The 72089-nt window shown below is 44.1% G+C and overlaps 2 protein-coding genes across 6 annotated transcripts in view; both read right to left on the bottom strand.

Annotated features, from left to right (window-relative positions):
• Window positions 1–32104: 32104 nt before the first annotated feature.
• LOC127571832 (maestro heat-like repeat-containing protein family member 1) lies at window positions 32105–37012 on the bottom strand. Its single transcript, XM_052018579.1, has one exon. It carries the CDS (start codon window positions 37010–37012, stop codon window positions 32105–32107), a length of 4908 nt encoding a protein of 1635 aa, XP_051874539.1.
• Window positions 37013–67794: 30782 nt separating this feature from the next.
• Window positions 67795–72089, bottom strand: part of LOC127571475 (cilium assembly protein DZIP1L-like) — a 183021-nt gene continuing 178726 nt past the window's right edge. For all 5 annotated transcript variants that reach the window (XM_052017870.1, XM_052017872.1, XM_052017871.1 and 2 more), the window contains exon 17: window positions 67795–68195. In XM_052017870.1, the coding sequence (XP_051873830.1) occupies window positions 68104–68195 (92 nt within the window). In that variant the 3' untranslated portion in view covers window positions 67795–68103. The remainder of the gene's footprint in view (window positions 68196–72089) is intronic.

Raw genomic sequence — 72089 nt, 5'->3', positions numbered from 1 at the left:
TCCCTCCTGCTCTCAAAAAATCAGGCCTGGGTGTTGCATTTGGTTAAAAAAAATGAGTATCAAGGTGAATGGGAAGGGGACGTTAGGGTCAGAGACAGTGGGGGAAAGAGGGCAAGTCACTGTCGGAGATGTATTAGAGACCCATAAATAGTTCCTCCTCTGATCTGAGAACAGCCAAGTGACTTCAGCACACTTTCCTGCAATTATTTCAACAACATGTCTTAAAATGGGTAGGGGGTGGTGTGGAAGGGCACGGAGAACGAACATCAACATAGGGAAAAGGAAACGCTGCACCGTAGCAAAGTTCAAATGAAAGCAGAGCTTGTTTTCTGTTTGAAGACACCCAGAGGCAGTTTAGATAATCCATCCAACAGACGCAACCAAAAATGATAGATTTGACCTCATTGTGAGTGTATTTTGAGAATTTTTTTTTATAATGACTGCCATGGTAATATTTCATGGTACCTCATGTATAATAAGTGGAAACTCACAGGTCTTTATGATAAATTGCCAGGGTAACACAGGGACACCTAGTTTGCATTTCAATATGAGCAAGTGCCAGATCCTTATTTCATTACTGGCCGACACATCACTGGATGGATTTTAATTTGCTCGTGGAAGCGTGTATCCGTGGAGACCTGGTATGGCCACTGCACATTGCAAAATTCAGTGTCAGACTGCTGAGAGTTCTGGGCTGTGTGCGCACGTCAAATACCTTGCTGAATAAACAAAAAATAGCAAGCTGTTATAATTGTGAGAGACTCCATTCTATACAACAGGAATCCAATTACCAAAGAGCACTTTATTGAGCATTTAAGTTGAGCTCAGTAACTTTGGAACTAGTAAGCCACAGACTGATTTTTACTTTTGAACCAACTTATTTTCCTGCTCCTCAGAAATTTCTGAGCTCTGCAGGGAAGAGCACTCCTGATACCAACAGAGCTGCTGGAGCCCTGACCAAATCTACTCGTGTGTACATTCAAACAGCTATTCGATTGAGACAGTCAAAGCTTTAGCAGGTGTGCACTGTGTATCATACGTAGGATTTGCCTCAAGTCAAGCGTGGTTTTGTTATCGACAGCAAACAACTTCTTGCATCTCCCCAGCTGTTCACTCAAAGTCCTCTCCTGAAAATCCCTGCCAATTTCTGTCTAGATGAATACACAAGGCCAATTTCCAGATGTGAAAGATTGAGGAAATTCTGACAAAACGGACATGTACTGCACTCAAACTTACAATGCACCTTCTACATCAGTCCAATTCTCAGTCCGCAAGAAAGCTTTCACTTCCTGTACTATTGCCAGTTGAAAACAGCTGTAAATATACACAATGTTATATCCAGAGAGGGACCCAATCTCAGCCTAAATCCAATGTGTATGGTAATTAGTTATGCAGATTATGGCCAAATAAACTCAATGGTCAGCCAATCTCTTCTTTTGATAAAACTAATCCAACAAGCCTCTTCACAAAGTATATCCATGTGCAACCTCTAATTTCATATGATTAGTGTACATGAATAAGTAGTGTATATGAATAAAACTATTGAACGGTTCCCTTATACAATGAGATGAACTCTTGACCTCACAATCTACCTTGTTTGACCTTGCACCTTATTGTCTACCTGCAATGCACTTCCTTGTAGCTGTGACACTTTACTCTGTATTCTGTTATTGTTTTTACCCTGTATTACCTCAATGCAGTGTGTAATCAATTGATTTGTACGAACGGTATGCAAAACAAGTTTTTCACTGTACCTCGGTACAAGTGACAAAAATAAACCAATACCAATACCAATTACAAAATTAATTTTACAAAAGAACTAACCAACAATTGAACACAAGTGGTTAATCTGAAATAAAAACAGAAAATGCTGGAGGCACTCAACAGGCCAGGCAGCATCTGTGGAAAGAGAAATAGTTAATGTTTCAGGTCTAGGACCATTCCTCAGAAGTGGAAAAGAGAAAGAACAAGTTATAAGATTATGAGCGCATAGACAGAGTAGACAGTTGTTTTGTTTTTCTCCCTGGATTGAAGTGTCTAATATCAGAAGGCATACACTTCAAGTGAGGGGTAAGTTCAAAGGAGACATGTAGGTTAAGTTTTTCTTAACAGAGTGATGGGTGCCTGGAATGCGCTGCCAGGGGTGACAGTGGAGGCAGATATGATAGAGGCATTTAAGAGGCTCTTAGACAGGCTATTGAATGTGCATAGAATGGAAGGGTATGAACATTGTCTCGGCAGAAGGGATTAGTTTAATTAGGCATCTAATTATTAGTTCATTTAATTCATGGGTCAAAGGGCCCATTCCTGTCCCATGTCCTATGTCCGTTTTAGTTGCAAAGAAGGTGGAGGTGAATAGATAGGACAAAGGGAATATCTCTGATGGGGGAGACCAGATGACCCAATGTGGCAGTTAAGGTTGAATCAAGATTCTGTGTCTACACAGCGTGCTGCTGATGGTAACACGATATTGCTAATGGCTCCCTTGTCTACCACATTAGGTGATCCAGTCTCAGCCGACAAGAGGTATTTCCTTACCCATCGCCCTCCCCCACCTTCTCTCCTACCTAACCTAGACTATTTCTCTTTATCAGATCTGATCAAGGGTCCCAGACCTGAAGTATTAACGTTTATTCTTTGCAGACACTGCTGAGTGTTTCCAGCTTTTTCTGTTTTTATTTCAGAATTCCAGCATGGGAATTTTTTTTTTCATTTTCATAGGTTAACCTATTCCCTGATAAATCCAAATAACAGCTGCTTAAATAACTTTATCTAAAGTATTTGCTGAATGCTGAAAGATAGACTCGACAACTTTCAGCAATTAAGAGTAGAAGCAGTTGCAGATTGTTCAGCTTCTTTCCCCTGCCCTGTCATTCAATAAGATCATGCTGACACCTTCCCTGCATTAATCCCGTGTTTCCCTTAACATCACCATAGACTGGAGGTACCAAAGGAGCAGTAGAAATTTAGGAACTCTCCCCAACTGAAAGAGGTGTAAGATTGGGGTCATTTAAAGCTTTCAAACCCCTGTACACGTGGCTAATTTCTAGATGTCGAAGCTTGAATGGAAGTGACTTGTGCCGCACCCAATTTGAACTAATTGAATGGCAAGAATATGAAATGAATGGTCTCATCCTCTCAATCTTCCCAGGTTCCCAACAGGCAAGACACTCCATCCATTTACTGTTAGCAGCACATCATTGCTACGTAGCAACAGATTAAAAGATAGCATGCAGCATAACATGGTACACAATGTGACATGCTGGCTTTAGTCACTCTACTGCGTTCAGTTTTTCATTCACACATTAGGATGACAATGTAAAATCTTTGTATCAGTGATCCTTTTCAAAAATAATGAGTTGCCAACAAAGTTGACCATCAGTTGCCAATAGGTCTTGGGCCCATTACCATGCCCCTAACCTAGACATTAAAACTCACTGCAACCAATTGCCACCCTTTCTATACCCAGAGTAATGGGATTGGAGCTTCTGTGGAAAACTCTTTCTTCAATCACCAAAATGTTGTTTCCAATCTTTGCAAAGACAATGATACATCTTGGGTTGAAAATTTTTTAGGTTAAATTGGTTAACGTGTTAAGGTTCTTTGGAGAAGATTATGAGACACCAGCAAGAATGTCTAGTACGCTCGATGTCCACTTTTCTGGAGCAAAGTTGTAAGACATTGTGAAAGATATTAAAAGCACAAATTCAATAGGCTAGCCATGGGATTTTCCACAAATTAAATGGGGAAATTTGTTTTTCTCCAATGTATAAACTAAAGCAACTAAAGTTAAAATTCTGCTTTTCAAAACTGCATTTTTAAATGCTACCTAGCATTGGTAAACAATGAAAAGACCATCAAGTGATCAATCCTAAACAGCCCAATCAATTAACAGGCTTTTGCACCACTTCATTGGAGGGATCACTCCCCTGACATCAATTAAAATTCAAAGCTGAAGAACCAGTCTCCAGGTGTTGCATCTGTCAGGAGAGAGAGGGTAGAAATCAGCAGCCTCCCACTGGAAAGCAGGAAAGCTGGAAAGCTACAATGAAGCAACAGACATTAAATCTGTGCAGCATTTAATCAATGCAGCATTTAATCACTGACGTATCCCATGTTGCAGATCTGACATGGGTAGTTATAGGGAGATGCTGGATTTGCAAACAGGGATAGGTTGTTGTGGCAAACATCTGCAAAGGTGTGCTCTGGGGAGCTTTGGGCTGAGCTGATTATCTGGGAAGGTTTACTCTTCTCCATCTTGTGCACTGAGTCCTTCCCCTTTCTAATCCTAGCCTCTACCCAGCCAATGTTGCACTGCAGCTTAATTGTAGCTTTCCCCTAACCCAGCATTTAGCTTTCCAAATAATCTCTCTCCAAACCCAAGGCTTTCTCTCCCATTCTCCTCCCCACTCAACACCTGTATTGCTGTCTCTCAAACTAATATTATCAACCATTTATTACAAATTCATTTTCTAATAACCTGTCCTGATTTAGTACCACACTATGTACAACTTTAATTTCCACGGATGTATTATCATTTCCTATCCACCTCACGCAATGTCCATGTAATTAGACTTCTGTTTCAGTCACAGCTTGTACTCCTCCCCTTCCTGTGTTCCAGAGAAGCAAAAAGGAAAAAATCTTCAGTCTGCACTTTCTGCCATCGTGGCTGGATCATTAGGAGTATTCAAGAAGGAGGTAGATAAATTCTGGAAAGATCGTGGAATTGAGAGCTCTGGGGAACAAGCACAGGTGAGGAGATGAGGCTTGGAGCAACTCATCCATATTGAATGATGGGGCAGGCTTGAGGGGCTGAGTGGCCTCCTCCTGCTCCTGTTTGCTAATGTTCTCATGTCACTGGCATGATGGCATCTTTACATTCCTCGCCCTCCTGGACCCAGTTGTGACAATGACAGTGTGGTTGATAGCGCCTTCCTCTAAAGCCTTCCTTCCACTGCCTTCATCCATGGAACAGCTCAATCCTGAGCTCCTGCACCTCTCCAGTCTCACCGCCATGTCATCCATGCTCACTTCCAGACATGGCTGCTGTGGCTTAATTACCAACACTCGTGCCTCTGGCTCAGAAGGCTGTGTTACAACTCCCTCTGCAGAGACTTGAGCAGAAAACAGACCAGTATGACACTGGGGTAGAGATCCACAGTGTTGGAGATGAGTATTTCACACAAGATGTTAAACTGAAACCAAAGGTGCCCTGAAATAATCAATCTTTTGGGACTATTCCTGTGCAGAGAAAGACACTTCTACCATAAAGGCCTGGCCAGTGTATATCCCTCAAGGGACGTCAGAAGGACATGCAGGTATTTGAAGAATCTTGCTCTGAGTTAACTGGTGACATTCTGTTTTATAAGCCATGTATATCACAATTTGAAGGTAATTAATTAGTTGTAAAGCACTTGACAACATCTTGTGATTATAATTACATTATAAAAGAGGCATTTTTTCTTTTTGGAATAACACAAGGGTACATCCTTGGTCCCTTCCTTGTGTGTTCCCAGTATCCACAGCCTGGGATTAGTTCCCAGCATCCACAGGCTGGAGTTAGTTTCCCAGTATCCACAGACTAAGTTTAGATATTGGGGAACTAAGCCCAACCTATGAACAATGAAGGAGCACAACCTATGGATACTGGGGAAGAAATTTCACCCTATGGATACTGCAGAACTAACCCCTACTCGTGGATACTGGGGAAATAACTCTGGGCTTAGTGTCCAATATCCACTGGCTGGTATACAGTATATCCACAATTTCCACATACTGGGGTTTTAGTTCCCCATTATTCAGAAGCTGGTGTTCTTCCCTTTATCTACAGGCTTGGGCTTGCCCCCCAAGTATCCACAGGCTGGGGTTAGTTCCCAAATATCCACAGGCTGGTGTTAGTTCTCCAGTATCCACATCAAGGGTTAGTTTCCCAGTATCCACAGGCAGGGGACTTCTCCACCAGTATCTAGAGAATAGATTCATGGAGTAATGCAGCACGGAAACAGGCCCTTTGGCCCAACTCATCCATGCCAACCAAGATGCCTACCTAAACTAGTCCCATTTGCCCACGTTTGACCCATATCCTTCTAAACCTTTCCTATCCATGTACCCATCTAAATGTCTTTTAAGTGTTGTTATTTTACCTGCCTCAACCACTTTCTCCAACATGTTGCATATACACACCACCCTCTACGTGAATAAGTTACCCCTCAGGACTCTTAAATCTTTCCCCTCTCACCTTAAACCTATGCTCTCTAGTTTTTGATTCCCTTTCCCTGGGAAAAAGACAGCGTGCATTCATCTTATCTATGCCCTTCTTGACTTTATACACCTCTATAAGTTACCCCTCAGTCTCCTACACTCCAAGGAATAAAGTCCTAGGCTATCCAACCTCTCCCTATAATTCAGGCCCTTGAGTCCTGGCAACATCCTCGTAAATGTCCTTTGCGTTCTTTCCAGCTTAATGACGTCTTTCCTGTAAAAGGGTAACCAAAACAGTGCACAGTACTCCAAGTGCGGCCTCACCAATGACTAATACAACTGCGTTATCATGTCCCTACTCCTATACTCATTGCCCTGATTGATGAAGGCCAGCATGCCAAACACCTTCTTCAACACCCTGTCTACCTGTGACGCCAATTTTAGGGAACTCTGTACTTGTACTCCTAGGTCCCACTATTCTACAGCACTCCTCATGACCGTACCATTCATTGTAAAAGTCCAACCCTAGCTTGACTTCAAAATTCTACACCTCACACTTATCTGAATTGAATGTCATTTGCCATTCTTTGGTCCACTTACCTAGCAAATCAAGATCCTCCTGTAATTTTTGATAGTCTTCTTCACTGTCTATGATACCACCTATTTTAGTGTCATCAGCAAACTTACTAACTATGCTTTCTACATTCTCATACAAATCATTTATGTAAATGATGAACAGCAATGGGCCCAGCACGGCACTAGTCACAGGCCTCCAGTCTGAGAAACAACTTATCACCATCACAACTCTGCTTTCTACCATCAAGCCAATTGCTTATCCACTTAGCTAGGTATCCCCAGGTCCCATGTGATCTAACCTTCCAGAGTGGCTTACCATGTAGGACCTTGTCAAAGGCCTTACTAAAGTCCACAGAGACACCATCCACCACCCTGCCTTCATCAATCCTCTTGGTTACCTCTTCAAAAAAATATAACAGATTTGTCAGACACGATTTCCCACATACAAAACCATGCTGACTATTCCTAATCAATCCTTGTCTACCTCAATGCTGGTAGATCCTGTCCCTCAGAATCCCCTCCAGTAACTTACCCACCATTGATATCAGGCTCACCAGCATGTAGGTCCCATGTTTGTTTTTGCTGCCTCCTTAAATAATGGTACAACTTTAGCCACCCTCCAGTTTTCTAGAATTTAACCCGTGGCTAAAGATGATGCAAATATCTCTGCAAGGACCCCTGAAATTTCTTCCCTAGCTTTCCACAAGGTCAGAGGATGCACTTGATCAGGGCCTGGGGATTTATCCACCTTAATGTGCTTTAAGACTGCAAAACTCCCTCTTTGGTATTTTGTATATGGTTCAAGACATTGCGACTCATTTGCCTCATTTCCTTAGCTTCCCTGATCTTCTCCACAGTAAAAACTGATGTGAGATATTCATTAAAAAATCTCACCAATCTCTTGTGACTCCACAATTAGATGACCATGTTGATATTTAATGGGACCTAATCTCTCCCTAGCCACCCTTTTACTCTTAATATACCTGTATAATCTCTTGGGAGTTCCCTTAACCTTGCCTGTGATATCCATCTCATGCCCTCTTTTTGCCCTCCTTATTTCCCTCTTAAGTGTACTCCTACACTTCTTACACTCGTCAAGGGATTCACTTGATCCTGACTCCCCAAACCTGATATATGCCTCTTTTTTCCCGACTAGAACCTCAATATCTTATGTCAACCAGTGTTCCCTGAACTTGCCAACTTTGCCCTTCCCCATAACAGGAACATGCTGTTCCTGATCTCTTGATATCATATGACTTAAAAGACTCCCACTTGCCAGACATCCCTTTACTTGCAAACAGTCTCATCCAATTAACCTCTGCAAGTTCCTGCCTAATGCCTCCAAAATTGGCCCTGCCCCAACTCAGGACCTTAACTTGTGAACCCTATTGTTTTCTGGAACAATTTTTAAACTAATAGAATTAGGATCACTAGTCCCCAAGTGCTCCCCCACTGACACATCAGTCACATGTCCAGCCTCGTTCCCTAAGAGGAGATCTAGTGTTGCGCCCTCTCTAGTAGTGCCCTCTATATATTGATTAAGGAAGCTTTCTTGGGCACAGTTAACAAATTCCACCCATCCAAGCCCTTTGCACCATGGGTGACCCAGTCAATATTAGGGAAATCTCCCACTAATTCTACCCTATTATTCTTACAGCTATCTGTGATCTCCCTACACATCTGCTCCTCTGATTCCCACTGACAATGGAGGGGAGGGGGTTGCTATAATAAAGTCCCATCAAAGTGACCATCTCTTCTTGTTTCTAAGTTCTACCCATATAGCCTCACTGGACAATCCCCCAATATGCCCTCTAAGCACTGTTGTTATGTCCTCCCTCATCAAAAAGGCAAATCCCCCCTCTCTATCACACCTGTAGCAACTGTACCCCGGAACATTGAGCTGCCAGTCCTGCCCTTCTCTCAGCCATGTAGTTATGGCTATAATCCCCCAGTTCCCTGAGCCAATCCACACCCTAAGTTTGTCCACCTTACCCGTTAAGCCTCTTGTATTGAAATAAATGCAGTTTGAACCATTGGTCATTCCTTTCTCTTCGCCGTGCTCCCGGCTGTCCTGTCTACTAAACTGGCTCTCCCCCTCCAGTTCAGGTGCAACCTGACCCTCTTGTACAAGGCTCCTCTGCTCCAGAAGAGATTCCAATGATCCAAGAATCCCTGCCCCCTGCACCAGCTCCTCAGCCACACATTCATCTGGCCTGTCTTTCTATTTCTGCCCTCACTAGTACGAGGCTCTGGGAGTAATCCAGAGATCACTACACTTGAGAACCTGCTTTTTAACTTCTTTGCTGACTCCCTGTGTTCAGGACCTCATCCCTTTGCACAGGCTGGGGTTAGTTCCCCAGTATCCACAGACTGGGGTTAGTTCACTGATATCTAGGAGTGGGGTTATCATTCCAGTGTTCATGAATTTGCTGACACACCCTAATTCTTTGGAGGTTCAGATCATTTGCCTGTCATCAGATCCACGACAAAGTACAATTTTCTGCAGTGTGATTCTGGGAAGCTTTAATCTATTCTGTTTGCTTCCCTGTGTTTGGTTACTTGTCGCCATATATACCACTCCCATTTGTACACCTTCCAGGCCAAGTGTGCCTTCGAAATAGTCAGATCGTACTTGATTCTAAGCAAGAATTAAACCACACACACAAAAGCAAAATAGTCTGCTCAAAGTGAAAATATCATCGGCATTAGAAATCTAAACAAATATCCAAAATATCAAAACATTAACTCTGTGTCACTTTCGACAAGTACTGCCTAACCTGCTGTGTACTTCCAGTCTTTTCTGTTTCCCTTTATAATGTTGAGGATGCTAGAAATCTGGAATTGAAACAGAAGCTATAATACCTACCAGGCCAGGCAGCCTCCATGGGGAGAGAAATTGAGTTAGCATTTCAGTTCAGAGCATTGAAAGTTAGGGGTGTGATAGATCTTAAGCAAGGGTACAGAAGAAAAGGAGATGCAGGTGTTCAGGGGGACTAGGGGGAACATGCACATTAGGAAGTTAATTGACAAAGGAGTAGGAGATGCGAAGCTAAAGCAGATGGTATCACAACTGTGTTCAGCGTTTGACTGAAAGACGAAAGAAAAGGGATAACGTAGGATGAGTGTAAATGGGTGGTTGATGGTCAGCATAGACTCAGTGGGCCAAAGGGCCTATTTCTGTGCTGTATCTCTCTATGAGTCTATGACTGTGATGAGACTCTCCTTGTCAAATCTTTATTGTGATCCATTGGAAGAGTGTAGGAAAGAAAGGAGAGGGGAGTCAGAAGGCGAGTGCGGTGGGGAATTAGAGTGATTATTCACCTGATCGGTGTGGCATCCACATTGTGCACAGCACCACTACATCCAAGATGAGATGTACAGGTAAATCCCTGCTTTTCTGGAGAGGGGGCTTGGGGATCAGGAGGTGGGAGTGGACACACTTTGCATCATCTGCATTTTCATGGAAAGGTGCATTTGGAAGGGACTGAAGGTATTGGGGAAAATTAATGGACAGGACCAGGGTATTATGGAGAGTGAGATGAAATGGGAAGGGAAGGGAAGATGTAGATCATCATGGAGATGCTAAAATTGGTGCAGGATGATTTATTAAACTGGACACTGGTGGTGTGGAAGGTATTCCAATGTCCGTGGAGTCCAATGAAACCCAAAGGAAGCTCAAGAAACATTCCCTCATCCCCTGACTGATCAACATTCTGTTCAACAACCTCCAATCATCATAATCACATCCATTTTCTGTGTATCGGCTCTGGTAAAGCTCCACTCAAATCATCTCCCCCTCCTCTGGACCCTTCGATTGTTTCTGTACTTGTTCAATCAACATGACCTTTTGCCTTCTTCGCTGTCATTTTGTTTAGTCCCTCCGCCTCCACTGTGTCACAAGCCTTCCCCCCCTTCTCTGTACCTGCTTACAAGCTGCATCTCTAGTACTGGTCAGAAATGACGAAAGTTCATTGACCTGAAGCGTGCTGAATTTAAATGTGAAATACCAAAGAGCTTGGGTGGTTTGGGAGCTGGTGTGGATATTAAAACCATCAAAATTAGCGGTTGTCAGGAAACCATTTAATTGCAGTGCATTAGGCTGGGGCAAGGGTCAACCCCATTAGGAGAAGCAGATCATCAATTTCAAAATGTTGAAATGCCAACATGGGTTTGAGCCTTAACTTTGGATCTAATGGTTTCCCAAATTTCTTCAAGCTTATCAGTGAAGCAAGACAAGAAGGAAGCTAACCCCATTGCAAGGATCCAGGCCAATAAGTACTGCATACTCTTTGCTGCTTTCTCATCTGCTTCTGAGTTTTATTCCCAGTGTTTGGTGTGTCCTCACAGCTCCAGCAACCTGGGTTCAATTCTGACCTCTGGTGCTGTCTACGTGGAGATCGCACGTCCTCTCTGCGACTGCGTGGGTTTCCTCCGGGTGTTCAGGTTTTCCTCCACATCCAAAGACATTCAGGTCTGATGTTAACTGATTACTATAAATTACTCCTGATGTAGGTGGGTAAAAGGAAAATTCAGGGGAGAGCTGATGGGAATGAGAAAGCGAATAGGTTACAGGGAAAGAAGTGGGAGAAAGGGATTGATGGGATATTTCTGAGAGCCAGCATAGATTTGGTGGGCTGAATGGCCACCTCTGTCATGCGAGAAGTGAAATGTATAACATTTAATTTACACTCTGGAAGTCTGAGCAGCTTGTAGATGACTGATCTAGAGGGACAAAGGTGCTGCTTACGCTGTGCTACTTCGGAACTCATGTGAAGACAAGTCTGCCCATCACCATCATTAGCCTGGGGCTCATACACACCACCCCACACTGGGGCATGTAACCAGCAGAGAGCTACAATTCACACACAAGGAGCACAGACCTAGGGATAGCTTCCCAGCACATCAGCTATCCAGTGTCTCAAGAGGCCAGTGAATAATAGATTTCCAAAAAGCCTATCTGAGTTTATACTTCCTTCTGAAATGTTAAATCAGTTCTCTCTCCACAGACATGCCTAATCTGCTGGGCATTTCCAACATTCTCTTTTAGGTTTAGATCTCAGCAACAACTCCACTCTGCCTTTAACAGCTTTGTCTTCATTCTGTAGTTGCCCTCACACATCTCCATAAATAGTGGGATCAGCATGGTAATCCTATCAAAGACATTCCCTTTGTCCTATCCACCCCTCCCCCGACCCTCTCTGCAACTTAAAACTGACTTGTTTTCTCTCTTTCCTCATTCTAAGGAAGGGGTCATAGACCAGAAACATTAACCCTGTTCCTCTCTCCATAGATGCTGCCTGGTCTGCTGTTTCCAGCATTCTCCGTTCTTATTATCTGAACCATAGAACCATAGAACCATAGAACCATACAGCACAAAACAGGCCCTTCAGCCCACCATGTTGTGCCGTCCATCAGACCACCCTCACACTACCTAACCCCTTCCTCCCGCATATCTCTCTATCTCACATTCCTCCATATGCCTATCCAACAAGCTCTATTCAGCCTTTTAAGCTGAATAAGACATTGGCATAAAAAATAGAATACTAAAAGAAGTCTTCTTAAAGAATGTGATATAGCAGCAATCACAGCTTTCTGGGTAAAATTGAGAACTAAGGGCATCAAAGTCAGGAGACCTTCAGTGTAGATGACATGTTAGGAAAGACCTGATGAAGATGATAACTACAGCTGGGGAAAGAAAGTACTTCAGTTCAGTTCAGGGGGCACTGTAAACTGCCCTGAGTGAACCACAGATAGTAAAGGATGTCTGTACAGAGTTTGCACAGTTTCTGTGTGTTTCTCCTGGATGCTCCGGTTTCCTCCCACATCCCAAAGACAAGCATGTTGGCAGGTTAATGGCCACTGTAAGTGATCCCTATGTGTGCGTGAGTGGTAGAATTTGAGGGGAGATCATGGGAATGTGGGGAGAACAAAAACAAGGATAAATATGGGATTTGTGAAAGTTGGTGGTTGATGGTCAGCAGAGATTTCTCTCTGGGTCTTGGGGGAAACTCAACATTCCAAATTTCTAAACCAAAAGCTTGGAAGTCTGCAGGCATTTGCACTGCCCTACTGGAGTGCAGTAATGAGGAGACACCTGGTGCACTGCAGGACAGCCATAGCTCTTTTTTATTTTTTTGGTTTTGTCATCTTCACCATTTCCAACAGGTGCTCTTAGCTGCTGAAGTCAGGGCTGGCAGTCAAAGAGTAGCAGGCCTGGTGGACTCTCTAACAGAAGAAACACTAGAGAATGGAAGCAAAAGGCACTGTTGTACCAAAGATTGTGTGTGTGGCCTTCTCCACACAGAACTACAAGGAAAACTGTCAGAACTCTTACGCAGCCTCCTTCAAGTCCGAATTATCCAACCAAGAAGTCAATGACATCACACTACCAAGTGATCAACAGCTAGAGAAAGCCGAGACACATGTGCAGTAAAGAAGCATCAAAGCATTCACAGAGTTCTTCACTGAACCTGGGCTAGACATTGTCTATTCCATGGTCACAGTACAGGGCAACCACAGGGCAGACTCCTGACAGATCTTCCACCACCCCAGCTCACAGCTGGCTCCCCTTGGGTCAACATGATTTCCCCCCAACGTGTCTCTGAGTGCACAACCTCTGCTGGGAACCCCATTTCCCAGACCACTGGTAGGGCTCAGCACAGTGTATGTGTCCACATGTTCAGCTGGCTGCACTGCTTCACGAACTAGTGAAGCCCTGCCACAAGCTCACAGGCTGTCACTCATGTTAAATGTTTGTTAATGCCTTTGATATTGCTTGGGACCTGGTGAAAACCAAAAGCAATGTTAAAAAAAAATTATGTTAAAATAGGCACTTAAAAATAATTAAAACATTTAAACACCCAAGCCCATGTGGGAAAATAGGGAGAATATGAAGACCTTCTTAGGAGGTTAAAGAGGTTCAACAAGTCACCAAACACTCTAGCAAACTGCTACAGATGTATTGTTGAAGTATCCTGACTAGTTGCATCATGACCTGGTACAGCAATTTGAATGCTCAGGAACATAAGGAGCTGCAGAGAGTAGAGAACTCAGCCCAATACATCATGGTCACATTCCTCCCCACCAATGGAAGTACCAAAATGAGGCGCTGCCTCAAGGAAGCCGTCCATCATCAAAAGTCCCCAGCACCAGGCCATGCCATCTTCTCACAGCTACCATCGGGCAGGAGGTACAGAAGCCTGAAGTCCCACACCACCAGGTTCAAGAACAGCTACTTCCCTTCAACCATTCGGTTCTTGAACCAACCAGCACAACCCTAATCACTACCTCAGTAGACCAACCACTATGACCACTATGCACGACAATAGACTTTGGTTTTTTTTGTTCTAATTGTGTTCTTTCTTGTATAATTATGCATAATTTATGTTTAATTTATGTTTTTCTTATGAATGTTGTGTCTCTAATGCTGTATGTCTGTGATGCTGTTGCAAGTAAGATTTTCATTACACCTGTGCATACATGTAATTGTGCATATGACAATGAACTCAGCTTTGACTTTGACCACATGGACAGTAACAGAGATCAGGATCAAACCAGAGATGCTGGAGCTGTGAGACAGCAGCTCTATTAATTCACTACTATCTTGCTCTGGTTTATACTACCCTGGACTTCACGGCTGATGAGCACTTCAGAAGAGCAGAAGATGTCACCAATAGACAAAACCTACACCAGCAGTGGACATCCAGACATTTGTTGAAAAATGTTGGTAAGTCCCAAGATAAATTCTGGCCTCCAGGGTGGTGGAGAATTAAACCATAAGTACTAGAAACATAAATTTGATATTTAATGTGCAGATTTAATGGGGTGAATGCAAATTTATTTAGTGTGTAAGTGCTGATTAATGGGACAGAAACTTTGAGAAGGTGCTAAGCCATTTAGGAAAAAAATCTGAAAACGATTTTACACTTTAAGCATGTTAGAAAAATGGACTCAAAAGGCTCTAAATCCTGCAACGTTGAAATTTTCAAGACTAAGATGATATAAATCACAGTGGAATGTGAGTAGACCAGGTAGTTCATACCGAGATAAGAATTGCCACGGAATTAATCAGTAAAAATGAATAGTTTCTGTGCTGTCATTCAATAGCAGGTATGTGTGTTTTTTTCAAGATCAAATCAGAAATCATCACTTCCTTCAACATCTGAAGTCATGGGATTGTTGGGAACAGAAGACAAGTCAAGTCGAGTTTATTGTCAAATGCACAAGTATGGCGAGGTACAGGTACAATGAAAAAATGCAGCATCACAGGCATGGAGATTCAGACAATACACAGAACATAAATTATACATAGATTATACAAAACAGTGAAGAGGGAGAAAAAAAGACTGTAAAAAAAAAGACATTAGTGCAAAAGTAAGACACAATCAGATACAAGTCCAAGGAAATGTGAAAGGTGTCCATAGTGTTCCGTTGCTGAAGTAGGATTAGGGTTGTGCAGGTCAGGTCAAGAACCTGATGATTGCAGAAAAGTAGCTGTTCCTGAACTGGTGGTTCAGAAGAAGCACAATTAATACTGCTCTCCCACTCTTTCCTCAAAGCTCTTCAAATGTTCCTTCTCAGATATTGATCCAATTCCCCTTTGAAAGTTACTAGTGCATCTAGTTTCCACTTGCACTATTGCACACTTGCAAGCAGTGAATTTTAGGTAATAATAAATGGTCATCTCTTCCCAGAGTTGTCCAATTCATGGAATAAATGCTGTATTCTGAGCTCAGCGGAAAGGATTCAAAGATGTGCTCAAAGCCTCCTTGAAGGAATGCAACATCCCCACCTTCTCTTTGTAATCTGTCTGGACCATGACAGCTCAAAGTTGAGGAGGAGCATTGGGGATGGTACTGAGAACTTCTAAGCGATGCATGGGGAGCACCCAGAAATCTAGCTTGAGCAGTGGAAGGAGCACTTCTCCTCACAAATTGCCCACTTGCCCGTCCCATCGGGCACATCCTGCCCCATCTATGAGAGCGCGAGGTTCCCACCAGGGTCGCATCAGTCACCTCACAGACAAAAGCGGGAGTGAGTCATTCTTGATCGCAAGGGAAAACAAAAAAATCAGCTCATCGCACAACATCACCCCCAACTCCGCAACGATTTTGCCAATCAGCTTAAACATGTGGCATCATGAAAATAGTTTCTCCTCATTCACTCTACCAAAACTCTTTATTATGAATACCTTAATCAAATCATAATCTTTAACTCCCTTTGCTCAGTGCTAGCCCTCTCTAGTTTCTCCATATAATGGTCCATAATCTTTGATGCCATTCTGATAAATCCCTAAACCCTCTGGTGTTCTGATGCAGTCAAGACTCATAAAATTATTGACATGATATCCAATATCATAAGGCTGGGGCCTCACTGCACAGAGTTGTACAGCAGCAAGGCCTCAGTCACAGCAATTCTGTCATCAGCTATTCCTTGCCTGATTCTGCAAAGTCCTCAAATCTCAAAGAGCAGATGATGCAAGTGTGTACAATATATCAAGCAGAAGGCTTCTATTATCACGGCTTGTACTTACCACTCCGTTATTCCTGTAAGTCCTTGTACCTCCTTTACCATGGGCTGAATGGGAAACCATTATTCCATTGGCATTGAAGAATGCTTCAAGTTAACCATGGCTTCACGTCAGAACAATTCAGCACTGCAAAATACCTAGAATTGTACACAGAACAGAGAAAATCGACACTATTGGAAATCACATAAAGAAAAGACTTTTTTTCCTCCAGATCCAATTTGAAGCAAAGGGTCTAAATACTGAGCTGAATTGTCAATACGATTTGTACATGGAAATGAAGAATCTCAAGGACACAAGGATTCTTGCAGCTATTGTGAAAACACAGTAGCTTGCTTTTTCTATTGGTCAAACATTAAAATCAAGGATTAACGATAATACGGTCAGAAAATTAACCTTTATATCTCAAACCAGCATGACAGGGTAGGGATGTTGTAGAAATAACTCTACTAGAATTTACTCTATAATTTGAAAAGAGCATTGATAAACACTGACAGAATGCCCTGCCATTGTATGTCACAGTGCCAGCATTTTTTTCCACAGAGGCTGTAAGTGAATAACTATTGTGTTCAGTAGATGAGTGGGACTAAGACCAAACAGGGAGACTAACTGCATCAGTGACAGAATTGCTATTAACCCTTTACAAACAGCTACAAAGCAGCGGTGTTACTGGCATCCATCCCGTCCACAAAAAGACAGTAGCTGCAATATTTGGCTGAGTTTTTATGGTTATTTCCAGCTTTACAGATACCAACTTACTGTTTCATTTGCAAATAGAGCCACAATCCTTTCACCTGCCTCTTCTGGAGTGCTTCAAGGAACTTAGCATTGTCCAATACAAAACAGACCATTTGATTGACACCACATCCACCAGAAACCATGTGGTCATCAATGCTGCAGCCTGTACCATTTACTAAAAGCACAGCAGTAATTTTCTAATGCTCCATTCAGCAGAAACCTCAGGACCTCTACGTAGATGGATGATGCAGCAACTTGCATGGGTTCACAAGGTCACTCATAATGCACACAGCATCTATGTCTGTGCTCCTCCAATGTCTCTGGGTGCAAATCAGGAAACTCCATACCCGAATGCCTTTGCCTCCAAGGCAGGGACTCACGCCTTCCCAAGACAGTTAGAGATGATCATTAAACACCAGCCTTGCGGCAAACATCCACACATGTGTCAACTCATCACACTTGTGTGTTTCTTAGTGCCTGCCTTCCATCCTACTGCTCTAAATCAGTGCTCAACCTGCAGCCAGGGTGTAGCTGAGGGACCACAGCTGAGTTTCAGTGGAGGAGGGTCCTCGAACAGCTCGGGTGACCTAGCTTCAAGTAGTGACCCTCCCAATCATGAGCAGTGAACGTCTTGTTGATGGGAGCAGCAGGGGTGCAGGGAGAGGGGCAGCAATGGGGTCATGAACACCATTAATCCTGAGAGAGGGCAACAAATTAGCACCAGGTGAAAGCATCATCCACCCCCAAGAGGAGCAGCATGGCTATCTGAGGGTTCTTCTGGATTGCTGGGCTGTCTTTTGGACAGGTGCATCTGGAGACACAATGGTAGCCATCTAAACTTGTCATAGAGAACACAGCATGGAAGTAGGCCCTTCAGCCCATTGTCCAGTGAATGGTAGGGCCCTGGGGAGGGTTACAGAACAGAGGGACCTAGGAGTGCAAGTGCATAGTTCGCTTAAAGTGGCATCACAGGTAGACAGGGTGGTGAAGAAGCCGTTTGGTATGTTGGCCTTCATCAGTCACAGAGCATTGAGTATAGGAGTTGGGAAATTATGTTACAGTTATATAAGACACTGGTGAGGCCTCACTTGGAGTATTGGGTACAGTTTTGGTCATCCTGTTATAGGAAAGATGTTATTAAACTAGAACGAGTGCAGAAAAGATTTACCAGCATGTTGCCTGGACTTCGCGGGTCTGAGTTACAAGGAGAGGTTGCATAGACTAGGACTTTAATCCCTGGAACGAATGATATTGAGGGAGTGACCTGATAGCAGTACATAAGATCATGAAGTGCATAGACAGGGTGAAAGCACAAGGTCCTTTTCCCGGGGAGGGGGTGCTAAAACAAGAGGGCATGAGTTTAAGATCAGAGGCGAGAGATTTAAAAGGGACATCAGGGGCAGCTTCTTCACACAAAGGGTGGTGCATGTTTGGAATGAGCTGCCAGAAATAGTGGTTGAGGTGGGCATATTAGCAACATTTAAAATCCACCTACATAAGTACATGCATAGGAGAGGTTTAGAAGGCTATGGGCCAAATGCTGGCAGGTGGGACTAGCTCGCTGGGCAACACAGTTGGCACGGACGGGTTGGGCCTAAGGGCCTGTTTCTGTGCTGTATGGCTCTATATGACTCTAAGTCCATGCTACCATCATCCAGCTATTTTCTCCACTTCTAATCTCATTTTTTTATTCTCCTTCAAGATTCTACCACTCACCCAATTTACAGTGGTCCATTAACCCACCACCCCGCACATCTTTGGGATATGGGAGGAAACCAGAGTAGCCAGAACAAGCCCATGAGAACATGCTAACTCCACATAGCACCAGAAGTCAGGTTCGAACTCTGGTCTCTGGTGCAGTGAGGCAGTGATCTACCAGCTGTGCCACTGTGTTGCCCAGGTTATCTGCATAAGTACTAAATTCCATGGAAATATATAGGCATAGAGGATTTCTGCCCCCTCTGTAATGGAACATGAGGTACTGCATTATGACTAGGAGTTAAACTGGGGATCTCTATCACTGCCACGGGGGAATGGATAGGCTCCAGGCTCAGCCAACGCAGTGTGCAAAGTGGAAGTTGGACTTTGTCATGGACCCTTCATGTGGATTACCTGGTGGTGTTATAATGCACCAGGCCTTTGACTGCCTACCAACCCTCGACCGTAGATTGAGTAGCAGAGTGTAAATCTCTGGAGGAGAACTCGAGGAACTCATTCCCCTCCAAAGGGCTGGAACCCAAGCTTTCCTCACCCACTGGCCTGGCTGTGAAGGCCCCTCACATCTGGTAATGCAGCATTGGTGATCCTCCACAGATCCCTTTAAATATCTACATCTATCTATCAGGAGTGCCTCACTGCATCAGAGACCTGGGTTTGATCCTGACTTCCAGTCCAACAGTTTTATGACCCATCACACCCTGACACACCTATCAAAACTCCAAGACTCACACCCACATCCCACAGCCTCTACGGACTCCCAATTATTCAACCGTCACCCAGACACAATTATTTTCATTGATCCAATGTAATCACTGTAGTACATGAAGTGACAACAGCTGAGCAGCTCATTGAGGGCTGAGTGTCATCCATCTTATTGTCCATCCATCTTAACAGCTGCACCCTGGTTGGCTGGGAGTTCTTTGGTATCTGAAAGCAGAAAGGTGTGAAATGAGATAAGGGGCAAGGGGGGGACAGAATGTTTTGCCCATCTTTAGCTTGTAAATCAGAGACTGTGGTAAGAGGGGCAAACTGAGAAGGGCGATGAGGCCTGAAGATGCCATCACCTTCAATATCTCTGAGCTTCTGCTGACAATGGACTCATGGGTGTCCTTGCCCTCCAGAGAGCTGGTACTTTTATTTACCCACTGCCCTGGCTGCAGGTCCCCCTGTGTCTGGCGGATGGTCATCCACACTCTGTTCTCCTGGCGGCCGAGCCTGTGGATCCAAGGGTAACCCATGGGTCTAGCACAAGAACTAATTATCCACCATCTCTTCCTGCTGGAGGGAGGAAGGTCTGACCGTGAGTGTGTTTGGTCGATGTACCTCTCGCGGCTGAATAATTGGGATGCTGTGAGATGTGGATGTGGGTCTTGGAGGAGTCTATCAGCGTTAGATGGGTGTCCTGATCACACTGCACTGGGTTATTTAAAAGGGATCTGCAGTTGCCAAAAGTTACTTCTCCAGCACATACTTCTCTGCTGAAAAGTTAAACCTAACTCTCTTTGCTTTTTCCCAATATCCCTGTCTGCCTTCGCCAAGCCCATCATATCTGATCTGCCACCTTGATCCCCTTCTGACTCAACTTCTCTTCCTCTTCCCAAGTCTATCTGGCATTTGCATCTCCCTTCCATCTCCCTCCAAAGGTGACATTAACACTACCATTTTAAATGACACAAAAATAGGTGGTATCGTAGATAGTGAAGAAGGTTATCAAAAATTACAAGGGGATCTTGATCATCTAGGTAAGTGGTCCAAGGAGGGGCAAATGGTGTTCAGTTCAGATAAATGTGAGGTGTTATATTTTGGGAAGTCAAACCAGGGTAGGACTTTCACAGTGAAAGGTAGGCCCCTAGGGAGTGTTGTAGAACAAAGGGACCTAGGAGTACAAGTATATAGTTCCCTGAAAGTGGCGACACAGGTAGAGAGGGTGGCGAGAAAGGTGTTTGGCACGCTGGCCTTCATCAGTCAGGGCACTGGGTATAGGAATGGGGACATGATGTTGTGGTTGTACAAGATATTAGTGAGGCCACACATGGAGTATTGTGTACAGTTTTTGCTACCCTGTTATAGGAAAGATGTCATTAAGTTGGAGAGATTGCAAAGAAGATTTACGAGAACATTGACAGGACTCAGGGGCCTGAGTTATAGGAAGAGTTTGGGCAAGCTAGGTCTCTGTTCCTTGGACTGTAGGAGGCTGAGGGGTGACCTTATAGATGTGTATAAAGTCAGGAGAGGCATAGATAAGGTGAATGTACACAGTCTTTTTTCCCAGGGAAAGTGAATCAAAAACTAGAGGGCATAGGTTTAAGGTGAGAGGGGAAAGATTTAAAAGGGACCTGAAGGGCAATTTCTTCATACAGAGTGTCGTGCATTAATGGAACAAGCTGCCAGAGGAAGTGGTTGAGGCGGGCACAATAACAACATTTAAAGGACATTTGGACAGGTACATGGATAGGAAAGGTTTAAAGGGATATGGGCCAAACACAGGAAAATGGGACTAGCTTGGATATGGGCATCTTGGTCAGCATGGACAAGTTGGGCCGAAGGGCCTGTTTCCATGCTGTATTACTCTATGACTCAATCACACTCCCTTCTCAGCCCTTCCATGCTTGCCCACTACCTTCCCAAATTTAGTTCCCTTTTGCTCCTAATAACATCTCACATCTGTCTCTCAACTCCCCTTCCAAATCGGTCCACTTGTCCAACTATCCTCCAGCCCTGGAACGACCCCAACCAAGAAGATGAATGAAATCCTTGGCAACTTTTACCATGATTCAACACTGTCAACTAGTCCAAACCTCAACACCTCTCTTCAGTTGTCCAAGTCCATGGGACAGCCCCCATTTTACATAATAACAGAAGAAAAGAGGAGCAGGGGTAGGACACTCAGCCCCTCAAACCTGCCCCGCCATTCAATGTAATCTGCCCCAGGACTCATCACCTCTTCTTTGCCAGTTCCCCACAACCTGCAATTGCCCAATCTTTCAAAAGTGTATCTACTTCTTCTTTAACTGCCCCCAATGATATCTTCCACAACCCTCTGGGGGCAGAGAATTCTAGAGATTCACCACCCTCTGTGAGAAGTTCCTATCAGCCTTGGGTTTAAATGTACGTGCCCTTACCTTCTAACTCTGTTCCTCGTTTGAGAGTCTCCCAAGTGGAAACACCTCGACATCTATCCCGCCACAACCCCTCAGGATCTTATATGTTTCAATAAGATCACCTCTCATTCTTCTCAACTCCAAAGAATATAGATCTAATTTCTTCAGCTGCTCATGTCAGGTCAACCCTCTCATCCCAGGAATTAGCCTAATGAATGTCTTCTGGACTGCCTCCAATGCCAAAATATCCCTTCTTAAATAAGGGGACAAACAAGGGAACAGTTCAGATGTGGCCTTACCAGTCCCCTATTCTTTCTCTTAAGTCATACCCTCACCAACCTGAGTGTTATTGCTAAATCTGAAATTGTAAAAGATACCACATAACCACAGATCTCTCTGATATCAACATCATGTAGCAAGGTGTTTCTGTAGACTCACTGTTTGGCAGTGGTTACAAAGGAATGAGGTCCAGTTCCAGAAACGGCAGTTTTACAGCAGGTCGTATAATCAACATCATACCTACTACTCAGCAAGAAGATAGAAGAAACATTTCTTCATGGAGACACGCACTGCAATTGAACAACAATTCAACAGAAGACTTCCTAATTGAACAATGCTACAGAATGTTCAACCTTCTTAATAGGTTTGTCGATGAACTGTTCAGCAAGTATGCCAGATAATCACTGAAGATTACAAATTAGCCTTAAAGGCACCAACCTTTAAAATGTTGAATGCTAAACTTAAAGAGTTCAGCCCATTGTCCTGCACAAAGATTCTGTTTTCCTACTAAGGGACATTGCAAAGGAAATTGTCTTTGAAGGAGAACAGCTACCTTGAGACGCACGGTTCTAGAAAATTGTTAACACCAGTGTGTTGGTTCCCCTCTGTAATTGCTGGGCACTAATGCACAACTGTTAAGTTTCCAGTGACAATGTAAAAATGATAAACAGGCAGCTGACAATGTTCATCATTTATATATAATGAGATGGACAGAACATAGCAAATTTAACTGGAACTTTAAACACTGTTTATCTCTCCTTACGAAAGTGGATTAAAAATGATTGAGGAGAAACCACTTAGCTACAATTAATTCTTACGATGTAATTAAAAAAAACTCTGTACTCTAGGATTTTGGCACCTAATGAACCATGACATTGCTTTTATACTAAGTACAAGAACAGTTTATTAAAAGTGAGAGAAGCCCCAATCAAATATCCCTTACAGGGCTGAAATAAAAGGAGAGCTTTGCAGTGTACATTCAGAGAAGACTGTAGTTTGCTGCCAAAAACGAGAAGTGAAAATTTCTGCAAAATATTTCCATTGACCTCCTCAAGCTCCATCCATCAGTCAGACGAGCTCATTATTCTAACTAGAAAATTCTTTGCTTCCATATTATGGCACCATCAGTTGCAATCTGCATGCCAATTACTGGGACAGACCCCCTGATACTCAAAATGGAAATGAGCTGTCAAGGAGGCCCTCCAAGCCCAACGACCGGTCTCTCAACTCCGTCACACAGCGCTGACAGGGCCCGCTAGAAAATTAATCTCAAAAATAAATGTAGCAACTTTCCCTGATTTTCAGCACAATCCCTAATCCACCAGAGGGCAGGTTCTGTAAAGTTTATGATAATTGCAAAAGGAAAAGAGCGAGATCAACGATAACAAAAGGACACGGTTTATGAATGTTAGACTAAGGGCAAGCAAAAGAAAAACGAAAATGCTGGAGCCCTGCGATGCACTTTTCTGAATCCTTGCCCTCCTTATGGGGCTGAGAGAATAGAAGAGAATGCCCTCCTCTCATTGTTCGTCTCAAGAACTTTCGCTCTGTTGTGCCACATATGATTGAGTGCTGATGTTGTAAATACACATAACAAATTATTCCCAGACACAATTACCCTTTATGGTGCTAATTAGTCTTCTTAAAAAGGCTGTCAACGCCTGCAAACATTTCATATTTAACATCTCCAGATGAAGGATTGTGTAATAAGAAATATAAAAATAAAATACTAGTTCAAAGTCACACAACTATTATTAATGCAATCTTATGGGACACAGAGCACGGCAAATCTTCAATGGAGGTGCCTTCACTTTCGAAGTCTGTAACCAGTAGGGTTCATGCCCAAACATATTGAAGCTCCAGAGCTAAGAAAGGAAAATAAAACTGTGTTTTATACATCTCAGGATGTTCCAAGGTATCTTCACCAACAAGGAAACGATTATAAAATGCAAACAAGAACAAAATGCAGAGCCAATATGCCCATCACAATGTCCCACAATGATGTCTATAAGCAGATCAACTTACTTTAACGTGATTGGAAGCATTATTCACCAGGCCACCGCAGAACCACAAGCAGTGCTGTGTCACCTCAGAGGGTAGGTGGGGGTGTAGCTTAAAGATAGCACTGCTGACTCTGCAGCACTCCAACACTACTCTGCCAGATCATTGATACTGTGCTGAAGTGGATTTTAATACCTTATACTTTCATTTTTAGAGTATCACCAAAAGTGTGTCAAAGATGTCACAATATTAAGAATCAAAGCATTGGGCATACTTACCCTTACATTACGAGGAATTTTCCAATTATGTCCTAATTGCTTACCTCCACAACCTATGTACTAAGTGACCACTTCACTCTCATTTTAACCCTGCTTTCAGGATCAGCCCGAGATTCATTCCTCATTGTGAAATACAGCATTGCATGTAAGTTTGATCTCTGGTCAGTGAGCTGAATTGAACAAGTCAAGTCAAGTTGAGTTTATTGTCATGTGCACAAGTATGGTGATGTAGAGCTACAATGAAAAACTTGCTTGCCAGCAGCATCAAATCACGTAAGGTACATACAACACACAGAACATAAATTATACAATTATACATAAATTATACAAGGCAGTGAAGAGAGAGAAAAAAGAGCAAAAACAGGACAGTGCAAAAGAAAGACACAGAGACAAGTCTGTGGTAGTGCAAGAGGTGGTCCGTGGTGTTCCATTGCTAAGGTAGGGTTAGGGTTGTGCAGGTTGGTTCAAGAACATGATGGCTGTAAGAAAGTAACTGTTCCTGAACCTGGTAGTGTGGGACTTCAGGTTTCTGTACCTCCTGCCTGATGGTAGCAGCAAGAATAATGGTTGCTAGAGACAAAAGGAGGGGTTGAGTAACACTGGGTCAGAGAAGGGAAGACTACGAGAGATACCAATAGAAACATAGGTGAAGTGAACATCTAAGTGTGACCTTGCACCTAAACAATAAGAACCTAGGCCAGGAACTTGAAAGACTCCAGAACTCTAAGACATTTACCCTAGAATGAGTCAGCATCTCTCAAAGTGGAGTTAGACTAAGTTATGTAGGAGAAAGCTTAGGGGAAAAAAAATGGACCCTGACAGCCAAATTAATTGAATTTGAGATTTATCATGCATTTTGCCCTCGAGAGTTCTATCAAGAGCTGAAAAATCTATTAAAAGTGATACATTTACAACAAAAGAATATTAAACTTGCCTGGAAAGTGCACAGAATCTTTACATTCTCTTTGAGGATTTCATTATATCACGTGAAATCAACCTCACAGAATAAAAGAAATTGCATAAAGCCTGGGTCAGACCTCACCCAGTCTAGTGTGTGCAGGTCTGGTCAAACTGAGAGTGGACAGAGAGGAAGCTGCAAGGCACTGGCTTTTATTTCCAATGAGGAAAAGAAGCCTTTGAGGAGATCTAATTGTTTGAAGATTACAAAGCTAATTAACACAATTGACCTGAATAAGTTCTTTACATTACTGAGGAAGCAACCTCAAAGGGAAGAATACAGAAAGGGTGCTATTGCCCAGCTCCCCTTCAGCCTCAGAGGAACCCTTATCCTTGACTTTGTTATCTAAACTCCACTGTTTCAATGATCTCCTGGCCAATAACACTATTGTCTATATACATGACCTCCCTCAAAATCATGATACTCGTATCCCAACTCAGAACATGCTGTACCATCAACACTCGTTGTTCACTGCCCTACAATGGATGCAATGGCCCCATTTGAACATTTTCATAATCTTTAAATCACTCCTTGGTATCGTTACACCTTTTCTCTGACAATATCTGTAGCCCTAAAAGCCCATGAGATGAATCTAACCATCCATTCCTGAACATTCTCAATTTCCATTGCAACATTTAATGCAGCTAAGTCTCCCAAGTTGCTGAACAAATCAATAACAATATGATACCAAGAAATGGTGCTGATGTTTCAGATTAATGAAGTATTCCCCTGGAAAGTCATGACCTGAAATTATAGCAATGCCTCTCTCATCACAGATGCTGATTGTCTCTTAAGGAGGAGTGCAGCAGTCAAAGGCTTGTCAGTATGAAGGAGAGGTCTGGAACAGCCAGGCCTATTGGTAGCAAAGACATGGATGGTAGTTTAAGCTTCAGATGAGCTGAGGCAGGGTTAGAAACTAGAGATGAAATCGAGATGGAGCATCCAGACTTGGTGATTTGAAACTGACCTCATGCTCAAACGTAACACTGGTGTTATGAGTTAAAGACATAAATTATAAGTTAAAAAGTTTATGTTAAAAAACATGAGTTAAAAACTGCTGGAGAAACTCAGTGGGTCAGGCAGCATCTGTGGAGGCAGAGGGATAGCTGACATTTTGGGTCAAGACCCTGTGAGATGATAGATTCCTGTTTCCTTGTTGTATGACTCTATGACGCTATGAAGAAAACCTTGAGCAATGGTGAGGTTCAGGGTACATCTCTCAGCCGTCACATTTTTCCATCACAGTTCATGTCACACCAATTATCTTGTGCTTGAAAAGAAGTCTAACAACAAAGGAATGTCATAAGTAACCCTAAATACCTTAACCTGTCTGCAAACTCTATATGAACTCACTAGGTGTTTCAAAGGTTTGTAGACTCTGGTAAGACTTTAACATGAATATGTGAATAGGAGAAAGTCCTTAACTCTCAGTGCCTTTGGTTGGATAATTGTTGAGGCAAAGGTTTCATATCTCTTACCTCTGCTGCCCTGCAAGATCCTTAGATCAAGGATCCTCAAGGACCCACAGATTTTAACTTTAATATGACTCTCAACTTCAACGGTCTTTTGTGGGGGAGTTTTCTATATCTCCATTATCATTTGTATGGTAAAGAACTCCTTGATATCACCATTAAATAGAGTCATAGAGTCATATACCATGGAAACAAGCCTTTAGTCACCCATTTTCACCAGCAGACATGGTAGTGTAGTGGTTAGCGTAACGCTATTACAGCGCCAGTGACCCGGGTTCAATTCCCACTGCTGTCTGTAAGGAGTTTGTACGTTCTCCCCGTGTCTGCGTGGGTTTCCTCCGGGTGCTCCAGTTTCCTCCCACATTCCAAAGATGTACGGGTTAGCATGCCCACAACTTCCTATGTTGGCGTCGGAAGAGTGGCGACACTTGCGGGCTGCCCCCAGAACACTCTACGCAAAAGATGCATTTCACTGTGTGCTTCGATGTACATGCGACTAATAAAGGTATCTTATCTTAACCTATTTTATTGTCTCTGCATTCCCATCAACTCCTTCCAGATTCTAACACTGACCTACACATTCAGGGCAACTTAAAGTGGACACTTTAAGCCTTTGGGATGTGGAAGGAAACCAGAGCACCCACAGAGGGAAACCCACAAGGTCACATGGGCGATGTGCAAACTCCACACAGGCAGCACTTTGAATCAGGAGTAAACCCTGGATGCTGTAACTGTGAGGTAATCAATCTATTCACTATGCCATTGTGTTAGTTTAGCTCTGATTTTAAGACCTTGGTCTGGAATCTCTTTCTCTCTATCATTTCATCACCTTAAATACCTTGATCACAGAATTTCCAAATATTCAAACCTCACTTTTATAAAGATCCTCATTATAAAACTCTTTCAACTGCTGCAGCTTTGTTATGAATCTGTACTACTCTCTATAATTCCTAACACATTGTGCTCAGATGAGAATGGATGACTCCAAGTGGAGTTACCTCTGTTTCTGCCATACCCCATGCTTATTATTGAGATACATTCCACTGCATGGGGGGGGGTCCCACATGTTTTGCATGGAGTTTTTGAGTGTTTTCTGTAGCCCATGTGTGAGAAACATAGAACACAGCAACCCTTACCCCATAAGTTTTAATTTTAAAAAATGTTCCATGTAAAGGAAAACGACAAGATTAATTATTATTTTTTTGTCATCAGCAGCAGCTTCAAGACAATTCATTCCAAACTCAGACATTATGATTAATTAGAGGCAGGAATTTCACAACGTATGTGCACCTTATTAATAATGAATCAAGCAGTATCTAATTCCTGCAATTTTCAGTCACTTCTAGTCTACTCCAGCAAAAGAAAGACCTCTAAATTAAAATTTGAGGTGAAATAAATTCTGTGAACAGTAAACTGTCGACTGGCACAAACCTAGCCTGCAATACATCCAGGAGAAAGCAACTATTGTTTGAACTGCAAAGTTCCTGAGGTGAATCAGTGACTTCGGTGTACCATTGCACAGAGGAGAAAGATCCAAGGCCCCACCCTCCTCATCTGATAGGGGAAGAAGAGAGTGCAAGATGATTGGGTCCTGAGCAGCTTTCAGAAACTTCTGAAGGCTTCCGGTCAGGTCTTTCAATGTCAACATAGTCCTTTGAAATAGCAAAAAAACACAGCAACAAACAAGAAAATAGAGCATAAGTCAGCCATTTGGCCCCTCAAGCCTGTTCCACCATTCATTAAGTTCATGGATGATGTGATTTTGGATCCAGCTCCAATTTCCTATCTGGTCCCCATTATAATTTATTCCCTTATAGACTAAAAATCTGCCACAGACTTGAATATATTCAATGATTTATTCCAAGAGTCAATCAACACAGAAATGGGCCCTTCAGCCCACCACGTCCATGCTGACCATCAAGTACCCATCGATTCTAATTCCATTGACCAGTAATTGATCCATAGTCTTCTATGCCTTGGCGATTTAAGTGCTCGTCCAGATACTTTCTAAATGTTATGAGAGAACCTGCTTTCCCCACCTTCTCAGACAGAGCATTCCAGATTGCAACCACTATCTGGAGGATTTTTTTCTATAGAACCCCTCTAACCCTCTTATTCCTCACCCTGAACCCATTCCCTTTGGTTTCAGATGTCTCCACTGTGGGGAAAGCTTTCTCACTATCCACCCCAATCAATGCCCCTCTCAATTTTGTATACCTCTGTATCAAGTCTCTTCTCAGCCTCGTCTGCTCCAAGGAAAACAAATGCAGCCTATGCAGTCTCCCCTCATAATTGAAGCACGCCATCCCAGGCAACATCCTGGTGAATCTCTTCTGCACCTTCTCCAGTGCACTGACATCCTCCCTATAGTGTGGTGACCAGAACTACACACAGTATTCCAGCTATGACCTAACCAAGGATCTATGAGAATCTGCCACTGGGGTCTTTGATCTCCACTTGACAGGGCAGACAGGCTTCAGTTTAACATTTCCTCCATGCAGCATTCCTTCACTGGAGAGTCAGTTGAAGATTTTGTACTTAGTCTTCAGAGCACAACACAAACCAACAAGCTTCAGGACTCAGAAGCAAAATACCCCACTCAGAACTCTGTAACCACACTGAAAGATTAATGATGGCAAAGTAATCTGTTGAGTGGCTATTGGCAACTAATTATTGGAAAAAACGTGGCTTATATGTTATTAAGGGGCATGTTTGTAGATAAATTATATTGCGCTATAAGAAGTGACAACAAAACACTCACATGGGATGCTGCTTTGGTTTGGAATACTTTCTGAAAATAAATTGATATTTCTTCCCACATGCACTGACAGTTTTACACAGTTATTCATTTGGTTTTTGGAGCAGTAGGTAGATCTTTGCAAACACTGCTTTCTGGTTCAAGAAAATATATGATTACCAGGGAAGATACAATCAAACCTTTAACTTGCCATTCAATTTCTGCTGCACATACAATATTGGTTAATCGCAGCAGTTATACTTGGTAAGATGAAGAGAGTTAAGTCAACAGATCTCACTGGCTTGATGGCTATCATCTTGGGGCTAGACAATGGAGGAAATATATGGAAAATTAGTAAATTGGTAAATTGGTTTATTACCGTCACATGTACCAAGGTACAGTGAAAAAATTTGTTTTGCATGTCATTCATACAGATCTTTTCATTATAACAGTGCGTTGAGGTAGTACAAGGGAAAAGCAATAACAGAATGCAGAATAAAGTGTTACAGTTACAGAGAAAGTGCAGTGCAGGAAGACAATAAGGTGCAAGGCCATAATGAGGTAGATTGAGAGGTCAAGGGTCCATTTTATCGTACCAGGGGACTGTTCAATAAACTTTTTTTTAAACCTTATTCATACAGCACGGTAACAGGGCCTTCCGGCCTAATGAGCCCACGCCACCCAATTACACCCATGTTAACCTACTAACCCATACGTCTTTGGAATGTGGGAGGAAACCGGAGTAGCCAGAGGAAATCCATGCAGTCACGTGGAGAACATACAAACTCCTTATAGACAGTGGCGGGAATTGAACCCCAATCACTAGCACTGTAATAGCGTAATGCTAAGCGCTACACTACCGTGCCGCCCTTCTTTTAGTCTTATAACAGCCAGATAGAGATTGGTTTAGGGTTCAGAAGTGGGTCACAGTGGTGCAGCTGGTAGAGCTGCTGCCTCACAGCTCCACCAGCCCAGTTCAATCCTAACCTCAGATGCTGTCTGTATGGAGTTTGCATGTTCTCCCCGAACTAAGTAGCTGATTAACCTTTCATCTTGAAGAATGTTGAAGAAGCTTATGCAGAGCCAGAGCTGAAGAAAAAGGATCAGGGAAGGAACAAAACATGATTGGTTAGAAGATGTGGGGTGATTGCCTGATGAGTGATGCTGGAGGTCACAATGAGGCAGGAAATGGAGAGGTTCAAATGGGGATAAGGAAAGACATGAAAATTTGGCTAAGTGGAGAAAGTTACCCTGGTCAAGGAATGTGGTAGAAGAAAGGCAGGTTGGTCATGTGTTGATGCTCCACCCCCTCTGAGCAGCAATCTTTGACACGAACACCTGCTGCCACAAAGAGAGTGGTGGCTCAGATCTAAAGTGAGTTAAACTCCAGGGCAGTCACATTTACCTCATAAACGTTTCAACGATTCTCCAGGGGGTTGCAAGATGCCAGGGAGGAAAGGGACTTTTTGCCTTTCCTTCCTTGATCCTCCCTGGGGTATCAGGGTGTGAAGGCATAGAACTGGTGAACCGGGGACACACTTTAGAATACACTTTAGAATAAAAATGTTGGAAACACACATCAGGTCAGGCAGCATCTGTAGAAAGAGAAATAGTTAACGTTTTAGGTCTGCAACCCTTCGTCAGAACTGTGAAAAGAGAGAGAAATGTGTTAGCTTTCAGTTGGAGAGAAGGTGAGGGAGGGATGTGTAGAACAAAAGGAATATCTCTGTAAGGGTGAGACCAAGTGGATTAATGGAGGCAATTATGTTTCTTTATCTGTAAAATGGTGAGGCTGCAGGATATGCCCAGCAGGACAGAAAACTGAGCCAAAATGATGACAAGTAGAACTAGCCAGTTCCGATATGGATGTAAAGAGTGAGTTACCTAAAGATGGAGAATTTGATATTGAGTCTGGAAGGTTGCAATGGAAGATGAAGTACAGTTCTTCAAGTTTGTGTTGGGCCTCATCGCAACACTTCAGGTGGCCAAAGACAGAGATCAGAGTGGGGGTGGGATGGTGAATTAAAGTGGCAGACAGCCGAAAGCTCGAAGTCACTCCTGCAAACTGAACGCAGGTGCTCAACACAAATATTCTCTGCAGCATAACATGGCCTCAGAACCAAGAATAATGTGTCCAATTTTCTCCTTATTTAGGGCCAGGCAGACATCGTGTTTGTGAAGCTAAACAGGAAAATGATTTGTTATTATTAAAAAAAAAGCTTATTTCCAACCAATCCATTTATTGAAAAATTAACAGTCTTAAAATGATACAACACATTGCAGCACAAACATTAATCAATTATAAATATAACTAGTTTTGTTGATGATCATTAGAGAGATAATCTTTACAGAGGAATATGTACAAGTGGATGAAATACAGGCAGCTTCCAACTCACACCACAGAGGAGTCAATATCTCAATCTTCTTCCCTAGTCATTTTCGTACCACAGGAAATTCTTGACATCAGGAGGCTTTTCCCACCAGGCCCCAACAGACCCCAGTCCTGACCTGATGATTCTCAGTACATGTAGAGGCGTTGTATTGCCATGACCGTTTTAACACGGACACTTTGCACATGATCCGACAGCAAAGTGATCATCGCTTGGCAGACCTGATTTGCGGCTGGTGACCTGGGATAATCCAGTGCCGCATTGGGCATGAGGCAACTTGCCAATGTGACTGCGTTCTCCCGCATCTCAGTCTGGGGGCTGCTGAAGAAGAGAGCGCAGTGTTGTATGTAGTGGATGACCTCGCTGGGCAAATCTTCTCCAATATACAGGGAGGCTGCAGTCAAATAATTATCATAATCCAGGGGCATTTCCTCTGACCCCAGCTCCTCAAACAGTGCACACAAGCGCTCTGATGCCAACAGTGGCCCGAGTTGTTTCAGAACCACCCTGCAGACTCTCCTCACCTCGTCATTCCTGTCCTTCAAGTGAAGCAGCAAGTAGATCAAGGTGGAACACAGGTGCTCCAAAAAGATCGGGTCCCGTTGCATGTCCCGAAACTGGAGCAGCTTCCATAGGGTAGTGAATGCCGTAGCTCTCACCTTATCCTGCCTGTGTTCAAGTAGAGGTTCAATGCCTAATGCTACATCGGTCAGGATTGGCTCGGTGTAATGGCGGGGCAGGCGGTCCAAGGTCTTTGATAGGGTGGACATTGCCTCGTATGCCAGCAGAGTGTTCTGCTTGGAGTTCATGTCCATGAGCGACAGCATTGTAGGCAGCAGCTTGCTGGCATATTTATCCCCGTCATTCCAAGTTCCGGCATTGCCCAGGCCCTTGATAGCCAACCACTGGACCACAGGAGAGCTGTCAAGCAAACACCGAAGCAGGATACTCACCAGTGTATCGGTGAGCAGCATCTCTGACACCACTGCCTGGCCGAGAAGCTCCCCAAAGAAGGCAGCCACTGTGATCCTCTGGCTCTCGTGGATGTTGGTGAGGACAGGGGTGAGTTGCTCCACAATTCCGATGAGGTGGGGCACAGCTCGATTGGCCATGGCGCCTGCCAGCAGGGCAACCCCCTGATGGTGCACCTCTGGCCTCTTGAGCAAATCCCAGCCTTCGTTCTTCGTCATGTCCACGTCGCTGCCCTCTCCCTGCCTCACCATAAACTGAAGTATCTCCACTGAATAGTGGCAGGCCGTAACGTTAAAGGGCTTCTGGGGTGGTCCAGCTTTCCTATCCGAATGGATCCTAAGGAAGTCTCGAGGAAACCGGGGCTGGACACTGGAACTCAGGTGAATCAGGACTGTGCTAAAGAGCTGGGGATAGAGACTCCCTATCATGGCTATTGAATCCTGGGAGCATATTACCTCATGAAGGGCATAGATTACAGCCAGAGGCTGATGAGTCTGGGAATTTGATGCAATGCCTAGAAGAGATTCCTTGCTGCTTTCATACAGCAGCTTTAAGTTGTCCAGTAGGTATTTAATGGAGGCAGTGGCAACTGAATTGGTTTTCATTAGTGATCTCCACAGATCACCAATGTAGTTATCGAATGGAATGGGATAACTTAAGAGGCAGGGTAGTGTCACTGGCATATGCTGGGACACCAGATCGGAGATGGTACATGTCACTATCTGGACTATGGGTGCTTGAACCATTGACTGCAACTGATGGTGTAGGGCTTTGATCATTTCTGGGACATCAGTGAGGCTGTCTCCGCATTTCGAAATGAGGACATTGATGATGATCGAGGCGGAATAGGAACCATTGTATTGGTTATCTGTGAGTCCATTGAACAAGGTGAAGAGTAAACTTTTCAGCTGGTCCTGAGCCATGCACTTTGAGAGGACATTTCCTATATCAGTGCAAATTTGAAATATGGAACTCTGGTTGAGTTGATAAAGCTCCTGCTTAATGTTTTTTAGGTGCTCTACCTCTGTGTCTTGCTGATTTGCAGGCAATTGGATATAAAGAAGTATGTATAAACATTCAATGGCCATCTCCCTTACAATGCAAGAAGGATCTGTGCATCGAAGCACCATGCACCCAATAATAACACCCAAATTATGAGATGGAACATTATCTTTGATGTCGACTTGTTCCAGGTAAAACACCAGAAGCTGCAAGAAAGTCTCAATTGCCATTTCTCGTGTGTGCTCCTTAGCCGACTGGATCCACACTTCCATGTTTGTAAATATTGTCTGAAGCCCAGTACCTGAAAGATCCAAAAGGAGGAGTTCCTTCAGAAAATCCAGCAGGGAGGTCATTGTCTCAGTAACAAGCACCTGCCTCTCCTCCGTAGTTATGGTTGGGTGTTCACTGACAGCATTAACCTCTATTCGTGGCAAACTGAAGACACCATTCAAGCATGTTTGAATCAATTGTCTACTGTCCTTTAACGGGGGCTGCAGTTTTAAGAGGGATGTACAGGCATTGATGGCAGACTTTCGGACAGGGGTCATCATCACCTCTGTTGGCTCAGCCTTGATGAGTTCTTGCATATAATGTAACAGCTCAGTCTTTCTGCTGAAGTTGTAGTCAGGCTTTGCAATGGATTGGATGGCTGTGACTGACTGTGTCACAGTCTTGATCAGGCTTAACTTCAGCGTCAGGTCCCTTACCTCAACCTTCATTCCCAAGATCTTGATATTGTAATGGTTAAGCACGTTCTCCATAATCTCAGTATCTACCCTGTCCAGAGTGAGTTCCTTCGGAGAAAATGACATGATATGCCCATAGCATAAAATGAGTGTGCTTTTTACCTTGATTGCCTCAATGTTCTCCTGATCCTTTATAATCTGAAAATAACTTGCAGTCTTCTTAAAAATATTTAACTTTGCAAATTCCTTCAGCGTAGTCAGTGCGGTGTCCAGATGGGTTACAGCACAGTAACCAAACCCAATGGCTACACCTTCCTTCTCCAGAGATTCGCCATGTTGCACAGTCTGCAACATCTCTTGAAGTTTCCTCTTCACTAATTCTTCATCCTGGCTAAGTTGCAGCACCACACCTAGACACTTGTACACAAACCCCTTCTCCTGTGAGACGTTGCTGTGTCTGTGAAGGTGGCTGACGAGCTCCGTGGCAAATTGACTGGCCCACTCCTCATCTGCCGTCAATTCCAGCGTTTGCAGCAGAACCTTCACCAGTTTTTCTTCCCACTGGCTCTGCAGCAGAGATCTTGAGTAATTCTCCTGCAGATAGTCAAGCAGGGTCAGAAATTCCTTCTCCCAGACCTGAGGCGTTGCCGGGTGGATATCAGTGCCCAGGACTTGTAGCAGAGTTAATGCAGGGATGCATCTGTTTTTCCCCTGATGCAAAGAGGAGGACATAGTCAGGAGCCTGGTCAACAGTGCCTGAGGCCCAGGGATGTTAGAATGCTCCTTGTAATTGAGAAAATATTCAGTGGGCTCAGCTTCTACTTTCTTCATTGCAAGAAGCACCAAAGAGTTGCAAATTGTTGCCAAGGCGTTTGTGCACCGAACTGGGATAATGAAGTCAAAGAGCAATGGCCAGAGAACATTGTCAATGGGTAACGCCGTCAACATTTCCATCAGTTGCTCACATTGCCTCCTTAAGTTCTGGTCCGTGACCACATCTGCTATCTCAGCTAAGGGGTCCGCCGACTTCTCCTCATTCTCTGTAACAGGTAGAGCACACTGCCGGATGATGAACTCCACCATGTCCTTCCCACCATCCAAATGCAGATAATTGTGTGTGGCCATCGTGTGTATGACTTGGCTGAGTTTTGCCTTCACCCTGTTGTTGGTATCCAGCACCAATAACTTGGTACCAGCCAGAATCTGAATCTTCTGACTGGCCATGTAGAGAGGAACCATGTTGATCAGGTGGTCCAGGACAGTCAATGTTCCCAGCCGGATTTGGCTGTTGTTGATTTCCAGTTTCAGCAGCAGGAATTCTATGATATGAGAGGTGAAAGCTGGAGTCAGAAGTTTGAAGCAGCAAAGGATTTCTTTTCGCTGCTTCTGAACATATACATCACTGGGCTGCCACAGTGCAATGCAGATCTGTTTGTGTAGACTGTTGAGCAAGCTGTCGATTTGCAAAGCCAGCTCTTCACTGTTTCTCTCAACAGCCGTGTGCAGAACACCATACAGACCCTGGGTGATGCAAAAGTCGCTGGAGGTTCCCTGGTACAAGGCCAGGATTGTGGGAATTAACCTCGGCAGTTCGTTCTCCAGTTTGTCAAAGGGGACGAGGTGGGTAATCTGCCCTAACGTCTCGACCACTGCTGTGCTGACGTTCTCTCCATTCAAAGGCAGCCATGTATTGAACAAGGTGTCATAAGCAGTGGAAAACTCCAGGAAAAATAGATTCTTCTTCACTGTAGGGTCTGGGGCTTCGTCTATATCATACAAGTATGCAAGAATGCTTTCACTGAAAATTCCCAAGGCAAAGCAGAATACCCACTTGGATTTCGCCTCCGTCACTGCAGGAAGCAGGGTGACCATGGTTCGGAGAACGGGTCTCAGTAAAGGGACCATGAAATGTACGTGCTCTTTGCAAAGATTAGCTAACGCCAGCACCACAAAGAAAAGGGGGTCCATCTTTGGCTGAAACAATGAAAGAAGTTCATCATATGTCTCCTTAGTAAACCAAAGGCCCACATTAAGAAGGAGCCGGGTTGCAACCTCCTGGTGCTCATCAGTCACATCCTTATGTTTGGTCATTTCTACGGAAGCCAAGGTAATAAGTTTTTTAGCGACCGCCCTGCCCAAGTTATTGATGTTGTCCTTCACCATCTGCACCATCGCCTTCAGCAAAGCAGTGCGACGTGCCAGTGGCAGGTGGTGGTGGTGGGTGATGTACCTACGAAGGAACGTCAGGACACCCTCCGTATCCACACGCCCCAGCTCCTGCAGAGAGTTAAACACTGTCTGGCTAACTAAGCCATCGTCATCCAAAGGCACCTCCAGAAGCAAATTCAGTAAAGCTTCCATTTTGCCACTCGCCATCTTTACTTTAAGTTGCTCTGGAACGTTGGATATCCCAACCTGTTTTGCTGCTATTTTCAGAGTAATCTCTTTTTGTCCTGGATTCCTGAGCCAGAGCTCCCAATCCTGTGCAATTGCTTGCTCAGAATCTTCTTTTATTGTATGCTCTTTATCCTTCAAGAACAATTGTGCTTAGGAACCAAGGAACTGAATTACAGCCCGTTATCTCCAATTTCCTACAGTATTATTGCTCAATATCACACCAATTAAATTTGATTGCTATTTATTCACTTCGATGCTTTTGTTGAATCCCTCTTGATTCAAGTCAGTGTAGAATGTACTGAACAGACTACATCTGTTGAGAATGTCATCTTGTAATAGCACATACACACTGGCAGAATGGAGCACAGACCTCTCAGCTTCTTCTCACAGATCTTCACAAGCGTTGATCGAGTTTTGAAGTTTAACTTTTGTGATCTAGGCTTATTTCATTTATCTGTCTCTAATACAGGCCCAGCTGTCTCTTACGATTAACGTAACTCCTTGAAGACAAAGCTTCAAGTCCTGTGCAGAGTCTTGCTCAGAATGCTGTCTTGATATACATTGATGATATTGTCACTAAAGCTCTTCTTAACAACAGAAAGGTGATGATAATTTTATTGTGACATATGGGAAATGAATCACATTTTGTGAATCAGCTTTTTTTGATTCACTACCCCAACAAACAATAGATTTTAAGCTTTACAATTCTATTAATACCTAATTATTCTGTTCTCCTATATATTCTGTGCCTTGTTTCAAACATCACTTTCTCTTTCATCTCTTCCCATACATTAATAGGGTTTATCATTGACTGGGGTAGATGCTCATTTCCTACATCATTAATTTACCCTCTGTACATCATTTGGCCTCACAAACTTGATATTTCTTCCAACGTAGAATCCTTTCTCTATGCATCCAATTACTTTCTGAACATATCTTCAATATCTCAACAAATGCACGTAATTTCAATGACAGAGCAGACTTACTTGTTGCTCTGGGAGTCTTTGTAAATGCAAATATAACATGGACGGATTGTGGTGTCAGGTGATGTTCCTTTATAATGCACTGTCCACACTGGGGGAACAGAGCTCTCAGCCTGCCTTCGTAGATCTTCACATGTGGAGACTGAGTTTTGAGCTTGAATGCAGAGTTTACTCTTCAGCACAAAGATTCCCTTTTTCTCTCTTACGATTACTTCAGCACAGCAGAGAGTGTAATCAGTCCTATATAGATTATTCCTCAGATGGATTCAAACTACTTCCTTGCTTTGTTAAAAGGCTTTGCCAACATGCTTTGAAGTTTGCTGCCTGGATTTCCTCACAGCCAAACACAAGGGTTTAACTGCAGCACATCCAAGGGGCAAACAAGCTTTTCTCAAAAAGCCCATTGTGCCGTCATTTCCTGTCCTTATGTTGTCACAGGTTGGATTGTGATGTCCAGTGGCCAACCTGCCAAGTGCTGACCTCATCCAACGAGACCGTGCTTATTAGCCAATGGGCCAATCACCTGTCAGTCCATTATTGATCAACCACAGATAATCTCAGCAGCGGAGATTTTACAAACCTTGCCCCCTACAAGTTGCCCTGATCTCCCTCCCCTGGATCCCTACCTACACCAGGAATGTGAATCTGTAAAATTACCTGGAATCCGGTCTAAAACAAAGGGCACCACAGGGTAAATTGTGGTTAGGACTTCACCTCTATGGAGTCATGCAGGACAGAAAGAGTCCCTTCAGCCCATTATACTTGTGCTAGCTCTCTAGTTGATAGGATACCCCTGAATTTTCCTCATAACCAACAGGCTTTATTTACATTGCAAGCATGCATCCAATTTATTAGTTTTAACTTTTATTTCTGACGAAAGTCTACTTAGACTTGTTTCTACTGAATGATCCCCTTATGCTTCCTTCCATTTATATATGAACATCTTACTATTCCCTAATTTGTGCCTATAAAGTATGATACCAAAATGGAAAGGATCCTCATTAAGCAATAAGTAAAGATTATCTCCAACTTAGGACTCATTGCAGTTTACATAGAGGTTATCCATGGAATGTACAATATAGAGCAAAAACAAGATGCTGGAGGAACACAGCAGGTCAGGCAGCACCTGTAGAGGGAAATGGACAGTCGACATTTCAGGTCGAGACCATTCATCAACTCCAGATGAAGGGTCTCGACCTGAAATATCAACTGTCCATTTCCCTCCACAGATGCTGCCTGAACTGCTGAGTTCCTCCAGCATTTTGTTTTTTGCTCCAGATTCCAGCATCAGCAGTCTCTTGTATCTCTCTAATGTACAATATAGTTGTCCATCTTTCTTGAAAAAGTTAAACTGAAACTCATCCCAGTGCCCCTCTATATCAGATACTTTCCACATTCTTTAAGTGGCCATACTGTTTTCTTGCCTAAATCTATGAGTGCCATAGGAATTTCAGTTACTTGGAGAGCCTGGAATTGTCCTAATGAGAGCAGTGAAAGGTTAAGAAGAAATTCCATTGGCACGTTTAAAATTAGAGTCAATAGATACTGATGCTGCCACATTGATAATCAGATTTAAGTTAACAAGCAAAAGATTCAAAGGTGCATAACAGAACTGTATCTTAAGAGTGAGTTGTTACTATCTGGAAAACATTCTCTGCAGTATTAATGGAAGTAGAGTCAAAAATTACTCTCCACAAGGACTTGAAAAGGAAAATATTGCAGGTTTATGCAGAAGGAGGGGGCAGGCAGAAGGACTAACTGAAGAATTCTTACAAAAGCCCAAGGTCCGCCTTCTATAATGCATGAACCTATGACACTATGGTTCCCTTCTGTGACTCTCTGTAACTGGATTAACAAATTTATAAAGGGGAGGTAGCTGTATCTGATAGAAACCATTTATCCTGCTGGGATTATATGAATTGTAATTAAAAACCCTGACCACCATTTGTCGATATTTTTGCTCAACTCAGCATTGCCTCATGATCCATGCATTATAGATTCAGAAAGCACAATTGAACCACAAATTCAGACAAAGTCACAAATTCCAAGTCAGTGAGAAAAGAAGCCTAGCACAATAGTTCGCTGGTGGTGACTGCTTTCCATGTCTGTTCTGCTCCACAATATCAATCCCTGATACTTCAGCAAGGTTGCCAGACAACTCCTGATAATCAAGCAAGGCCTCACGAGGTACCTGTGGCCAGTGACCTCTATGATCTGGGGCCTGAGCCAGGCTCATGCCAGATAGAATATAGGATGGACAAATTATTTTGAAACAAACAATCTGCTGGAGGAACTCAGGGGGTCAAGCAGCATCTGTGCGGGCAAAGGAATTGTTGAAATTTCAGGTTGAAACTATGAACAAGGATGTAGTGCTGAAGCTTTCTAAGGTGTTGATTAGAATATAGTGAGCAATTTTAGGCCCTGTATCTAAGGAAGGATGTGCTGGCCCTGGAGAGGGTCACAAGAATGATCCCAGGAATGAAGGACTTATCATAGGAGGAACATTTAATGTCTCTGGGCCTGTACACGATGGAGTTCAGAAGGATGGGGGTGGGGGGGGGGGGTCGAATCTCATTCAAACCTACTAGATTCTGAAAGGCCTGGACAGAGTGGACGTGGAGAGGATATTTCCATTAGTAGGAGAGTCTAGGATCTGAGGGCACAACCTCAGAATAAAAGGACATCCCTTTGAGATGAAGAGGAATTTCTTCAGCCAGAGGATGGTGGATCTGTGGAATTCATTGCACAGAGGGCTGTAGAGACCAAGTCACTGGGTGTATTTAAGGCAGAGATTGATAGATTCTTGATTGGTAGGGGGGTTAAGGGTTACAGGGAGAAGGTGGGAGAATGGGGTTGAAAAATTCAGCCATGATTGAATGGTGGAGCAGATACAGTGGGCTGAATGGCCTAATTCTGCTCCTATATCTTATGATCTTATGGAAACCCTGCATTAGAATGAGGTCAACAATTCCTTTCCCCTTGCACACACTGCTCGACCCGCTGAGTTCCTCCAGCAGATTGTTTGTTGCTCCAGATTCCAGCGTCTCATGTGTCTCCAAATTCTTCAGAAAGTTTCATTCTCTTCACAATAGCACAAAGTAACAGAAATGAAAATAGTAAAATTTGGTTAGCATCACATAAGACTGCCTTCCCTGTCACCATCTGCTCTGCTCATTTGTAATGGGTGGGTTACCAAGAGCTCTGGAATGAGAGGTACAGATTTCCACACCTCAGCCTAGAAATTCCTCCTCCTGATTTTTTTTTGTGGCTAACAAAGTTATAAAGGGAAAGATATAAGGAGAAAGAGCTTCAATTGCAAGGTTTGTGAAACAGTTTATTGTGTTGCCTTATGTAATGCCACGTTGACATTGATCTTATTGGCTTCAACGCAACATCCTTTATTGTTACATTGCAGGTTAGAGAGAATCGTGGAGTCATAGAGAGGTACAGCACGGAAACAAGACTCTTCAGCCTACCAAGTCCGCAAAGAAGTTGGTAACATGCAAAATAGTATTTGAGGTCATGTGAGGTCACAGATCTCAATGAGGACAAGAAGTTGGACTACTGACTTTTGGAATAGCAGTTTCAGGGGGAAACAATGTCTGGTTGTTGTGTTAGTACATAAGGCTTATTGTTTTCAGGCAGGCAAGATTGAAAATCTCGCTGCAGGTGAACTTTGCATGTTAACTACAGTTGGGGAACGTTATGAGTCCAGGAGAGAACAAAAACCCTACAAAGAAACTGAGGAGACATACTAGAGACCCAGAAATATACATAAAATTGTTCTACTCTGAGTTAAGTTAGATTTCAACAGTGAACTGAGGGAAAGTGTTCCAGGTAAAAACACTTTCCTTCAGTACAATGCAGCCTCTGCCCCAGCCCAGGGTTAGTCCAGCTCCTTTTGGACTCAGTATTTTCAGCCTATTTGGCACAGTGACATACTTGTAGAGCCACTGCCTCACAGCTCCAGAGACCTGGGTTCAATCCTGACTTCAGGTACTGCCTGTGTGGAGTTTGCATGTTCTCCCAGTGACCAGGTGGGTTTCCCCAGGGTGCTCCGGTTTCCTCTCACATCCCAAAGACGTGAGGGTCGGTAGGTTAATTGGCTGCTGTAACTTGCCCCTTATGCATAGATGAGCGGCAGAATCTGTGGGGAGTTGATGGGAATGTGGGAAGAATAAAGTGTAGTGTTAGTGTAAATGGGGGGCTGATGATCAGTGTGGTCTCTAGGGACCAAAGCATTTGTTTTCATGCTGTGAGTCTTCCTGACTTTATTCCCACATCTGCACGGCTGAAATTCATGTCCTCTGTTCCTCCTCAAGCACCCAAACTAAAATAAACTATCAGTACACCGACAATCAACCTACTTCACAAGTGTTATCAATCAAGTGCTTCTAATACACCCAATAGACCTAACCCCAGCCTGAGTTACTAACCCTAACCTAATGCTTTAAAGTAAGAATCATTCTTGTAGTTCTCGCTTAACATTTTCCAAAGCCACTACATCACCTGCTATGTGAGGAACCAAAACTGGGTGAAGGTATGTTGGAACCAATGAGTTATATAGTGACTAAATGACATCGTATCATTTATGCTGGATGGTTCTATTTACTAATGCAACCCGAGATCCTGTAAACTAGAGCTTCTCAGGATTGATTTTGAATCTTCTGTGATCTGTGCGCAATAAAACCAGTGTGGACACTGACTGCCGATCTACAACTTCAGTAAACAAGCAACCGACATACTGGAGAACTACTCTGAATGTGTCATCAGCGCAAACACGCAATATAATTAGAGGACCAGGAGGCATGCATTCCAGATGACAGGACAAGTTGTTGCAAATTCTCAACTTCCCACTGTTATTTATGAGGTAATTCAGGTAATTTCCAATTTAAAGTCCACGTAATGTGTACTTATATCATTTATTAATGACTCTGCTTTCATCATTTCAAATGCAAATTTGGTTTATGACTCACTAAGTGAATTACTTACAAATCTCATTATTCACTGACTGCTGAAATCCAAATCTAGCGTGCTTTGAGTTTACCCACGGTGGTAAAACTAAAATACTGATTTTCTTATCTGATCTCCATATGATTTTGCTTGCAAGTAGACTTCCATGTTTTCAGGAGCTTCCAGATGTCTAACTCTCACTGTGAACTGCATGAGTAGACATATCAGGGCCCACTGGAAACTATACTCTATCAGAAGTAGCTACTGACTCTGCTGTTGCAGTTCACGCTTTTTAACAGTTTCTTCTGCAAATGGCCATATCAACTTCCAACATTCCTCTGCATTCTGATGGGGTTATGGTGATATGGAGGGGTATTGGGGCTGGAGGAGTTTACAAAGTTTGGAAGGGTTGTAGGGGCTGGAGGGGTTTCCAGAGGCAGGGAGTGGTGTATGTGCTACATAGAGCATAGGATATAAAACATAGACCAGTACAGGGCAGGAACAGACCCAACAGTCCACCATCTCTGTGCCGAGCAGGATGCCAATCTAAACTGCCTGCACATGGTCTGTATCCCTCCATTCCTCACTTGATCATGTGCCTGCCTAAATCCCTCATAAATGTCTTTCTCATATCTGTTTCCACCAGCTCCCCTGGCAGCACATTCCAGGCACCTACCCCTCTCTTTGTGAAAAAAAAACTTGCCTCACAAATCGCCTTTAAGCTTTCCCCCTCTCACCTTAAACCTATGCCCTCTTGAATCTGACATTGTCACCCTGAGAAAAAGACTCTGACTTTCTACCCTATCTATGCCTCTCATTATTTTAAATACTTCTGTTCGGTCGCCCCTCAGCCTCCCCCGCTCCAGAGAAGACAAACCAAGTTTGTCCAACACTCCAACCTGGACAACAAACTGGTGAACGTCCAGTACACCTTCTCCAAATCATCCACGTCCTTCCTATAGTGTGGTAAACAGAACAACACACAATACCCTAAATGCGGCCTAACCAAAGTTTTATACAGCTGCAACATGACTTCCCAGCTTTTATGTCCTGACGGATGAAGGCAAGTTTTCCATATGCCTTCTTTACCAGACTATCCAATTGCACATCCACTCTCAGGGAGTTATGGACTTGTACCCCAAGATCCCTCTGTATATCAATGTTCCTAGCGGCCCTGCCATTTACTGGGTACTTTCCTCTTACATTTGACCTCCCAAAATGCAACACCTCACACTTGTCCGGATTAAACTCCCTCTGCCATTTCTCCACCCAAATTTCCAACTGATCAAAATCCTGCTGTATCCTTTGGCAACCTTCCTCACTATCCCCAACCCACTAATTTTTGTTGCATCTGCAAACTTACTATTCAGCCCACCTATATTTTCATCCAGATAATTTACATTTACATGTATATCACAAACAACAGAGATCCCAGCACTGATTCTTACAGAATAAGATAAGATAGGCCATCTTACCTGTTGCACTATACTCCGTGTGAACCCTGACCCTCCAACTCATTGTGAATATTTGTTAGTGAAAATCAAAAAAAAAGCAGCAGCATCTGGAAATCTGCCGGTTCTGAAGCTTTGGCTCTGTTTCTCTCCCTACAGATGCTGCCTGACCTGCGGAGTATTTCCAGCATTTATTACCTCCAACTCCTTGTGTGAAGAGGCTGCTCATCTCCCAATGCTTTCAAAAGCCATCCAACTGGCTTGGGAACCAGTGTAAATTAATAATTACATGCAACACCAGACATTTGTTATTTAATGGAGCAATCAATAATTACAATATTTCTACACGCCCTGAGGCTGTGTTTTGGTTCGAACTGTACAGTGCAGTACCCTGCATATCCCTCTCTCCATATTGCTCCATATAGAAATTCACACAAGTTTGTATCAGTCATAGAACTACTCAGTGGTTTAACTTTACACATTTCACATAAACTAACGCTCTGATTAAGCACAGTTTGACCTCCCAGATGTTTTATGTCTGATTCCTGACCTTTTCCTGTGAGCTATTCAAAGACTGACTCCAACTGAGGAATAGTTAGTTTTGCTCCATCCATCTGCAGTGCTTTCAGGAGCTGCTTGCTGATAATGTCATGTAATGTCATGTTGAGAAATGGCACTGCTTCCGCAAGTCATATATCAGTAGATTACATCTCGGAAGCATTTCCACTTAGTTTGGGTTTAGCACTAATAACGTTCCTGGTTGGTGCAGTCAGATCAAACTGTATTTCTGTACAAAGTCTGAAACAAGATATTAATCTGAACTAACCTGAGAATAGATAGCCAGGAGTGAGTTACAGGCTGGAATTTCATCTAAGAATTCACATTCATTTTCGGAATAGAATAAAAGTGACTCAGGAATGAGCAGTGGGCTGGAATGTGTCATCTGTTAGCATTCTTGCCGCTGTTTCGGAAGGTCATGAGTTGACCACGCAATACAGACTGACGTTCCAAGCATCACTAAGAGACTGCAGGACTGTCAGAGGTGCTGTCTTCAGACATGATGTTAACCTGAGGTCAGAGAGCCCACCTGCCACCTCAGGTGAGCATCCCCAGACACTAGGGTAGCACAGTGGCACAGCTAGTAAAGCCACTGCCTCACAGCTCCAGGGACCTGGGTTAATCTTGATTTTCTGGTGTTGTCTGTGTGGAGTTTCCCTGTAACCATGTGGGCTTCCTCCAGGTGCTCTGGTTTCCTCCCACATCCCAAAGACATGTAGGTCAATAGGGTAACTGACCACTGTAAGTTATCCCTAGTGTATGAGTGAGTGGTAGACTCTGGGAATGAGGGGAGAATAAAATGGGTTACGGTAGAATTCGTGTGAATGGTCAGTACAGACTCGGTGGGCTGAATGGCCTGTCTCTGTGCTGTGTCTCTCTAATGACTCTGTGACTTTCTGAAGAGTCACAGCAAAATCTACTGTGCACTCCTACATTTAACCTTCATTCATCCTCCCTGAATCGAACTTCTTCATCACTCGTCTTCTTGCTCTTTGTTGGACCTTGTTGTGGCATTGTCTGTATTTCAAGCTGACTCAACTTAAACATGACTAATTAGCTCTTAGTAAACGCTTGAGATGGCAGATGCTGGAATCTGGAGCAAAATACAAAATGTTGGAGGAACTCAGCAGGTCAGGCAGCATCTGTGGAGGGAAATGGGCAGTCAAGGTTTCAGGTCAAGGCTCTGCATCATAGAACATAGAACAGTATAGCACTGGACAGGCCCTTCAGCCCACAATGTTGTGCCGAACTAATTAAACCAATGACTCCTAATGAATCTAATCCCTCTCCCCTACACATTGAGTATACCCCTCCCTTTCCTGTATCTTCCTGTGCCTAAAAGTCTCTTAAACGCTCCTGTGCTATCTGCCTCCTCCACCACCTCTGGCAGTGCATTCCAGGCCCCCACGATTCTCTGTGTAAAAATCTTGCCTCGCACATCCCCACTGTACTTTCCCCCTCTCAACTTAAATGCATGCCCTCAGGACTGATGAAGGGTCTCGACCTGAAACGCCAACTGCCCATTTCCCTCCACAGCTGCTGCTCAACCCGGTGAGTTCCTCAAGCAGTTTGTTATTAACTCTTAAGTGCTTCAGGACATTATGAAAGGCATTAAATGCAGTCAGGTTCTTACAACCTGGAGTCTAATCAAAATTGGTAAAGGACAGATAATGGATAACTGGGAGAAAGTAAAACACTATCAGTATTAATTGAAGGGTGGAGCTGCACCTGGTCAACAACGTATAACTGTTGGCTGTAAGTTAGTTCCTGGCCGAGACTTAGCAGCAGAAGTTGTGAGTTGCATAATGATAGATTTATGCACTGAGTGGTTCCATTTGACTTCAATTAAACCTTGAAGAGATAAAGACAGGTGTTGGGGAATGGTGGGTGATCTTTAAGTGGACAAGGTCACCACAACCCAGACAGCTGCCACACCCAACAATGTTTGGGATTATTTCTCAAGTGTCCCACAGTGCTTCCCAGTCCTGATGAAGGGTCTTGACCCAAAACCTTGACTGTTTATTTCCCTCCATAGATGCTGCCTGACCTGCTGAATTCCTCCAGCATTTCATGCATGTTGCTCCAGATTCCAGCATCTGCAGAATCTCTTGTGTCAGTGTTTGGGATCCATTGGCTGTCATAGACATGATGGGACAAATGGCCTCCTAACTGTAATCTCCTTCACTGAACATTAGCCAGCATTTCATAGCATGGGGAATATGAGCAGGAGTAGGTCATTCAGATGCTCAAGTCTGTCCCACCATGCTGTTAGGTAATAACTGACATGCACATCAATTCCTTTACTGCCTTGGTAACACACACTCAGCTAAAAAGAATCCACCTTCTTACTTCTTGCAATTGACACACTACCCACAACCTTTCAGATAAAGAATTCCAGATTTCTACCCATGGACCTTTGTGTGCAAGACCTTTGTGTGCTTGCTGTAAGTGCTTGAACTGTTCTCCAGATCCACAACGGGAGCTTGTCTCTTTCATGGACTTCTGCTGCCACCTAGTGTACAATGCCCTCACCTACTTCAAATCATTCCCACCCATTGGCTCTCTGCTGTCGGCACTGAGTTATGGTGGGCTACTCTGAGGGGCACCAAGTGCCTCATTCTGGCCATTCCTTCTTATGCCTAAGAAAATTATTATCACAAGATCACAAGATCACAAGATAAGGGAGCAGAAGCAGGCCATTCGGCCCATCGAGTCTGCTCCAAGGAAAAGGGAAAAAGAAATGGGGTGGGAAAAAAAGAGAGAGAAAAAAAAAATAAAAAAAAATAAAAATAAATAAAAATAAAAATAAAAATAAAAAAAAAACTATTCTAATCCCATTTGCCAGCCTTATCCCCATATCCCTTGATACCCTGACTATTTAGATATCTGTCTATCTCCTCCTTGAACACCCCCACTGATCTGGCCTCCACTGCTGTGCGTGGCAAGGAGTTCCACAATTTCACCACCCTCTGGGTAAAGAAACTTCTCCTCATCTCTGTCTTGAAACTGTACCCTCTAATTCTAAGATTGTGCCCTCTGGTCCTGGACACGCCCACCAAGGGAAACAGCCTAGCCACATCTACTCTATCCTTACCTGTCAACATTTTAAATGTCGCTACGAGGTCCCCTCTCATCCTTCTGTACTCCAGCGAGTACAGTCCAAGAGCCGACAAACGCTCATCATACTTAAGCCCTTTCATTCCTGGAATCATTCTCGTAAATCTCCTCTGAACCCTCTCCAACGTCAGCACATCCTTCCTAAGATGCGGGGCCCAAAACTGCACACAGTATTCCAAATGAGGCCTCACTAGCGCCCCGTAGAGCCTCATCAACACTTCCTTACTTTTATACACTATACCTCTCGAGATGAATGCCAACATAGCATTCGCTTTCTTAACCACCGATCCAACCTGGTGGTTAACTTTTAAGGTATCTTGTATAAGTACCCCCAAGTCCCTTTGTACTACCGCACTATCAATCTTCTCTCCTTCTAGATAATAATCTACCCGCTTATTTCTACTTCCAAAGTGTACAACTGCACATTTCTCAACATTGAATCTCATCTGCCATTTTCTTGCCCATTCTCCTAAACTGTCTAGGTCCCTCTGCATTCTTTCTATTTCCTCTATGCTCCCTACTCCTCCACTTATCTTGGTGTCATCCGCAAATTTAGCCACACAACCATTTATTCCATCATCCAAATCATTGATGTACAAGGTAAAAAGGAGAGGCCCCAACACCGACCCTTGCGGCACACCACTAGTAACCGGTAACCAACCAGAACGAGATCCTTTTATTTCCACCCTTTGCTTCCTGCCAACCAGCCAATTCTCCACCCATTTTGCTACCCTGCCCATAATTCCATGACCTCTCATCTTATTAATCAGTCTCTTGTGAGGCACCTTATCAAAGGCCTTTTGAAAGTCTAAATACACAACATCTACCGCCTCTCCCTTATCCACCCTACCTGTGATTTCTTCAAAAAACTCCAATAGGTTGGTCAGACAGGACCTCCCCTTCACAAAACCATGTTGACTAGGTCCTATCTTGCCTTGCGCCTCTAGGTATTCGGTAACCTCCTCCTTGAGGATAGACTCCAATAATTTTCCCACCACTGACGTCAGACTAATAGGTCTGTAATTGCCTTTGTGCTGCCTCCCACCTTTCTTATATAACGGAACTACATTCGCTACCCTCCAGTCCTCCGGAACCATGCCAGAATCTATCGATTCCTGAAAAATAATCGCCAACGCCTCCGCTATCTCCACAGCCACCTCCTTCAGAACCCGGGGATGCACCTCATCCGGTCCGGGAGACTTATCAGCCTTAAGCCCCTTTAGTTTTCCAAGCACCTTCTCCCTATTAATCTCAATTGAACTCAGCTCCAATTCGTGAGACTCCTGACTAATGGGCACATTGCTTATGTCCTCCACGGTGAAGACCGATGCAAAATATTCATTCAATTCCCTTGCCATCTCACTATCATCCATTATAATACCTCCTGCACCGTTATCAATTGGTCCTATGTCAACCCGTGTCTCTCTTTTATTCCTTATGTATTTAAAAAAACTCTTAGAATCCTTCCGAATGTTGTCCGCCAGCTTCCTTTCGTAACTCATCTTTGCTTTCCTAATGACCTTCTTAGTTTCTCTCTGCAGATTTTTAAAATCGTTCCAATCTTCTGTTTTCCCACTAATTTTTGCTACTTTGTACGCCGCCCCTTTTGCTTTTATTTTATCCTTCACCTCCCTCGTTATCCATAAGCTGAGGGGAGATCTTCATGACCCTCACCTGATGAAATGTAGAAAACAGGAGGAGGAGTCAGTCATTCGCCCCTTCAAGCTTTCACTGCCGTTCAGTGTGATCATGGCTGATCCTCTATCTGAATGCCATACCCCTTGAAGCCTTTTGTGTTGAGAAGACTTGACTCTCTTCTACCCGAGTCTAAGGAGACCGAGTCCAGCTAATTCATTCCTTACCTTGGGCAGCCACCTCTGTTGGGCGAATGATATTAACTATTTTCTACCACAAAATAAGTTCTTTTTCAAAGGCACTCTAGTCTTGAGTGAAGTCATGGTTTTTGCTTTGGAAAACTGAGGAAATCAGCCAGTGATCCTGGGGACTACAGGTCAATATCACTGCATGCAGTTTACACAGACTATTGCAGTGGCTCAGCCTTCAAAGGATTAGCTTGCCCATCTGGCAAACATCCTTCGAGACCAGGTCAGCTTTATGACACACCAAAGCTGCTGTAACCAAATGCTTGCCTCACAACATTCCAGTGCAGCCTTACAGCTAGTGCTGCATTTGTTGACCTTTCTGCAATACTCATGACTGGTTTGTGTATAATTTGTGTATAATTTATGTTTATGTTTTTTCTTTTGAATTCTGCTTATCTGATGCTATGTGCCTATGATGCTGCTGCAGGTAAGGTTTTCATTGCACCTGTGGATACATGTGTGTGTGCATACGACAATAAACTCGACTTTGAATTTGACTTTGGAAACAACTCATATGCTGAAGTATCCTCACCTCCTCCCATGTACCAGGCCACATCGTCTCCTGGGCAACCGTGTCTTCCTCAACAGTGAACTGAGCAGACATAAGGCCCTAAGTGATGACCACCCTCAGGGAAATGTTCCCGCCATGATCCTCCTTCAATAGTTACGTCAGTGATGTGCCTTCTGCCGCTTCAATGAGTCGACATGAACCACACTTAAAAAGCGATTGAAGAACACAGAACAGTACAGCACAGGAACAGGCTCTTCGGCCCATGATGTTTGCACCAACCATGATGCCAATCTAAACTAATCCCATCTGCCTGCACATAGTCTATCTCCTTCCACTCCCTGCCTGTTTATCTGCATGTCTAAATGACCCTTAAACGTTGCTATCATATCTGCTTCCGCCACTCACCGGCAGCACATTCCAGGCACCTACCACTCTCTGGGTAATGAACTTGCCTCATAAATCTCCTTTAAACTTTCCCCCTCTCACTTTAAACCTATGCCCTTTGGTAGTTGACATGTCCACCCTGGGATAAAGACTCTATCTACCCTATTTATGCCACTCATAATCTTATAAAGCAATCCAAGTTTGTCCAACCTCTCCTCATAGCTAAAGTTCTCTAATCCAAGCACGAACACTGATGTCAGACCTGCCAATCACAGCAGAGTATTCAACCACCAATCCTGACGCAGGGTTTCAACCCGAAACGTCGACAGTTCCTTTCCTTCCACAGATGTTGCTCGACCGACTGAGTTCCTCCAGCAGATTGTTTGTTGCTCCAGATTCCAGCATCCAGCGTCTCTTGTGTCTTCAACCTAGTCCATGTTCTCAGCACCCAACCTTGATGTACACATCCATCACATTTGGCGGTGTGAAGTCCCACAAGATCCAACCTCAAAGTACCTCAGTAGAAAACAGGAAATGCTAGAACAGTGTTTTCAGTTTTTATTTCACATTTCTTTATCTAAGAGGTCAGCACAATGGCGCAGCTGGTAGAGCCACTGCCTCACAGCTCCAGGGACCTGGGTTCAATCCTGACCTTGGGTGCTGTCTGTGTGGAGTTTGCACGTTCTCCCTAACCACATGGGCTTCCTCCAGTTGCTCCAGTTTCCTCCCACATCCCACAGTTGTGTGGGTCAGTAGGTTAATTGTGTACTGTAAATTACTCCCAGTGTATAGCTGGGGAGGGTGGGGGGGGGGGGGGGGGGGGGGCGGGGTAGGAAGAGTTGGTGGAAATGTGAGACGCATTTAAAAAATGAGATTAGGGGTAAGATTAGTGTAAATGGGTGGTTGATGGTCGGCATGGACTTGGTGGGCCGAAGAGCCTGTGTCTGTGTTGCATATCTCAATGACAATCTCCAGCATCTGTGGGAGTTTTTTTTTCCCAAAAGCTCAACCGTGCCCTCACATGTCAGAGGTCACAGCAACAGCAGAAAAAATGGGAAGTCAGTGAATAAGGTGCGATAGCTCACCAATGCAAGCTGTGGAGCCGGTATCGGAGTAGTCTGCAGCCCAGCAATGGCAATGCTCTGAATGACCGGCTGCTGTTGTCTGCTAACACTCACTCCATATACAAGGGTGATAAACTCCTCAGTGTGTGCTATCCTAATCCTGAAGCCTACAGAACTGTCATTACCATAGAATCATAGATCCATACAGCACGGAAACGGACCTTTCAGCCCAACTGGTCGATCGATACCAACCAAGATTCTCATCTAAGCTAGTACCATTTGCCCATGTTTGGCCCATATCCCTCTAAACCCTTCCTATCCATATACCTGTCCAAGTGTCTTCTAAATGTTCTTAATGTACCTGCCTCAACCACTTCCTCTGGCAGCTCATTCCATATACTGACCACCCTCTGGGTGAAAAAGTTGCCCCTCAGGTTCCTATTAAATCTCCCCCTCTCACCCTAAACCCGTGTCCTCTAGTTCTTGATTCCCCAATCCTGGGAAAAAGAGGACTTGTGCCAGTGCAATTCCAGCTATTCATCATGACATGACTACATATAGAGATGTAGCCTTTGGGAACGAGTAGCCAATGCCTTGATAGGTAGTGTGGAATGAAACCAACGTCGATAATAGACATCTGATGTCCATCCCAACACCAGAGCCTCCTTAGTACATAAAGTATGGAAGGTTCTTAATGAGATCCAATTGGGGATCCAATCCATTCTAATAAAAGGTCATTTGCCTGACACATTAACGGTTCCTCACTCCACAGACACTGCCTGGCCTGCTGAGTATTTACAGCACTTATTTTTGTCCAAAAGAGGTATAGATATTGTGGTCATCTGACACACAAAATGTGCAGTGGGAGTTCTGCAAATATGACTGCAGCAACCTGATTAATCCATGGACTGTATGCCAACACTTCACTCCCTGTACAAATTCGACAGTGACATTACAGAGATGCACTCTCCCTGCACGAGAGCAGTTGACTGGTTAACCAATAAACGGCATCTAGAATTGTTGCTTCAAGTTACCACGGAAAGAAGAATTGCAAAGGTACTACTTATAATCCATTAAACCCAACTATTTCCCTGAATTTTGGAATGGTCAGTAGATCTTTACCCATTATTTATCCATTTAGAAAGTTGTGTTGGTTTCAGGGAATGCTGGCTACTTGAGCAGATTCAATCAGCTGCTCTCACTTGGCTAAGATGCAAATGCCTTAGTGATGAGATTTTTGATGCAAAGGATAATAATTGGGAGAGGATCTTGCCAAATGGAGATTTACTGCATTTTAAAATATTTTGGTTGCATGGGTTTAGAGTACAATGAGGAAATCCTCTTCGTCACATCACACCTGTTATTAGAAGAGAGAGAAACTAACGGAGCCATCAGAGAATATATAAAACGCATTCCCTCACTTAAAATAGTGGTGTTGGTGCAATGCAGACACCCTACAACTCCCTCACACACTGATGCCCTTGAATGCATCTCTAATATTCACCTCAATTGCTCCCTCTGGTAACAAGTTCCACATTCTAACCATTCTATGGGTAAGGAAGTTTTCCCTGAATTCCCAAATGGATGCATAATTATTGATCATCTTTTATTTATGACCCATCTTCTAATCTCACAATGCAAAATCACTGTCCTCTGTAGATCCTATAAACATCCTGAAGATGAGATTCAGGTCATCTTTAAGTCTGTTTTCCAGATGAAAGAGTACCGGACTGTTTAATAATTCCTCACTGCTCTGACATCTCAGTTCCACTGTCATTCTGGTGATCCTTCCTTTCTCCCATATCTCCATACCATGGAGGCCAGGAGGGAAGAACTTCAGTCAAAGAGATGTAAAACATGGCAACAGGCCCTTCAGCTCACAGTCCACACCAACCACCAACCACTCACTTACACCAATCCTACGCTAATCCCATTTTATTCTCCCCATATTCCAATCAACTGCCCACAGATTCCACCACTCACCCACACACTAAGGACAATTTACAGCGGTCAATTAACCTACCAACCCACACATCTTTGGGATGTGGGAGAAAACTGGAGCACCCGGGGGAAGCCCACACGGTCACAGGGAGAACATGCAAACTCCACACGGACAGTGCGAGAGGTCAGGATTGAACCCGGGTCTCTGGATCTGTGAGGCAGCAGCTCTACCCATCCCCCAGAACATTGCTCAAACTCTACCTGTCCCAGGAACATGTTCCCACCTCCACATATCCCAGGAACACTATTCCCATCTTTACCTGTCCCAGGAATGCCGTTCCCACCTCTCCCTGTCCCCAGGATCACCACTCCCACCTCTACCTGTCCCAGGAAAACAGCATCTGGAGGGTAAAATTTTTATAAGAGATGGTAAAATAGATCTGCCACCTTCCGCAGGCAGTTGGAGCCAGCCACATACCAACTATTCTGCTCATTTTCTTCCCTCAGCCCTGTTACAGCAGTATGCACTGGCATAGGTCACACTTCATGGACGACAGCCCTCTGTTGTGTACAGGACATTACAAAGCCTTGCTTACTTAAGGACAGGGGACTTGTCCCCCTGCTCCTCAGGATGACGCAGGCAATGAGTTGACCCAGATCAATAGCTTTGGAAATGCTTAGGCAGTCACGGCCTGGCCGTATGTGGCACTTGGCATTGCAACCATAAACCAGAACTTCTTAATAATAAAACGCATCAATCCAGTGGTGGCACAGCTGGTAGAGCTGCTCCTCACCTCTTTAGCAGTCCAGGTTCAATCCTGACCTCTGGTGCTGTCTGTGTGGAGTTTACATGTTCTCCTTGTGACTACGTGGGTTTCCTCTGGGTGCTCCGGTTTCCTCCCACATCCCAAAGACATGCAGATTGGTAAGTTAATTAGCTACTGTAAATTGCTCCTACTATGTAGGTGAGTGTTAGAATCTGGGGGGAGTCAAGGAGAATGTGGGGAGAATAAAATATAGGGGATTAGTGTAAATGGGCAGTTGATGGTCAGTGCAGACTCAGTGGGCTGAAGGATCTGTTATCACTCAATGACTCTGTGACATCTGAAACTAGCTTTCAGGTCTGACAATGTCCTGTGCATTTCAGTGTTCCCATCCTTCTATCATTGTCTAATTTGGTCCTCTCTATAGCAGAACTGGTGTACAAACTTCCCTCTCTGAGGAGCTGGAACGTGACCAACCTTTCTCCATGACTGTCTCACAATTCATGTGCCTTCCAACTCACTACATGTAGATCCCACCTCCAAACTATCCTCCAGTGTCTACAAGGTCCCAGGGACAGAGCTGAGGGGTGCAACAGTGAGACTGACATTCTTTTCCCTCTGAGTCCTGCCAGGGCCTGGTCAGTGATTTATTTTAAGCATTTAAAATGAGAAACGCATGTATATTGTCAGATGAGGGGAGAGGCAAGATTAAAAGGTTCTGTTTAAACCATCTTCACACCATGAAGCAAGTCCCAATGGCCTCCGGTGAGCCTCTTCCTCTCCCTTAGTGGGTTTTTTTCCCAATTTGGTGTTACCAGAAAATTTTGGAATTGAGTTTTTGATTCCTGAGTCTTAATCTTTCATGCGAATTGTGAAAAACAACAGTTTCAGTGCTGATCTTTGTGGGGCAACACATCCCATCATTTGACAAACTGAAGGACTACCTTCAGCCTTTCCTCTCAGTCTACCAGCTGCTTATTCTGCCAAGTCCTCCCTGTCCTGGTTCATGGTTTTAGCACTGAGTAGTCAATGTGGTACATAGACTGAAACCATTTTTTGTAATTCCAAATACTTTACATCTCCTGCACAGCCATCATCTGCCTCACTGTTCTTCCTTCAAAAAATTCAGTGAGGTTGGTATAGATTAGCCGACTATTATAGTGTCAGTTTCTGGCTATTTATCCTCAGAATCTCTGACTAATGATTCCATTGTCCTTCCTACCTTTGACCATAAGCTTTGGCTGTAAAGTTGCCAGTCCTTGTTCCATCTCCCCTTGTACACATGGAATCACATTAGCTGTCCATACTGACACTGTTCCTTTTTATAATAGATATATAATGTGCAATAATGCCTTATCCATCTCTTCACTAACTTCTTTTAATATATGCTGATGCAATCTCTCCAGTCTGTGACTTATCCTTCCTAATTTTGATTAATCAATTTTCTCATTTCCTTCAATCTTAAATAGATCTAATATCCCCTCCACCATGTTAATTTCTCTGATAAATACTGAGGCAAGGTAATTATTTAATATAAATCTTCTAATTATCCATCTTTATCAGCTATGACAAACGCATGCTTTTATTGGTCCTTCTCCACCAATCCTTTGTCATATCACTATTGACCATGAGAAATATAGACTGCAGGGATGATCCACTATATTCAGCTAACACTATACTCCCATGACCCAATTGCTGGGTCCTTCAGATGGCCCTGCATTTAACAGGCTCACCTCATGTGAGGTAGTTCTGCCACCTCCTCTTTCACTTCAACTGGTAATTGGTTTATTATTGGTAAATTAGTTTATTATTGTCACATGTCTGAGGTACAGTGAAAAATTTTATTTTGCATGCCGTCCATACAGATCATTTCATCACATCTGTGCATTGAGGTAGTACAAGGGAAAACAATAACAATGCGGAATAAAGCATTACAGTTACAGGGAAAGTGCAGTGCAGGCAGACAATAAGGTGCAAGGCCATGATGAGGTAGATTGTGAGGTCAAGAGTCCGTCTTATCGTACAAGGGGACTGTTCGTTTGTCTTATAACACTGGTCCTTGTCAAGCTGTCCTTGAGCCTGGTGGTACGTGCTTTCAGGCTTTTGTATCTTCTGCCCAGTGGAAGTGGGTGGGGGGGGTGGAGAGGAGAGAAAATGTTCGGGGTGGGTGGGGCCTTTGATTATGTTGGCTGCTTTCCCGAGACAGCGGGAAGTGTAGACAGAGTCAGTGGAGGGGAGGCTGGTTTTTGTGATGTGCTGAGCTGTGTCCACAACTCTCTGCAGTACTGAGATACAGTGAAAAGTTTGTTTTGTGTACCATCCCGATAGATGATTCCATACATAAGTACATCAATGTAGTGCAAAAGGGAAAAAACAACAGAATGCAGGATACAGTAAGGAACCAGGCCCTTCAGCCCACTGAATCTGCACTAACCATCAAGCCTTCCATTTACACTAATCCTATTTTAATTTCCCCACATTCCCATCAGCTCACCCCAGATTCTACCACTCACCTGCATACTAGAGGCAATTTATAGTGACAAATTAACCTAGCAGCCCGCACCTCTTTGGGATGTGGGAGGAAACCAGAGCACCCAGAGGAAACCCATGTGGTCGCAGGGAGAACGTGCAAACTCCACACACACAGCACCCAAGGTCAGGATCGAACACTATGGGCCCCTTAACAATGAGGTCATTAATTAACCACTTTTTCTTGCACAGCACTTGATCTTAAAAACCTGTTCTCTGGTCAGTTCATCAACACACTGACCTGGAAATACAGCTCATATACATTCCAGGAATTCATCCTCTACACTTTCACCAACTTTTACTGATGCACCATAGAAAGCATCCTATCTGGATGTATCAAGGCTTGGTACAGCAACTGCTTTGCCCAGGACTGCAAGAAGCACATCACGGACACCAGCCTCCCCTCCTTGGACTCTGTCTTTACCTCTCGTTGTTTTGGTGTAGCAGCCAGCATAATCAAAGACCCCACCCACCCAGGACATTCTCTCTTCTCTCCTCTTCCACCGGGTAGAAGATACAGGTGCCTGAGGACACGTACCACCAGACTTAAGGACAGCTTCTACCCCACTGTGATAAGACTATTGAACGGTTCCCTTATACGATAAGATGGACTATGACCTCACGATCTACCTTGTTGTGACCTTGCACCTTATTGCACTGCACTTTCTCTGTAGCTGTGACACTTTACTCTGTACTGTTACTGTTTTTACCTGTACTACATCAGTGCACTTTGTACTAACTCAATGTAACTGCACTGTGTAATGAACTGATCTGTACGATCAATTTGTAAGACAAGTTTTTCACTGTACCTCGGTACAAGTGACAATAATAAACCAATACCAATTATTACTCATTTGATTTGCCCAGTCTATATGTAGATTAAAGACCCCCACGATTGTTCTATTACTCCTGTTACATACACCTCTAATTTACTGATTCATACTACGCTCCACATCATAGTGAGAGGCCTATAAACAACTCCCACCAATGTTTGCTACCCTCTCTTTTGAAACCAATTCTAAGTGATGTGCTGTATCAAGATCCAACTGTTGCTTTAGTATTAATAATGTTACCCCATCTGCTTTTCATTTCCATCTTTCCTAAATGTTGAGTACCCTGGAATATTTAGTTCCCAGCTTCCCTCACCCTCAGGTCATGTTTCTGTAACAGCAATGAGATCATGCCCACTTATGACTGACCATTGGTGCCATTAATCCAAACACTTCGTTGCATAAGCGGTGTGTTTTTAAGTATGGCCTCTCATCGTTTTCCCACATTTTGTCCCTATTTGTCGCTTGCCTCTATTCCCACTATTTATTTAGCTCACTACATTTCTCGCTTTGTTTCCCTCCCTCCAGGTTCTCCTGTCTGGTTTCCGTTCTCTTGTCAGTCTAGGTTGACCATCTCCAGAAGCACCAGCAAGTTCCACTGCATGGATATTGGCCCCGGTCCCGTTGAGGTGTAATGCACCTTTTACCGGTAAATAGTCAGTCTTTTTCCTAGGGTGGAAATGTCGAAAACTAGAGGGCATAGATTTGAGGTGAGAGGGGGAAAGTTTAAAGGAGATTTGCGAGGCAAGGTTTTGTTTAAACACAAATAGTGGTAGATGCCTGGAATGGGCTGCCAGAGGAGTAGGAAGCAGATACGATGGTGCCGTTTAAGAGGCATTGAGACAGATTGCTATGGACCATGTGTAGGCAGGTGGGAATAGTTAGATTGGCATCATGAGCTGAAGGGCCTGTTCCTGTGCTGTACTGTTCTATGCTCCATGTTCTCACCTGCCCCAGAAATGGCCTGAAAGACAGAAATCTAAACCCTTTTTAACCTTTTTCCTATCTCCTTAAGACCTCATCTACCCATGTCATTGATTCCAATGTAGACCACAACTTCTGATTCTTCACCATCCTCCTTCTGGATGCCCTGACATTCTTGTCCCTAGCACTCGGAAGGCAGCAGCTTCACACCTACTTCCACAGAAATGCCAAACCATTGAATCCCATATTACTATTCTTCCTACTTCAGGGTGAAACAATGGCGCAGTCTGGGTGGCACAGCGGGTAGAGTCGCAGCCTCACAGTACCAGAGACCCAGGTTCAATCCTGACCTCGGATGCTGGTCTGTGTGGAGTCTGCATGTTCTCCCTGTGACTGCATGGGTTTCCTCCGGGTGCTCCAGTTTCCTCCCACATCCCAAAGATGTGCGGGTTGGTAGATTAACTGGCCACTGTAAATTGCCCCTAGTGTGTGGGTGGGTGGTAGAATCTGGGGGAAGTTGATGAGGATGCAGAGAGAATAAAAAAGTGGGAACAGTATAGGATTGGTGAAAATGGGTGGTTGATGGTCACTGCAGACTTGGTGGGCTGAAGGGCCTGTTTCTGTGCTGTTTCTCTCTACGAATCTATGACGCTTCTTTTCATTTTCCATGGCTGTCCATTTATAACTGGACTTCCCATTGTGCTCAATCTACTCATGCTGTGAAGAAATTATGCCCATCCATTTCATTGTGCCCTGCCAACTAATTGTACACATCAATCTCTACTGTAGCTCATTATGACTCTTTGACTATTGCTCTTGCACTCTTCTTGCTGTCCTGGTGTGCAGCTGGGCTACCCGTGATGCCACGCCCATCTCTGCCTGCACTCTCCTGAGGATCCATTACCCCAGCAGCATCCAAAAGAAAAAGATCTTCCAGTGAGTGGGATGGCACAGTGGAGTCTCAGACATCTTGTTCCTTCTCCAAGTCTGGCTGGCCATCACCCATGGCCACTCTATCTGCACAGACACATCCCACTGAGATGCTGTATTCAACACGTCCCACCAGTGACCACGTGCCACTGCTAGTACTGAGCAAACACATTCCAGCACTGATGCTTTAGAAATGTAAGTCCCCACTGATTTTACAGGATATCATGCTACAAATCCTGCACAAGCACATCCCACCATAGGTCCTGTGCAAACACATCCCACCACAGGTCCTGTGCATACACATCCCACCACAGGTCCTGTGCAAACACATCCCACCGCAGGTCCTGTATACAAACATCTGGCCAATTATCATGCATATGCACTTCCCACCACTGATCCTGTACAATTGCATCCCATCATTCATTCCAAACAAACACACCTACCTTTGATGCCATACAAACATAAACCGTCTTTGATCCTGTACAAACCACCACGTCACAAATGCTTTGTCACAGCCAATCCTACACAAAGATGTCCTGTGACAGAGTTATATAAACACCTCCCTTGGTTAATCTTGTTCAAGTTCATCACCAACTCACCCCATACACACATCACCACTAACCTTGCACGAACTCAGCATTGCACACCATTCTCACAGCCAATTCAACACAAACACATCCCTCTGTTCATATTGTAAAAACATCTCCCGTGATCCCTTTAAACACACTATGAACGTGCAATATGCCAATCACCCCTGATTCTGCAAAAACACAGTCAACCACTAAAATGCATTGCACTCCAGACTCCTCATGCATTGCATACCTAAAATTGCACAAACAGAAGTCATATCCTGTACAATAATGAGTCCAGCATTTATCGGGGTGACACACAGATTTGGCAATAAAATTAAGAAGTAGGCAGAAAGAAAATAATTAGTCATTCGAACAGAGGGCTTTGTAATTTTTTTTCTCACAGATTACAGTGCAAGGCCACCAGGACATACAGACACTGTGATTTTTGCGCTGTAATGGTGTAAGCACCTCAATGGGAATGTCCCACATTGTTCAAATGCTGTCATAGTTAACAGTGTATCGGGGGAAGCAGACTTCTGGACTACTAATAGCACTTCATTAATCAAAGTCTAATCACCCTCTTCCATCTGGAAGTCTGGTTAATCAAACTTGTATAAACTTTCAGTCAGGACTAATTGCCTAATTCATCTCTGGTTGAGTAAACTATACACAAAAATAGACCAGCCAATACTCCTACTTAAATGTCATTAAACTCAATTACACTCATTAGTTAATTTGTCTTGTCCTTATTTAATGCTCTGGTTTTCAGCATAATTACACTCCTCTGTAACACTTTCGGTCTGGTGGGGGTGGTCTTGAAAACTTCTAAAGGTTGGGTGGGGTCCCAGCATAAACTGATCAGTAGAGATGTCTGGTTTATCCCCAGCCCTGAGGTGTGGGCCAGAGTTAATTGACCATGTGGTTGACAGAACAATGTCAGGCTGGGTCTGCTCATACAAGGTATGGTCATTGGGATAAGCCAGCAGAAAGAGGTTTGATCCACCTTGGGACAGTACTCACAGTACAATGCTTTTTGTCTCTTCTGCTCGAAGAAGGGCACAGTCTGAAGAGCAGAGCTAAACTGTTCACATGGATTGTTAGGAAACACTCCCTTCCACAGATAGATGGAACTTCACACTCCTCCTCCAAAATGCTGCTGTGGCATTTGAGTCATTGAGTGATAGAGAAATACAGCATGGACACACAGGGCCTTCAGCCTAACGAGTCCACGCCAACCACAGTGCCCACTCAGCTCGTCCCAAATTCCTGCATTTGGCCCATATCCCTTTAAGCCCTGCCCCTCCATGCACCTATCCAAGGGGTTCTTAAATAATCCTACTGTACCTGCCTCAACCACTTCCTCTGGCAGCTCGTTCAATATACTCACCACGCTGTGTGTGAAAAAGTTGCCCCTCAGGTCCCTTTTGAATCTTTCCCCTCTCACCTTAAATCTATGCCCCATAGTTTTGGACTCCCCTACCCTGAGGAAAAGACAGTTACCATCCATGTTATCTGTGCCTCTCATAATTTTAAACATTTCTATAAGGTCGGCCCTCATCCTCCAATGTTCCAAGGAATAAAGACCTAGCCTGGCCAACCTCTCCCTATAACTCAGGCCCTCTAGACCTGACAACATCCTTGTAAATCTTTTCTGCAGATTAACTATGTCTTCCACTTTAACCACGTCTTTCCTATAACAGGGTGACCAAAACTGTACACAGTACTACAAGTGTGGCCTCACCAACGACTTATACAACTGCAACATAATGTCCCAACTCCTGTACTCAATGCCCTGACTGATGAAGGCCAGCGTGCTAAATGCCTTTTTCACCACCCTGTCTACCTGTGACGCCACTTTCAACAAACTATGCACTTGTACTCCTCGGTCCCTCTTTTCCATTACACTCCCTAGTACCCTACCATTCATAGTACAAGTCCTACGCTGGTTTGACTTTCCAAAATGCATCACCTCATACTTATCTGTATTGAAATCCATTTGCCACTCCTCGGCCCACTTCCCTAACATCAAGATCCCCCTGTAATCTATGATAACCTTCTTCACTATCAACAACACCTCTTAATTTCCTGTCATCTGCAAACTTACTGATCAAGCCTTGTGCATTCGCATCCAAATTATTTATATAAATACGAATAACAAGGGTCCCAACACCGACCCTTGCGGCACACCAGTAGCCTCCATTCAGATAAACAACCTTTAACCACCACCCTCTGCTTCCTACTCCGAGCCAATTTTGAATCCACCTAATTAGCTCCTCCTGGATTCCATGGGACCTAACCTTCCAGACCAGCCTACCATGTGGGACCTTGTCGAAGGCCTTGCTAAAGTCCAAATAGACAACATCCACTGCCCTACCCTCATCTACCTTTTTGTTACCTCTTCAAAAAGCTCTAAAAGTTTCGTCAAGCACAACTTTCCACGCACAAAGCCATGCTGACTCCTCCTAATCAGACTCTGTCTATCCAAATGCTGGTAGATCCTGTCCCTCAGAATTCCCTCCAGTAACTTCCCAACTACTGATGTCAGGCTGACCAACATGTAGTTCCCTGGCTTATCCTTGCTACCTTTCTTAAGCAACGGAACAACATTAGCCGCCAGGCTTTGGGAATTTCATCAGTGTCTAATGATGAAGCAAATATCTTAGCAAGGGTCTCTGCAATTTCTTCTCGAGCCTCCCACAAAGTCCAAGGATGCACTTGGTTAGGCCCTGGGAATTTATCCACCTTAATGCGCTCTAAGGCTGCAAATACCTGGTAAATTGAATTTCCTCCAAAACAGGTCCACTAGTTTTCCTTATCTCTTGAACAACCATGATTTTTTCCTCAGTATACACCGAGGAGAAATACTCATTAAAAATCCCATCCATCTCCTGTGGCTCGAGACATAGGCAGCCCTGCTTATCTCTAAAGGGACCTACTCTCTCCCTAGCCACTGTTTTACTCTTGAAACAGCTATAGAACCTCCTGGGATTTTCCTTGACTCTACCTACCAGATCCATCTCATACCTTCTCTTTGCCCTCCTGATTTCCCTCATGAGTATTCTGTATCTTTTTATAGTCCTCAAGGGATTCACTCATCCCTGACCTCCTAAACCCAGTGTGTGCTTCCTTCTTTTTTTGACCAGAGCTTCAATATCCCTCATCAGCCAAGGTTCCCCAAACTTGCCAGGTTTACCCTTCACCCTAACAGGAACACGCTGCTCGTGGACTCTTGATATCACACTCTAAAAAGCCTCCCACTTGTTATTTGTTCCTTTCCCTTCAAATAATCTCTGCTATATCCTGCCAAAAACCCCCAAAAGTAGCCCTACTCCAGTTTAGGACCCTAACCTGTGGATCTGTCCTATCCTTTTCCATCACCATCTTAAAACTAATAGAATTATGGTCACTAGAGCCATGGTGCTCCCTGACTGCCACTTCTGTTACTTGCCCTACCTCATTCCCTAAGAGAAGGTCCAGTATTGCAACCTCCCAAGTAGGGCCCTCTATATATTGACTCAGGAAACTTTCCTGGACATATTTCACGAATTCCACCCTGTCCATGCCTTTAATACTCTGGGTAGTCCAGTCAATACCAGGGAAATTAAAATCTCCCACAAGTACAACCCTAATATTCTTACAACTATGAGCAATTTCTCTACTCACCTGCTCACCAAGTTCCCATTGACTGCTGGGGGGTCTATAATACAGTCCCACTAGAGTGACCCTCCCCTTTTTGTTTCTAAGCTCTAAGCTTGAGTTGTGGTCATGCACCACGGAAACAGGCTCTTCAGCCCATTAAGTCCATGTCAACCATCAAGAACCCATTTGCACTGATCCTACACTAATTCCATTTTATTCTCCCCACATTCCCAACAACTCACCCCAGATTCTACTACTCACCTACACACCAGGGGCAATTCATAGCAGCCAATTAGTCCACCAACCCACACATCTTTGGGATGTAGGAGAAAACTGATGGAAACCCACGCGGTCACAGGAGAACATGCAAACTCACAGGCAGCACCGAGGCCAGAATTGAACCCTGGTCTCTGGAGCTGTGAGGCAGCAGCTTTACCTGTTGAGCCACTGTGCCGCCTGTTTTAGTCCTGATGTTTGGCAGCAGTGTAAAGGGTTTGGCATCCAAGGCAGGTTGATTAAGATATAGATCAGCTGTGATCTAAGTGAATTGCAGAACAAGTGTGAGCTGCTGAAGGCCGCCTTCTGTTCCTCTGTACTGAGAATCAAAACTCATAGAATTGGTTTCCCAGCAAGAGCAGGTCCCTTCGGGAGTCAGTTGCATCTCCATTGGTAACTTCTGTCTCACAGCTGAATGGTGATGGTTCCTCCTTTTTCCTTCCTCTTGAGGAAAAATAAAGATTTGAAAAATTTGTATTAAAGCTGTCCATTTCACCACCTGTATCTTATAGTCACTTCCATACCATTTTAACAAAGCTCAACAGCCAGTTTGTATACAGACACCTACAAACAGCAGTGATAATGAGTCGATAATCTGGTTCTGTGATACAGAGTCAATGATACACAATGGTCAGCATGGTTTCTTAACTTTAATAACGCAACAGGAGTATTTAAAGAGTAGCCAGGTGCATGGTTTAATATTTCATCTCCAATAATGCAGCACACCCTCACCACTGCACTGACTCTCAGCCCAGATTTTGATCTCAAATTTCTGGTGGTGCTTGAAGACACAACCACCAGACTGTGAAGCAAGAGTTACCACTGGAGACGCGACTGACTCATGAAAGCACTGGCTCTTTCTGGGGGACTAATTCCATGGGTTCTAAGTTTCAATGCAGGAAACCAGAGACCTTCAACAATTTATCCAATTCATTTAGATCACGGCTGATCCATATCTTAATCAACCTGCCTTGGATCCTGAACTCTTTACACTGCTGCCGAAGAATCAGAACTAAAGCAGGTGGCACAGTGGCACAACTGGTAGAGCTGCTGCCTCACAGCTCCAGAGATCTGGGTTCAATCCTGACCTCTGCTGCTGTCTGTGTGCTCAGGTTTCCTCCCACATCCCAAAGACACGTGGGGTTGGTAAGTTAATTGGTCTCTCTTAAATACCCACCACCCTCATGATGTTAAAGCGAAATATTGCAGAGGTAGCAACAAACAGTTTGGAAGCTTCCCATTCTTCATCTTGATTGGTCTCAACCCGAAACATCGACTGTCCATTTCCCTCCGTAGATGCTGCCTGACCTGCTGAGTTCCTCCAGCTCTTTATGTGTTGCTCCAGATTCCAGCATCTGCGATCTCTTGTGTCTCCATATTACATATGTAAAAGCCTTTTGGGAGGCTATTACCATCAGAGACATCATCATAGAGACAGACAGAGACAGAAAAAGGCCTTTCAAGTCACTGATTCCGCACCAACCATCAACCACTGTTTACACTAATCCTACATTAATCCCACTCGAACCAATTTACAGTGGCCAATTAATTTATCTATCTGTATGACGTGGGAGGAGATCAGAGCACCCAAGGGAAACCAATGCGATCACAGGGAGAGCGTGCAAACTCCAGATGCTCAGCACCTGAGGTCAGAATCGAACACAGGTCTTTGGCACTAAGAGGCAGCAGCTCTATTAGCTGCACCACTGTGCTGCCCATGGTGTCTCTTTGGCCTACTGGTGCAGACCAAATGTGTCCATCTTGAGCCTCTCCTCCACCTCATTTCTAAGAACTACAAACCCTGACCCAGGAGACTGGAATACATTTAGGTTCCCATGTTCTTGAATGAAACACGGGAGGGAGCACTTATCCAGGGAGGTGGGGTGGGAGGTTTTCTTATATATATTTGCACCTGCTCACCGATGCCCTGTTTGGGACTACTTGGGACCAGACCTCATCACCAGCCTTGGTCCAAATGCGGACCAAAGACCTGAAGTCTGGAGGTGAATTAAGGCTGCCTTGATATCACAGTGACATTTGACCCCATGTGGCATGAAGCAGCCCTGATAAAGAGGCACTGACGGGCATCAAGCAAAAAACACTCCAATGGTTAGGGACCAGAAGGAAGGCAGTTGTGATTGCTGGAGTTCAATCACTGATTGGGAGCAGGGAAGTTCTGTGCCTTGGCTGGGAACCTTCATCAGGAGAAATCTAAATATTTCAATGGAAAGGCTACTCTAACCTCCATGCAGAGGCTGGACACGAGAACCTCACACTACCTTGCCTGGAACAAATACTTTTCCACCATCTGGAAAGCAGGGAGGCAAGAAGGGTATTGTACTCGCAAGGAAGCATTCAAACGCATGGTAAACATTAGTCCCAGCAGGTTGGGATAAACTGAAATACCGAACTAGACTCGGAGATTAAAGGGCTCACTTAAGTCTCTATGTTCCTGAAACAAACACAAATGTTATTCAAGCTGCTCTTGTTCAAAGTATCACTAGTATCACTGTCAGGTCATCGGGCAATCTATTCAGGTCAAACTTTGTATTAACTCACAAGCAGGATCAGAACTATTGAATAAGTTATCAGGGAAAGCGTAGAAGGAGGGAATTTCAACATGATGGGTTTCTGCAGAGAGAGAAAGAGATAGAACTGCAGGGGCAGGGGGCATTGCATTGTTTTGCATTGCAATCTATTAAAAGGAACAGATTTGTTGGGCTTTTTGTATTCCTAAAAATTCCTGAAATTCTGGAGAGGTTTCCCTGGCAACCGATCAATGGAACATTAGGAGCAATCCAAATGGCCTTCTGTGGCATTCCTCCAGAGATCTCACCTATTGTGGTTGAGGATCAAGAGAATCCTATGGCATATAGTGTAGCAGTTAGCATAACACTTTACAGCACCAACAACCCGCGTTCAATTCCCGCTGCTGTCTGTAAGGAATTTGTACGTTCTCCCTGTATCTGTGTGGGTTTCCTCCGGGTGCTCCAGTTTCCTCCCACATTCCAAAGATGTACGGGTTAGGAAGTTGTGGGCATGCTACGTTGGCGCCAGAAGCGCGGCGAAACTTGCGGGCTGCCCCCAGAACACTCTACGCAAAGGATGCATTTCACTGTGTGTTTCGATGTACATGTGACTAATAAAGAAATCTTATGTTATCTCACATCCTGCATTAAGAAGAGTTCTGACTGGCCACTAACTTGTAGTGTAGCATATAGGCTCACACACAGTTTGCTTGCAGCTACCAGACAGACAGAAGCATCCTTAACTTTAGAGGTATGGGATGAATATGGGTATGGAATAAAATGGCAGGAATGCCAACATTCCTGGAATCCCTAGCCAGTAAGGATTAACCTCCAGGAAACTCTGGGAGCAATGGTAAAGAGAAATCAGAAGATTTATTTTATGAATACATTCCTTTATTAAATATAAAAATATTGGGCTGTGACTCAATCAAATCAGTCACTTGAGCAGTGAAGTCCATTTGCTTTCCTATCACAGAGGAAGGCAGTGAGGGGCAGGTACCCAGCGGGTCAGTGGTGGGAGTGTGGGGAAGAAGGTGGCAGCTCATCTCATGAAGTCTCCAGGATGTTACTCCACCAGAGCTGACAAACAGGCAATTCAAGTTAACAGGCAGGTCCACAAGGAGGTGCCTTTTCATGAGACCCACCACATCTACTGGGTTCGAGGGGACGAGAGCTGAGGGAACGAGTCTGAAGAGGAACGGTTCTCTCGACTGAAGCGATTCTCGCCAGTGGTCAGGGAAAGTTCAGTTCGGAGTCACTGATGTCCGTCACGGTGGCAAAACTGCTGCTTTTCAGTGAAGTACTCATGATGGCCTCCTTCTGCCCTGGAACAGGAAGGAAATCAGGTCAGCTTTGTATTCAGCTGGCTCAGAAGCTAATCAGATCCACCTTCAGTTCCTGCACTCCATCTGCCATTTGCTAATGCCAGTAAAACCACTGTCACTTACCCCCATGCATTGTCCGAAGGCAAAATGGAACATCTTTAACTCCTTCATTGGCTGGGGCTACTGCTGGGAATGCCAGCATTTATTGTTCCTCCCTAATTGCCCCAGGATTGAGGAGGCATTTAAGAGTCAACCACATTGATGAGGCTAGGATCAGATATCAGCCAGGGTGGGTAAGGAGGGAAGATTTCCTCTCCACTATGATCATGGCTGATCTATGCTGGTCTCAACTCCCCTTCTGTGCCAGTTCCCCATAACCCTCAATTCCTCGATCTTTCAAATATCTTTATAAATATTTATAACTATATCTAATGATCTGATCTCCACCTCCCTCTGGGCCAGAGAATTCCAGATTCACCGCCCTCTCAGAGAAGAAATTTCTATACACCTCAGTTTTAAATGACCGGCCCCTTATTTTGGAGCTATTTCCCTTATTCATGACTCTCCCACGAGTGGAAACAACTCAACACCTACCCTGTCAAACCATCTTAGGATCTTATGCGTTTGAATAAAGTCACCACTCATTCTTCTAAACTCCAAGGAATACATATCCCAACTGTCTAGCCTCTTTTGATAAGGACAACTTCTCATCCCAGAAATTAACTGGGTGAATCTCCTTTGGACTGCCTTCAATAAAGAACATAGAACAGTACAGCACAGGAACAGGCCCTTCGGACTTGCAGGGATCAAGCAGCAGTAGCCAGGTCTCTGGCACTGGGACCGGTCCTGCTGCTCAGAAGGGAAGGGAGGAGAAGAGGAAGGCAGTAGTGATAGGCGACTCAATAGTCAGGGAAACAGATAGAGGTTCTGTGGAAGTGACCATGAATCCAGATGGTATGTTGCCTCCCAGGTGCCAGGGTCCGGGATGTCTCTGATTGGGTCCACAGTATTCTTGAGCAGGAGGAGGAACAGCCAGAAGCCGTGGTTCATGTTGGTACCAACAACATAGGTAGGAAGAGGGATGAGGTCCTGAATAGTGAGTTTAGGGAGCTAGGCAGAAGGCTGAAGAACAGGACCTCAAGGGTAGCAATCTCAGGATTGCTGCCAGTGCCACGTGATAATGAAGGTAAGAATAGGAGGAGATGGCAAATAAATGCGTGGCTGAGGAGTTGGTGCAGGAGGGAAGGTTTTAGATTTTTGGATCATTGGGATCTCTTCTGGGGAAGGTGGGACCTGTATAGAGAGGACGGGTTACACCTGAACCCAAGGGGGTCCAATATCCTTGCAGGCAGGTTTGCTAGGGTGGTTCGGGAGGGTTTAAACAGAGGGGTAGGTCAGAGGAAGGAGTGGATGTGGAAAAGTCAGATCTAGCATGTAGAGAGGCTTTGAGGAAGGAGAAGCAGAGTACAGGGTATAAAAGTAGAAAGGTGGATGGGCTAAAGTGCATTTACTTAAATGCAAGAAGTATCAGGAATAAGGATGATGAACTGAGAGGTTGGATAAGTACATGGGACTATAATATTGTGGCTCTTGCAGAGACTTGGCTGTCACCAGGGCAGGAATGGATGTTGAATATTCCAGGATTTCAGTGTTTTAAAAGGGATGGGGGGGGAGGAAGAAGACGAGGAGGCGTGGTGATACTGGTCAGGGACACTTACAGCGGCAGAAAGGGTGGATAATGTAGAAGGATCCTCTCTAGGGTCAGTATGGGTGGAAGTTAGGAACAAGAAAGGAGCAGTTACTCCACTGAGAGTATTCCATTGGCCCCCCAGTAGCAGCAGGGATACTGAGGAGCAGATTGGGAGGCAGATTTTGGAAAGGTGCAAGAATAACAGGGTTGTTATCATGGGAGGCTTCAACTTCCCAAATATTGATTAGCACCTGCTTAGTGCCAAAGGTTTAGACGGGGCAGAGTTTATTAAGTGTGTCCAGAACGAATTGCTGTCACATTATGTTGACAGGCCGACTGGAGGGAATGCCATATTAGATCTAGTATTAGGTAATGAACCGGGACAGGTGACAGATCTCTCGGTGGGTGAGCGTTTGGGGGACAGTGACCACCACTCCCTAATTTTTAGCATTGTCATGGACAAGGATAGGAGCAAAGAGGACAGGAAGATATTTAATTTGGGAAGGGCAAATTATGAGGCAATAAGGCTAGAACTTGAGAGTGTAAATTGGAATGACAGTTTTGAAGCAAAGTGTACTACGGAGATGTAGTCATTGTTTGGTGATCTCTTGCAGGATGTTAGGGATAAATTTGTCCCAGTGAGGCAGAGAAAGAATGGCAGGGTGAAGGAACCATGGGTAACAAGAGAGGTGGAAAAACTAGTTAGGATGAAGAAGGCAGCATACATAAGGTGTAAGCAGCAAGGATCAGATAGGGCTCGTGTAGCAAGGAAGTATAGAGTAGCAAGGAAGGAACTTAAGAAGGGGCTGAGGAGATCAAGAAGGGGACATGAAAAGGCTTTGGCGAGTAGGGTTAAGGAGAATCCCAAGGCTTTTTTCACATACGTGAAGAGCAGAAGGATGACAAGAGTTAAGGTAGGGCCGATTAGAGACAAAGGTGGGAAGATGTGCCTGGAAGCTGTGGAAGTGGGTGAGGTTCTCAATGAATACTTCTCTTCAGTATTCACCAAAAAGAGGGGCCTTGATGACACTGAGGACAGTGTTGGTAAGGGTAATGTTCTAGAGCATGTAGATATCAAGCGAGAGAATGTGTTGGAGCTGTTAGAAAATATTAGGACAGATAAGTCCCCGGGGCCTGACGGAATATTCCCCAGGCTGCTCTGCAAGGCAAGGGAGGAGATTGCTGAACCGTTGGCTAGGATCTTTGAGTCCTCGTTGTCCACGGGGATGGGTACCGGAAGATTGGAGGGTGGCAAATGTTGTCCCCTTATTCAAAAAAGGTAATATTGGTATTGGTTTATTATTGTCACTTGTACCGATGTACAGTGAAAAGCTTGTCTTATAAACTGATCGTACAGGTCAATTCATTACACAGTGCAGTTACATTGAGTCAGTACAGAGTGCATTGATGTAGTACAGGTAAAAACAATAACTGTACAGAGTACAGTATCACAGCTACAGGGAAAGTGCAGTGCAACAAGGTGCGAGGTCACAACAAGGTAGATCGTCACAACAAGGTGGATAGTAGGGATAGTCCAGGGAATTACAGACCAGTGAGCCTTACGTCTGTGGTGGGCAAGCTGTCGGAAAGGATTCCAAGAGATAGGATCTATGAGCATTTAAAGAATCAAGGACTGATTAGGGACAGCCAGCATGGCTTTGTGAAGGGAAGATCATGTCTCACAAGCCTGATAGGGTTCTTAGAGGTGGTGCCTAGGAAGATTGATGAGGGTAGTGCAGTAGATGTGGTCTACATGGATTTTAGTAAGGCGTTTGACAAGGTCCCACATGGTAGGCTTCTTCACAATGTCAGGGGGCATGGGATCCAGGGAGGCTTGGCCGTGTGGATTCAGAATTGGCTTGCCTATAGAAAGCAGAGGGTTGTGGTGGAGGGAGTGCATTCAGATTGGAGGGCTGTGACTAGTGGTGTCCCACAAGGATCGGTTCTGGGACCTCTACTTTTCATGATATTTATTAATGACTTGGATGAGGAGGTAGAAGGGTGGATTAGCAAGTTTGCAGACGACACAAAAGTCGGTGGTGTTGTGGATAGTGTGGAGGACTGTCAAAGATCGCAGAGGGATATTGATAGGATGCAGAGCTGGGCTGAGAAGTGGCAGACGGAGTTCAATCCGGAGAAGTATGAGGTGGTACACTTTAGAAGGACAAACTCCAAAGTGGAGTACAAGGTTAATGGCAGGATTC

Source organism: Pristis pectinata, chromosome 6, assembly GCF_009764475.1.
Source record: "Pristis pectinata isolate sPriPec2 chromosome 6, sPriPec2.1.pri, whole genome shotgun sequence".
NCBI classification, from domain to species: Eukaryota; Metazoa; Chordata; class Chondrichthyes; order Rhinopristiformes; family Pristidae; genus Pristis; species Pristis pectinata.
This window is presented reverse-complemented; position numbering and strand designations above follow the sequence as displayed.

Excerpts from the sequence above, each read along its gene's own strand:
- LOC127571832 (XM_052018579.1), bottom strand. The coding sequence starts at position 37,012 with ATGGCGAGTGGCAAAATGGAAGCTTTACTGAATTTGCTTCTGGAGGTG.